This window comes from Nelumbo lutea, chromosome 1 (assembly GCF_056320005.1).
Source record: "Nelumbo lutea isolate HS-2025 chromosome 1, American lotus-T2T, whole genome shotgun sequence".
NCBI lineage: Eukaryota > Viridiplantae > Streptophyta > Magnoliopsida > Proteales > Nelumbonaceae > Nelumbo > Nelumbo lutea.
In genome coordinates, this window is record NC_142684.1 from 94,823,475 (window position 1) to 94,883,185 (window position 59,711).

Sequence of the window (59,711 nt, forward strand, 5' to 3'; positions counted from 1 at the left end):
TAAATATAAAAATGTAATATAAATAATATTTTATAAATAACATATACATATATCAAAATTCGATCTATTTGATCAGATTATATTATCTGACTTGACCTAGCCCAATCCATTTGCACCCCTATTGCTTGGCTAGATTATTTATTTTGTAATGTTTTATTTTTTTGTTGTATCTTTTTTTTGTTCATTTATCAAAAAAAAATGTAAGATTTAAATAGAATGAATTGAATGTGGTGAAAAGTAGTAATTCAATTTACAATTTAAACCTCATAATTAAATATGGACTAAATTAAAAAATGAGTATCTAAGTCAAAAGAAAATTCAACAATCTTATTCATATTTTTAATAGTAGTGTAAATATAGAATTATAGATGTGTTCAATTTTTACTATAGTTTTTTTTTTTGTATTTTTGTGTGTAAAACTAATTCTGATATTTTACACTTACTTTTTGTTTCATATTATAAATATATGATATTATAAATGTGTCTGATTTTTATTTTTTGTAAAGTGTATATATTTTTGTATTTTTATTATTTATTTCTGACGTTAAAGTTTAATACATTTAATCCAAAAGTTGAACTATTTATTATTAATTTTTATATTTCATTTTTAGCCAGTTCTAAACTATATATTTCATTGTCATTATCAATAAAAATAATTTGATTACATAAATGTGTCTAATTTTTCTACATTTTCTATAATTTTATTTATTTATTTCTATTTCAAAAATTTTATTATTCAACTATGATTTCATAGTTGATCAATTTGATTCGGATGGTTGCATTGCTTAACCACCACTTGGATAAAGAATTGTTTTATTTTTAAGTCAATTTTAAAATATATGGATTTATACTGTTAAAATTATTGACAAAGATCTTATTAGTAGCATTTATTAGTGAAATATAACTTAATATATATAATTTAATAAGAGAATTTGGGATTTAATACCTTAAGTATAAGGCTTAATTAGATGAGATTAAATGGGGTGAAAAATAATAATTGAAGTTACACTTGAACCTTTACAATTAGAGATGAATTAAATACACAAATATGGGCACTTTATTAGCCATTAAAACTAACATTAAAACTATAGTAAAATGACTTTTATACCCTTTCTCAAACAAAAAAATAGAGGGTAATTTTAGTCTTAAAAAATTTGGATTAATTAAGTTTGAGGCATTAGACAACTTTGACATGTATTCATATTTTCATTCATAAATAGGCAATATTTATAAATATGTACCTGTGAATTAATAACTGTTAATTTAGGGGAAATATATTTTTTTTCGTTTTCTTAAAGGAAAACATTTCGTTTTTTTTTTTTTTTGGTACTGAGACAAGTACAGTACTCCTACACCTAGTTAGGCCTTAATTGACTAATCCTAAATCTAAGAAATGAAAGCATTTTTTATGAAAAAAAGAAAATAAGTGAAGATATCCGCCCAACCCGTTCAACAATTTCGGTTGGGTGAGGGTGTATTCCCCAAAAAATAGTTAGTTTAGGGATGACCTCAACGTGACCTAACCCAGTCCAATTTGCAATTTCCTGGCTCATAAGATAGAAAAAAAAGAAAGTCCTATGAACACTTAACCTGACCTGACCTAACCCGGCCTAACCTGGCCCAACTTGGCTCAGAAGATAAAAAAAAAGTGTTGTATTTTCAAAAATCAACATTTAACCTGACCTAACCCGGCTCAACTTGCATCCCTTGCTGCAAATATGCATAGTAAACACCATTGGTCACTTTTGAGATTGCTTGAGTATAGCGTTTCTTCTAATAGAGGAGGATTTTAAGTTTAACCCCAACTTTAGCCTTCATTGTTCAGTTATCAACAATGAAACTCAATTAAGTAAGGTCTTTGGGGTAATTCAAGTATTAATTATAAAAAGGGAAAATTTTCAATTAGTGCACTATACTTTGGGCCTAGTGCACTATAATTCAGTATCCGAACTTTCAAAACATGACAATCCAGTACCTACCGTTAATTAACTGTTAACCAACTGTTAAGTGGCATTTGAAAAAAACACAAATGTCCTTTGAGTATTATTTAATTTTCTTTATCAACTATACAAACATTGACAAAAAATTAAGTCTCAAATCCTTGCCTCTTCTATTCAAGAAAGTTGAGGTCACCAGAATGCCCACTCAAACATGATCCCAACTTTATTGAATGGAAAAAGCAAGGATTTGAGACTGTTAATTTTTTGTCAGTATTTAAATGGCTGATAAAGAAAATTAAATAACACTTGAAGAAACGCATTTATGTTTTTTTCAAATGACACTTAACGACTGGTTAACAGCTAGTTAACGATAGGTATTAAATTGTTACGTTTTAAAAGTTTGAATGCTAAATTATGACATTTTAAAGTTTGAGAACCAAACTGGCACTAAGCCTTAAAATAAAGGGTACTAATCGAGAATTTTCCCAAGGTATTCAATGATGTTCCCTGAATGTCAGTCGAAAGATGCTCATATGGTGCAGAAACTTTTATGATGTTTGCACAAACGTAGTAAACTTTTTACGATGTTTCAAAAATATTTTGTGATGTTTATCAAATGTTACAACCCGTGTTATAAAAATATCAAATTATACATGTTTTACCGACGTTTCTCTCTCTCTCTCTCTCTCTTTTAAGGTAATTTGCATATTTATCAAATTATACATGTTTTATCTTTTATCGACTTTCAAATTATACATGTTTTTATCTTTTATCGACTTTCAGAAAGCAGTTTGCATATTTATTTTTCATGGACAAAAATGAAATTTCAAAGCAATCGTATTGAAGTTTTCTGTTGAAACATGAACGGAAGTTTTTTTGTACAGTTTACCCAAAAAAAAGTACAGGATAGGTTTAAATAATTGGCCTAAAACTGCTGGAATAGAGTGAATTCCAATGGATTCTACAGAGCCAATTTAGTGTTGCTTTCATGAGATCTCATCTCATCAAATGCCGTTCGTTGGATCTCAAATTTTGACTAGTTAAAATAAGAGCTATTACAATTGTTGACAATAGAGCATCAACTATATTGTTAATAGAGATCTGATCAAGCTGAGTTTGTTGTCTGAAATATAGGTGATAGATTATGTGGTTATCATCTTAAACTTCTCTAACCTTTTAACATTCTCTTAAAACTTACCCTAACTTTTCAATACCTCTCCCCTCTATCAGTCGCTTTTATTTGTAAGATATATCTTCCACCATGTCAACGCTAGTGACCATAACAGTAGTCCACATGCTCTATTAATTTTATGCAAAACTAACCATAACCAACCACTCTACCTTATTGATTAATAGTGTCATCAGTGAACTCCTAGATGTTCAATTGATTCTAAATCCGATTATTTTGGATTTGGATGTTAGAACTTGTATTCAATAAATAATTAGATTGGATGCATATTTAATCTTACCTAATCTGTTTAAAATTTAAATCCAATAAAATATTATTATATTATATAAGTAGCACAATTATATAAAGTTTATCATTAACACATTTAATATTTTATATATATATATATATATTTTGTATTTGGATCCCAATGTTTGGTAATCAGATCTAGGGGTGAGCGAATGGGTAGGTTCTACTTGGAACCAAATAGAATTGGCCTCGAATCAGCCAGGTATTTTAGAACTGTCCTCAATGGGGGTTCTAGGGTTTAGGGTTTACTCTACCCAAAAGAACTGGCCTTGGTTGGCCTAGGTGGAATTGAACTACCTTAAAATAAATATCAAAATACTTTGAGGATGCAAAGGTTTAAATCCAAGCAGTCATGATTACAAAGACAATGGTCTCATTGACTTGACCATTAAGCCACTTAAGTGAATTAATGATTTTTCTTCAATTTAATATTTGAATGTTTGTAATAAATAATGGAAAAGCTAATATTACAAAATTTAAATCATAATGATAAATTTTAGACTATATATTAATATATTATGATAATCTATAGATTAATTTATTCAATTAATCAATAAATGTATTATAAGTTTTGAACTATATATTATCATTATTGAAATTCAAGTTTAAATATTTTATGATTACAATAATAGGTTCCATGGATAGAACGTAGAAGCGACCTGAAAACCAAACTGAACCAACCCATGTTCACCCTTAATTGGATCAGATGCGGATGTAATGATGTCTAATTTATTTACAGCCCTATTAATGATTAATGCTTTTTTATGGAAAAAATGCACTTGGATTATTTTTTTCTCCCCTATTTCATTTTCATTAATTCATCTCACAACCCACCAATGGTTCAATTGAAACGCATGAATGTAATTATTGGTTCAAAAGGACAGAATTGAATTGAATATAATTTTGCAAACACCGTTACACCAATTTGATTTTTGGAATCTTTGAAGACATGGGTGACGTGGCTCTTCTATCCACCGTCCAAAGCAGGGCAAAAGTGAACTCGCATTTTTCCTTTTCTGCTGGGTTTCTAGCTTTGCTTGCGAGTTCCGAAAAATAAAAAAAAATAATAATAAGAAAAGGCTTTGGTTGATGTAGCCAAAGTTTAGGTATATTATTTATTGCCAATAATCAATGCTTTATTAGGGATCTTTTCCTTGTATTTAGATATTTTTCTCTTGTTTACAGAAAAGTAGAAAGGTTAAGAATTAGATTTATTAAAACAAGTACAATACAACTAAGCTAAGGATATCTAAATAGAAATATAGATAGCCTAACGGAATTTATTAAATGTCCACCAGGCATTTCTTTTCATTTGTGCCCATACTATTGCACTACAGTGCATTTGCCTCCATAAATACCTTGGTTGAGGGGGTGTGTCATCCACACTTCTCCATCTCTTCTTCCTCTTCCTTTCTATCAACTTCTATTTCTGATCTGTTTTCTAGTTTCCTAGCTTCATGGCTGTCCTTGAAAATCATGATCAAGCAATGGCTCTTCCTCATCATCATGATGTTGAGAAGCAGAGGCAGAGCAGCTGCCAGGAGAAGGAGAAGTCATTAGATTACTCCCAAAGAGCACAGTGGCTTCGAGCTGCAGTTCTTGGAGCCAACGATGGGTTGGTGTCCACAGCATCACTGATGATGGGAATAGGAGCTGTGAGACAAGACACCAAGGCCATGATACTTACTGGGTTTGCTGGGTTGGTTGCCGGAGCTTGCAGCATGGCCATAGGCGAGTTTGTTTCAGTTTACTCTCAGCTGGACATAGAGAGAGCTCAGATGAAAAGAGTGAAGGCAACAGGCGATGATGGAGAGAGCAAGGAGGACGGTGAGACCGAGCGTTTGCCGAGCCCGTTCCAGGCGGCAGCAGCATCGGCGCTTGCATTTTCAGTTGGAGCAGTGGTGCCGCTACTAGCAGCATCGTTTATCAAGCAGCATAAGGTGAGGCTGGGGGTGGTGGCTGCAGTTGCTAGCTTGGCATTGTTGGTGTTTGGGGGGGTAGGGGCTAGGTTGGGGAGGGCACCAATGGTGAGGTCTTGCTTGAGAGTATTAGTTGGTGGGTGGCTGGCTATGGCAATAACCTTTGGATTAACCAAGTTAATTGGATCTAGTGGCCTCTAAAAGAGGCTATCAGTTAATTGATTTCCTTTCATACATAAGAGGAAGGAGGAGGTAGTTGCTGATAATGAAAAACATGGAGGGAGCTAGTGTGGGTCATGCCTTTTCTTTCTTAATTTCCTTCTTGTTTCTAGATCTATATATATATGAGAGAGAGAGAGAAGCCTTACTTTGGTTGTTTATATATTTGAATTTAATGTGTAAGTGAAGCTTCAGAGCTTTGTAAATCTCCCCCTCAAAATCCAATATGATGAAATCAAAGCTCATTGAAATTTTAATGTTGGAGTTGGTATGGATTTATTTTATGTTGTTGATTCAGTATCAGCTACCACACTTTATATTGGCTGGTCCTCTTCAAACCTGACAGATCTTTTTGCTAATCTTAGTATAAATCTACATTCAATCCGGGCCCAAGTGTCCTTTATTCAAATGGGTTGGATTGGGTAAGGGAAAAGTTCTGGTATCCTACCTTTCCATTCCGGAATGTGAAAGAATATCAGTTGATTGGCTCTGCATCTCCTGTCCACAAGACACTACTGGGAATATCTATCCATGCATGATAATATATAAGTACAGGAGCTTCACGATGTGTGGCCGTGATGTTATATGGATAGGTGTGATAGGTGTGGGTAGGGTTCTTGTAGGTAAGAAATCCAAGTGCCAGTTGATTGGTTAGCAATTGGATGATGTTTATTAAATTTTTTTTAGGTATGATACTTGCATTCTTTATCAGAACTTTTCCCAATCATATTATCAGAAAAATGTTTTAAATATTTAGACATGGAGAAATGAGGAAATTAGTAAAAGAGTTTATGCAACTATTATATTCTTCACATGGGACCCATGAAAAGATGTTTTACATGTCTCATCATGGATCCCACTAAAGATTTACACAAATTCATTGTTTATTTGCTTTCCTAAAGAAATTTAATTTAGGGCATACTGTCAAACCCTACATTAGAAAGAAATGTATGCTAATTGACAGTAGCAAAAGACTGGTCAACTAGGTCCCGTTTGGGAGGGCTTTCATTCCGTTGCTTTTGGCTTTGTGAGGTGGGGCTTACCTGCAAAGCTACAGATGATTTGGGCTCTCCCAATTTTTCTTGAAAAGCCAGAAATCATCCCAAACAGGTACTAAGCCATTTACATGTTTTTCATTGAAATTTCATGACTGTCCATAAATCCGGGCGGGGGCTGTCAAAAATTAAAAAAAAAAAAAGGTGAATGAACTCTGATTGCCACTCCTACATGTCAGCCCTCAATTTTCAATTAATATGATTTACAAAGCTGATGCTCCAAGGTCAATCTTTAATTGAGTTCTGCCTAGACTAAATTAGCCTATACATTACTTCGATCTATTGTAAATTCTTGCACAGAGAACCGATTTGCTAATGTGCTAGCAAACCATAGAATAATGGTTTCCTCTTGATGATTGGCTTCTATGCAAATGTGTGGCAAGCATTTGGCTATAGGGTGTCTTTTCGGGCAAACGTAGCACCCCATAAAGTGGTTCTATTAAAGAACAGATAGAGCTGAATCTAATATCCAAAGCAACAACGAGAAAAGGGATAAGAGCACTTGTGCAAAGGGGAGACTATCTTATTTAAGATTAGATATAAAGTTTATGCAAATCATAAGCCTACAATAATTGATCAATTTTAAGCTCTTCTTTCTTTCTTTTTTCCTTTTTTTTTTATTTAAAGAGTAGGGTGATGGAGGGGAAGAGATGAATAGAAGGTATTTTAAGTTCTTTGTACATCATGTTGGAGGCATGGGAGGTAGGGGTCGTGGTAGGTGGTGGTGCAAATAGGTTGGGTTTCTTTTAACATTTGTTAAATTTTGAATAGACTTGAACCCTGACCATAGTTCAACTATGTAGTTGAGGCTTTTCAATGCAGGCGATCTCACTTTCTCCATCTTAAATGGTACACTTAGGCTATGTTTGGTTTGAAGGAAAAGGTAGGGAAAGGAAGGGAAAATCAAGGAAACCAATAGAATGTTTGTAAAGGTTTCCCTACCTTTTTCTTCATTTCCCTACATTTTTCTTCAAACCAAGTATAGCCTTAGGGAAGATCGGATTAACTGAATGCAATGGCTGTTTAGTAGGCTATAACACCAATGATAACAGTCCACACCCGCCATGAAATACATGGGATCAACATCATTCAATCTCCCACTTGTTTGTCCCATGTATTTTATGATGCATGGGGTGTTATCATTGGTTTCATAGCTTGCTAAACAACCATTGCATTCAACTAACTCAAGTTACACTTAGGGGGCCATTTCTGCAATTTGTCCTGTTGAGGGTCTCAGTTATCTGGTGCCATATCAGTTGGGTAGTTTAGATCCCCCACGAATCTGAATGTGTTCCTCATAGAGCACTCCTCACACCAATTTCCCAGCACTTACAGTTGCACATCAGGAACATCTCCCATACTTGTATGGTGTCACTCATGGGGAGATGTTCCAAATGCACAGCTGCAATATGCTGTGAGGAGAAAATCCAAATTCCTCCCTTAACTTCCTGAGGTTTGTTTTATTTTTAGATTAAATTTGTAAAAATTCTTCTTCTTGAGTTAAGAGTTAAGACCTCTTTAAATCTACAAACCCTCATGCCCAAGCTTGGCAAGCAACCTCATTGAGAGAAGTTCTGTAAGCCACATAACATCAAACCTAAAAGTTATGCTTCCAAGCACAACCAGACCGTGATTAGAATCTAAGAAGGCGCAGTCACAAATTCAGCTCCCAGGAAAATCCTCCAAGAATCTGATTAATATGCCCAAAGAGAGTGGATATACAGTAGGTTCTCTTTAAACTTTGAATCATTGTGGAAACGGATTTTATTATTCATTTTTGTATGTATGTATGTACTTATTATGTGTGTATGTGTATAATCTATTCTTTTATCATATAGTCTATTTTTTAAGTGATTGAGGAATGGCTGTATAGACTAATGTTGTGTGGAGACCAATTGATGCTGGCTCATTTGGTCAAATCTCTGTATACCTACCTGTTCATAGACCAGGCTTTGGGCTCGGCCGATGAACATTTTACACTGCTTTGGGCTTTGGGCTTTGGCTTCAAACTGAGCCCATTCAAGTTCTAGCAAAAGCTGAGACTGAGTCTGGTCCATGAACAGATCTAATTCTCTGACAGGTTATAGCTAGGGAGTGCAACTGGGGTTGGCCCAGGTTGGCATTTTACATTGCTTCCAGTTGGAACTTCAGGCTGGGCCAATTCAAATTTTACAAAAGACCAACCTGAACCTGATCAAATTCCATCCCTAGTTATAGCAGAGACTTGGGATCACATTCCACAGTCACAAGAGTAGCTGAGCATTGGCTGTCTGTTTTGATGGAAAATAAGAACAGAAAGTTGAGGGTAAAACTTGGTTCATGTTGAGCATTCTTAAAATTTGAATGGGGTTGTCTCAATGTGTTGTGTGTAAAATTTTCAAATCAGGTGCTCTTCTTCCACTCTTATTTCTCTTTTCCAATATTTTTTTTTTTCAGAAACCAAGCGCACCCTAAGTTAGAAAGTTCTACAAATAATGCTAAAATCAGGTGGTATAATCTGATTTATGTCATAACCATAACTTAGTTGGGACCCTTTCGATAATGGTAGTCCTGAATCCTGGAAAAAATAAGACAGGTGGCAAGTTATGGGTCCGCTGGACCCTGGATCCTGGACCCAAACTCAAAAAACTCGATTCGACTCAAAAGCTGGTCGAGTCAGTTGGGTTGAGTATATTTAGTGGTTCAGCAGTCGGTCTATATACATATTGAGTCCATTAATAAGTTCAATTCCTGTATGTACATGAAAGCATACATCAATACAAGTTTATGAATTAAGAGTTGAAAAATCACAAAAGCACTTAAGAAAATTATATATATCTCAAAATCCATTTGAGGAGGAATCATCCTGAATTGATTCGATTAGTTTTAGAACACAGGCCAGTTGGATTCATATAGCTATTGGTTAATGTTTGGGTGAAGAGTCTGAATTTGGCTCGACCCAATCAATTGCCAGCCCTGACCAGAAGGTATGTCTCCGCCCATATTTTTCCATGTAACAAACGAGTATCGAAGTTCTTTATTAGTACATGTTTGACTAGTTTCCAATAACATCTCCAAAGGGTGTTCTAAATCCAGTCATTTGCAACAAGAACATGGCTATGAATCAAGTAGAAATTCCTTTTATCCTTCTCAGAGAGAGAGAGAGAGAGAGAGGTTTAATGATATAAGCAAGAAATCTAGAACATGACTGATCTTTCTCGAGTATATAAGAACCAATCAGAAAGGAACATAAGCAACATGAAAACTCCGTTCATTTGTTCAAAGTACATGAAATCACAAGTCAACCTTACTTAGTTGTGCCATAAATGTTACCTAATTGCCCGCTCCATGGTTAAATGATGGTCAGGTCTTAAACCTTTAGCTTGTTGCCCCCATTATTGTGCAAACAGAGCATAACTTTCATTGCAAAAATTAAACATTGTGAAGAGCAAAACAGGTCATGGCTGGATGCACCCATAATTCAATTTTCCGTCTATATACAATTATATATGAACCATCAAGTATGAGAAGTGCTTTATACATAATTACATAGGAAGTAATTAAGAACATGGTGAAACCAGACGTGAGTTCTATTATAAGCATGGCTATACATTTTCTATATATGTGAAGAAAGGCTCCATAAGAGGGCTGCTGAACAAACCCCATCTGTGCCTGCAAGACCACTTCAAATAGAAAGATGCACATATGTACAGGTTTCCTATGGCAAGAAAAGCTCAAAATCACTTTGTGTCTCCACTTACAGATTGTGCTACATGGGCATCATTGGCTACTGTCTGGGACCTACTACTTTGCCTAAGCAACAATTCTTTAATCTCTCTGTAGCCCTGGAGCTCTTCCAATGCATCATCAGTTGTCTTAGACATAAGAAGTCTAGATGACGTGAAACTTGAACAAGATGCAGTATTCTGAACCTCTTTCACTTCCAAGTCAGAGGTCTCCTCAGCTTCTTTGGTGCTCTTGCTCCTGTTTTCAGGCTCAGATGCACGTGACAACTTGAAGGAGTTGGAGTCATGATGGAGAGGCGGGGCTGTCTTTAGCATGCGTACAAGAGAACCAACAGCAGCATCTTGGGATTTTCTTATTGGAAATAGTCCACCGGGCTCAAGTGGCTCACTGAGAAGTCTTTTTCCATCAAAAGATTCATGCCTGGAAAAAATATACAAAAGCACAGTTGATCATTTAGAAAAGAGGATTCCATATTGTACAGAAACTTCCATCACAGAGAGCATAATATGTTTCTTGATGAATAAGTACTAAGAAAGACTTTTTTTTTGTGGTGAAGTAGATAAGAGTATGGATTTGTATTAAATGAAACTAATTAGAGATAATTGCACAAGCCCTATGTACACTAGGGAACTGTACAATGGGGAATATACAAAAAATTCTATATCGTGTTCACCCCTTTGATCATATAAAATAATTTCCTGTATCAAAATAAGAATTGTATGGTTTTCTCCTAAACGGTTTATGAACACCCAACCAGGAGTATAACATTGCCTGGTACCTTCTTGTTCACAATTTCTTCCAATTCTTGCTTGTTATCAAAGAAGAAGAAGAAGAGGCTACCTTCCAATCTGTAGCCCTCTTTGCTATTTATGTCATTTTTCTAATAATATTTGCATTTTTCTTTCTATTTTTATTTGGACAGGATGTAGTGGAGAAACATTGTCCAAGTTCTATGTTTTCTATAGAATGAAACCAATTAGGAAAATTCATCAGAAAAAAGCTCCAATATCTGGTTAGGACACTTGGGATTCATTAGGAAAGTCAAAGAATGGTGGTTAGAGAGCAATCCAATAGTGGAATGGAGTGGAATGTGGTTTCACAAAAAGCACCAACATTTAAAAGTTAGAATCAAGGATTGGAATTTCTCAAAGTTTGGGAGACTGGAGGAAAGGAAGCCAATTGTGATTGCACAAATTGAGGTCCTGGATAACAAAGAAGGAAGGGGTTGTCTTACAGAAGAGGTTAAGGAGCAAAGATGGAAATTGCACAAATAGTTAGAAGACTATCTTTTTCAAGAGGAAATAAGTTGGAGACAAAAGTCAAGGTGTAAGTGGATGAAAGAGGGGGATAGGAATACCAAGTTTTTTCATGTTGTGGAAAGTGGAAGAAAGAGAAGGAATTATATCTCAAGTCTAGAGATTGAAGGAGCAACAATTTCCAATCAAAGAGAAATTGTAGGGGCCTTTGTGGATCATTTTAGGACTACTTTTAGAAGATCCCTAAACGATGGGTGTGGCTTGAGGGGTTGGAATGGCCAACATTGCAACTAGAGGACAGGGAATGGTTGGAAAGGAAATTCAACTTGGAAGAGAAAAAGGAGGCAGTGTTCTCTATGGATAGATCAAAGGCACCAGGCCCAAATGGTTTTATGATGGCCTTTTATCAGGATTGTTGGGAGATATTGAAAGAGGACCTAAGGCTGGTTTTTGATGAATTCCATTCTAGATGAGTGATTAACCCTAGGCTAAATTCCACATTCATTGCCTTGGTTTCCATGAAAAGAAATGCAAATCACCCGAGGGACTATAAGCCGATCAGCCTAGTTAATAGCCTTTAGAAGATCATCACTAAGGTGTTGTCCATTAGAATTAAGAAGGTGCTCCTAGCAATCATAGAAAATAACCAAGGAGCTTTTGTGAAAGGGAGGCAGATAACACATCAGATACTTATAGCAAATGAGAGTTTGGAGGGTTTCAAGAGATTCAAGAAAAAAGGGGTGGTTTGAAAATTGGATTTGGAAAAGGCTTATGACATGGTTAATTGGTCTTTCCTGCTAGAGGTGATGATCAACTTTAGGTTTGGAGACAATTGGTGCAAGTGGGTGATGGGCTGCATTAGGAACTGCCATTACTCCATATTGGGGAATGGAACAGTGGTAGACTTCTTTCCATCTTTGAGAAGGATTAGACAAGGAGATCCCCTTTCCCCTTTCTTATTTACATTTGTTACAGGAGTTTTGGGGAGATTAATTTCTAGAGTAGATTCCAAGGATTTAATAAGAGGTTGGAGAGTTGGAAGGGAGAATGTACCATTCACACACTTGCAATTTGTAGATGACACAATACCTTTTTGTGAAAGAGGGGATCTCAATAGGATTAGAAACCTGAACTCATTATACAACTCTTTGAGCAAATGCCAAACCTTAAAGTGAATTTTGAAAAGAGTTGTATAGTTGGAGTTAATATGGGGGAGGGGGAGGTGTCTGAGTGTGTAGACATTTTGGAGTGTGCAATATCTAATTGGCCCTTAAGCTACCTTGGTTTGCCATTGGGAGATGATCCTTAGAAAGGTGAGTTTTGGGTTCTAGTTGTGGAGAGGCTTGAAAAGAGACATGCAACTTGGAAGAAAAATGATTTGTCTCTTGGAGGGAGAATTACTCTAATTAAGTCTACATTAGCTAATCTTCCTATTTACTTTTTGTCAATCTTTAAGATTCTGGTTAGAGTGGCTAGCAAATTAGAAAAACTAATGAGAGACTTTCTTTGGGAGTCGGGGAAAGAAGGACCATAGGGTTAGGTGGGAGATGGTGTGTGGGAGCAAGAGGGAAAGAGGTTTGGGTATTGGGAACATAAGGAATAAGAACTTGGCACTACTAGGGAAATGGATGTGGAGATTCTCATTGGAGAAAGAAAAACTTTGGGTGAAGATAGTGGGTAGTATTCATGGGGTTGTAGACAATGGGTGGGATTCTGGGATTCTGGCAAGGACTACAAGAGCATCTCCCTAGAAAGCTATTCCAGCTATTTTTCCCTTGTTCTCTCCATGGATCAGGTATGACTTGCACTCAGGCAACCTCATTAATTTTTGGGAACATGTTTGGGTTGGGGATTCTTCTTTAAAAGACCAATTCCCGAGTCTTTTTGCTCTCTCCACACTTAAAAATGAACCAGTTTCTTCCTTCCTTGTACCTTCTAACTCAGCCTCTAGGTTCGGTTGGAACTTGGGTTTGAGAAGAGAAATCAGGGACATAGAGTTAGATCGTATTTTATCCTTGTTATTCATTCTTGAAGGGGTCTTCCTAGAGCCAACAAAGTCAGACAGTAGAATTTGGACACTCACTCCCTCGGGTTCTTTCATCTGTGCTTCTTTCTTTAAAGCCCTAATACAATCTTCTTCTGTTGGATTGTCCTTTCCTATTAAAGAGGTGTGGTATAATCCCATACCTCCAAAGGTTGGGAGATTCTGTTGGGAAGCCTTTCTTGAAAGAGTTAATACAGGAGATTTACTTCAAAGAAAAAGACCCAATAGTTGTTTGTCTCCCCACTGGTGTGCCCTTTGTAAAGCTGATGGTGAGTCTGGATATCATTTACTAATTTCCTGTCAGTTTACTAAAGTCATTTGGGAATGTTTTACTTCTTTGTTTGGGTGCAGATGGACCCCCCGTCTCCCTTTGAATGTGCAAAGTTTATTCACTTCCATGCCTAACTGGCCAACAAAAAGGGCTAAGATTATGTGGAGATGTATTAGGGCTGCAATTTGTTGGACTGTTTGGGAGGAGAGAAATTCACGGATTTTTTCAGAAAAGGAAGAAGCTTGGAAGTAGTTTTGGAGGTCATCCAAATTAGGGTGACACATTGGTTGAAAACTTTGGCCCTGTTTGCAGAATTCTCAGTTAATGAGTTGCTAAGACTGGAAGGAGATCGCAGAATTAGCTTCAGTTTAGAAGGACTCAAGCTCTTGCTGGATTCCTCCACCTCACAGTTCTACTAAACTGAATTTCAATAGTAGCAGTATGGGTAATCCAGGGCCATCCGGAATAGGGGGAGCAATAAGAAATGAAAAAGGGAACCTGTTAGCTATGTTTTCTACTCCAACAGGGGTGGGAGATTCCTTGAGGGCTGAGATACTAGCAGCTCTTGAAGGGGTACAAAGGGCCAAGGACATGCATATTAATAAGTTGATCATAGAAGGAGATTCTGAAGTTGTGGTGAATTGGCTAAAAGAGGATAACTCTAGTTTCTGGAATTACAGCAATGAAAAGAGGAAATTTAAGTGGCTGAATAAGGACAATAGAAATTCAATGCACATGGGTAAAGAGAAGTTCAAACTCATTGACAGATGGTCTAGCTAGGCAAGGGGTGAACAGAAACTCTATTTTTTGGGCTGTGTTATAATTGCTTTACTTTTGGTGTTCACTGGTTGTATTTGGGAGTTAAGGATAACTCTTGCTTTGTAATTTTCATAATTTTAATACAATTCACTGTTATTGATAAAAAATAAAAAATAAAAACAAAAAACTAGTTAAGAAAAGAAAGATTTTCTAGAACTAGCAACTGTAAATGGATTGGATACAGGAGTTAATGGGTTGCTCCAAGCCCATGATGATATATTTACTGGATTCAGATTCTATCAGAGACCTCTCAGATATGGAAACTAAAGATTTAAGTCAAGATTGAGGTGGAAGATCCATCTGATTCTTGCGATGGATCGTAAAGAGTTGGAAGAAAGTTCTAGTTCAGGACTTGAATCCGAATTTCATATTTGGTATATAACCTTAATCAAATTATAATTAAGATGGTTGAAAAACAGTTAACTTGATGTATGGAACTGTTTGAGATGATGCAAAACAGCAAAACAGCAAACAAGAGAGGAAGAGAAGAGAGAGAGCTGCTGCAATATGTTAGAGAGTGAGAGGTTCAAACATTACCTCACTCTAACACTCAAAACATTTTATTAAGGTATTAATCTTTGATAAATACAGAGAGGCCCTTGAATGGACAGAAAAATACAAAAAAAAAGAACATTACAGAGTATGGGCCCAGAATAAGGCCCATAACAAAGAGAAACATAACATAACATGAAATGACAGTCTATGGGCCATTCGGCCCATCTCCTCTACAAAGATAACTAAAATCAAAGTTGAATGGCAGATCCAGTTCTGAAACCTTCAAGTTTAACTCAAAAAAACCAGCTCACTGAACCGAGAGGCAGTTAAATATTTATACATTTAAAGGTATACCTACATACCTTTTTTGGGAAAAAAAAGAAATAAAGATCCCAGGTAATAGGGAGTAACAGTTTCCTTAATCATATAAGCAGCTCTAGAATTATGTAAGGCACTTCCATATAAACCTTCTCAAGAATTCATAAAATCTTCTGAAGTTTCTAAATAGTGCAGTCAAAAATTGAACTGTAGTTCCTCATAGATCCTGGAGTAATTTCTCCCATAATAAGGCTTTCATTTGTGAACAAATAAGGATCAAATATTATGTACTCCATATTTTGCTGCTTAAATGTGTCTTTGGAAAGGATGACTTTTGCAATTTTCTAATGGTATCTTTCAAGTTCCCCCATCTTAGTGTCTGGTATTACTGAGACTGCACAAGGGGTTCAAAGAAAAGATTCAATCATGGATATTAATCAAAACCCTTGGGATTCATAATTTGAATTGTAAATCATATTGGATAGAAGATGGATTAGAAGTGTATGGAGATCAAGAGGAGTTTGTTGGACTTCGGCACCGTCCTATGGAGCCTCTGGAGGTCTAGTAACCTTATGGAGGGAGGATGCTGTTATAAGGTAGTGTATGCCCTTCTCTCTTATGAAGTGCTTATCCACCTCAATATACTTAGTCCTCTCATGTAGGACCAGGTTTCTGGTGATGTTTATTGCAGCCTTATTGTCACAGAAAAGAGACATAGGATTATGAACAGCAACTCCAAGTTCACCTACGAGGTTCTTTAGCCAAAGGACTTCAGCCACCCCATGTGCCATAGCTCTATACTCAGCTTTTGCACTTGATCTTGCTACCACACTTTGCTTCTTGCTCTTCCAGGTCACCAGATTTACTCCCACAAATGTGCAATACCCACTAGTGGACTTTCTATCATCCACGACTCCTGCACAATCAACATCTGTAAAGACTTCCACCTTTAGGTGATTGTGTTTACTGAATAGTAGGCCTGTTCCTAGATGTTTCTTCAGGTATCTAAGGACTCTCTCTACTGCCTCCATGTTTGGCTTCTTAGGAGAGTGCATAAACTTGCTCAGAACTCCAACTTAATAGGTAATATCTGGACGAGTCATGGATATATAAATCAGCTTTCCCACTAACCTTTGGAACTGCTTTACATCTTTTAGAGGCTCACCAATATAGCCACCTAGCTTGTGGTCCGCATCCATAGGAGTGTTTGCCAGCCTTGCACCTAATTTACCTATATCCCATAATAGATCAAGGGTGTATTTCCTTTGAGAGACAAAGATACCCCTTTTTGAACGGGCAACTTCGATCCCAAGGAAATACTTTAGGAGTCCTAGATCTTTCACTTCAAATTTGGATGCAAGGAATTGTTTCAATTTCTGTATCTCTGAACTCCAACTCCCTGTAATAATGATATCGTCTACATACACTATCAATACGGCAACTTGCTCCTGACATCTCTTCACAAAAAGTGTATGATCAAACTGGCACTGTTGGAACCCCATCTCTTGAACTGCCATGTGAAATTTACTGAACCAAGCTCTGGGAGACTGTTTTAAGCCGTAGAGAGACTTCTGTAGCTTGCACACCTTGTTTTCACTTTCCATGGCAGAGAATCCAGGAGGTTGAACCATGTATACCTCTTCTTCCAAGTCACCATTCAGGAAGGCATTCTTTATGTCCAGTTGATGCAATTCCCAATCAAAGTTAGCAGCTAAGGATAGGAGAACCCTAATCGAGTTCATCTTAGCCACCGGAGCAAAAGTCTCATCATAGTCAACTCCATATACCTGTGTGTATCCTTTGGCTACTAGTCTTGCTTTGTACCTTTTAACTGTTCCATCTGCCTTGTGCTTAACTTTGAACACCCATTTGCACCCCACAGGTTCTTTCCCCTCTGGGGGATCCACCAATTCCCAAGTCCGATTTTTGTGGAGGGCATCAATGTCCTCCTTCATGGCATCTATCCATTCAGGGTATTTTAAGGCTTCTACAACATTCTTGGGAACAGGAATGCAGTCAACTGCCGATGGAATGCTCGGTACGAGGGAGAGATGTGGTCATAGGAAACAAAGTGGGTAATGGGGTGTTTGGTAGTGCAAGACCTGACTCCCTTTCGTTGAGCAATAGGGATGTCTAGGTCATCCACAATGGGAGTAGGGTTAGGGGTTGGACTTACCTCCTGGGATTCTGATGATGTCAGTTGCTCAGTGTTTGGCTGCTCCACATTTCTATAACACTGCTGATATCTCCGACGAGTACGTTGGAAGACACGGAAGGGAGTGAGGTCCAGAATAGAAGGAAGAGACACCTGAACCTGCTTCTCCTCTTCCACACTACAGCTCTCCCCCTAAGAAAAAAGAGGGAAGAACGGCTTGGACTCAAAAAGGACACATCCATAGACAAAATATTTACGACTAACTGGGTCAAAACACCGATACCCCTTTTGAGAGGATGGGTACCCCAAGAAGACACAAGGAATGGACCGAGGGTCTAACTTACCTCTGGATGGAGACAAATCATAGACAAAGGCCTAACAACCAAAGACTCTCATGGGAATGGAAAATAAAGGTGATTGAGGGTACAGTAACTGATGAGGGGCCATGTAATTCAATACTCTAGAGGGCATGCAGTTGATGACATACGCAGCTGTAAGTATAGCATCCACCCAAAACCATTTTGGGACATTCATGTGTAACATCATCCCGCGGGCTACCTCAAGGAGGTGTCTATTTTTTCTTTTTGCAACCCCATTTTGTTGTGGTGTTCTGGCGCATGAGCTTCTATGAATAGACCCATGGGAGGCGAAGAACTCATTTAGCTCCCCATGGAAGTATTCCTTTGCATTATTGGATTGGAAGATCTATGTAAACACCATCCTCTGGAAGTCTTTCACTATCTTTGGAACCTCGTCTCTACTACGCATAGGGATTACCCGTATATAGCGAGAGTAATAATCAATCAATGTAATAAAATACTTATATCCACCCTCAGAGATTACGTTTGTTGGCCCCCATACATTAGAATACACAACATGAAAATGAACATTTGATCTTTTATTGCTTGAATGAAAGGTTGTTCTACATTGTTTACTCAACTGACACGTTTGACACATGAACTCTGACACTGAACACGACTTAAATAAAAGTGGGAACAAACATTTTATTACTTCGAAAGAAACATGACCTAAACGACTGTGCCATAACAAAATTTGACTCTTATTTGACTGACTATGTGACTTTGAGGATGACACGGAGAGACCAGCTTTGTCATCGAGAATGTAGAGACCGTCCACCAGGCTTCCTCTACCAATCATCCTCCCAGAAGTTAGGTCCTGAAAAACACACGAGTCAGCAAAAAAGGTTACACTACAGTTTAAAGAACTTGTAATGCTACTAATTCAAAGCAAATTTATGGGAAGTTGAAGGACATGCAATACACAATTCAGGTTAAGGCCATGGGAAAGGGATATCAATCCTTGACCTGCAATGGAAGAAAATGAACCATCTGCAAGTCTCACTCTATCCCTTCCTGACAAAAGGCTATAAGAATGGAATAGGTTAGGCTTATCGGTCATGTGATTTGAGGCCCCTGAGTCAATAATCCAAGGGGAATCTGTGGGAGTGACATGGAATGCAGAAGCCACATTACCTGAAGTAGATGCAAACGAGGTAGAGGGATTACCAATGAGCAATCCAATTGCCGCAATGCCCTACCATAAGATTTCAGATGCTCTCTAAATGAATTCATTATATTCTCCTTGGGGTCAGGCTTATTAGGAGGGTCCCGGGTACTACCGGCAACTTGAGTGTCTTGGGTTGCCACGTGTTGCACTCGTTCTTTTCAAGTGACCTTTACCCTGTTCCTGATTCTTTGCTGCCCACTTGGGTTTCCCGTGGATGTCCCAACAGGTGTCACGTGTATGTCGTGACCTTCTACAGTGGGTACAAAAGAGTTTATCTTTATCATCTGCCTTCTTAGGATCACTTTTCTTCCATGTTGGGCTGTTATTCACCGCAGCCAAGGCAACTTGTTGCTCCCCCTCAGCTGTAACCATCACACTTCGCCTGCTTTCTTCAGATTGGACAAGGGAGTATACTTCGTGTACTGTAGGCAATTCTTTGCTTCCTAGGATCTACACCCTTAATGGTTCATATACAGGGTTCAGCCCTAACAAGAAAGCAAACACTCGTTGCTGAGAGATCAGCTTCTTGTAGGCCTTAGCATCATCGTCGTGCTTCCACTCTATGGCCTGATAATGGTCCAACTCCTTCCATATGGAGGTAAGAGCTGAATAATATGAGGACAAGCTACGGTTTCCCTGTTTACATGTTGAGGATTCAGCTTGTAATTGGTAAATCTTGGCATAATGCCTTTGCTCAGAATAGGTAATTCTGGCCTGTTCCCAGATCTCACTGGCAGTGTCTGCCCACATAAAATTCTTTTTCACATCAGGTTCCATGGCTGCGAGGAGCCAAGACATCACCGTACTATTTTCTTGGTCCCACCTATCATGTTCAGCCATCTCACCCTTGGGTTCTTTCACCCTTCCATTGATGTAACCGGCCTTACCCCTTGCCGTTACATAAGGTTTTACACTCTTAGCCCACTACAAGTAGTTCAGACCATTCACCTCCCATACCTGCTGTGTTGCGGGTTGGGGTGTTCCCCAGTGAGGTCAGTTCATGACTTTCCATTGAATATTACAACCAACCAGTCCAAATGCTACCTAACAGCATAGCCGCCACAACTAGAATGTGGCAACTCAGGGTTTACTCCTAGAATGTGAGGAACAAACTATTGAATATTGCTGAGAGCACAAGAACTACTGCTGACAATAAGAGATCAGTCACTACAATGTCCAAACAGAACAATAAATAGTCCGGTCATCGGTTCAGCACCACCAATACAGACATTACTGTCAGTTTGAATGTGTTTCCCCCACTCTAACCATCCAATTATTCAAACTAGTAATCATATAATCAAGGCATAAGCCCTATGCATCATTGGATAAAGAATATTGAGATAAACTGAAACAAAACCACACCTGTTCAGCACTAGATCAGAACCTGCTAGGGTTTCATTGCACCATCAACACCCTCCTTCGATTAGGGTTTCAGCAGACCAGCACCATCCCACGTTCAGACACAGCTAGGGTTTTTCAGTAACTGTCGCTTGGGGCCACTAGGGTTTCAGCAGAAGCACAACCGCAAGACTTACTAGGGTTTCTGCAAGCACAGCCGCCGCTAGGGTTTCTGTAAGTGCAGCCGCCAGAGAGAACTGAGACCAGCCGCCGCTAGGGTCTTTTTTTTTCTTGATAGAAAAGTAGCCACGTCCAATCCTCTTTAGAAAGGTTGATGCTAGGATCGTAGGTCTTCTCCAGCCTAGAAATTCCGCTCTAATACCATGTTGTTGCTTGTGGTGATTGAGAGAGAGAGAGAGAGGTACGAATGATAGAAAGAAAAGAAAACTCAGTACCGGCAGCCGCCAATCTTCTATTTATATTAATCTTTATAAAAAAGACAAAATTACAAATATGCCCTTGGCGGTGTATCCTAAGATAAGAACAATAAGAAAAAAAGAAAGAAATGACTAGTAGCTGAAATTGTCCCACTAACATCAGTTACAAGGAACACTTAAGCCTTACAATAGCTCCAATCAAAATGATGTACCTTATGACATTTAATGTAAATGAATAAAGTACATATTTGATTCATGTTATTGTGGTGTTTTTCTGTATAATACCCTTAAACTGGACACATATAAAACTCGTGTTAGTTTAGAATCTTCACAGCCGTTGGATAGATCTAGGGAGATTTATCCTGCCAAGGCTGACAATGATGTGCCGCCAAGTTGGTTGGGGTGGCTTGTTTCAACTACCAGGGTGAGACTTGAGGTACATGCAGTGTGGGTTTTCTTGAAACCTTGAACCGGACCAGAATTCCAGCATTGCCCTGGACCTTGGAGATTGATGGGCAAAACTGAAATGTTACACCTGACCCCTAGGCTCGATTATAATACTGCACTAGGTGTCGGATTGGGCTATCTTTGATATGCCAATCAGTGGGATCCTTAGAGGGGGTCAAAACCTGGGTATGTTGGGACAGTCCGAGAATTCATGTGAGTGGGTGATCATAGTGACAAGATCAGCCCCTTTGTCGAACAAAGTGAATGATCAGGGATGTGCTCTCTCTGATGGAAACCTAAACTACCGGTAGTTGATTTCAATCGTTGAAATTTGTTTTATATGATTTCAAAATGTTTGCAAAAGGCTTTAATTCCCAGGATCCATGTAAGTAGAGAGTGCAGCACTGTACCTTGCAGTCGAGGGAGAGGTCCTCTCTTGTCAGGCAGTGTTTGATCATTATGGGCTGAGAAGTTAAGTGTAAGACCATTGAGGGTAATACCTGATAGACTAATCTTGCATCTGCCCATAGTCCTTGGGTTTTTATAAGGTGGCTTGACCCAATGACCATTTAGTGTAAATGTTGGGCCCATTAAGAGCCCATGGTGATGGACTCAGGGGTTCACTATCTCCTACAGTGAATTCGGCCAGGCCTTGTAACAGAGGCTGTGCTGAACCCATGTGGTTGATGTGTAAATCAATGTTTGGGTCCCACGCCATACAAGGATACCCAACTGGGTAGCAGTTTGGAGGATAAGTGAGCATATGGACTTAATGGGCCTAAAGCCCAATTCGAACTGGTTTATTTTGATTAATTAAAGAGGGGTGGTTCTAGGATTTAGATCAGCAGATAGGATAAGAAGTTATCCTTATCCACTCAGAGAGTCCAGATCCAAATAAAGATTTGGATTAGGAAACTCCTAATAAGATTAGGAGGGCTGATATTTATCTATAGATAAGATAAGGGATTATCCTTATCTCTTAAAGAGAGTCCAGATCCAAATACAAGATTTGAATTAGGAAAATCCTAATGGGATTAGGAGAACCTCTCTTTAAGGCTATAAATAGAGGAGAGCGAACCCCAGTTCATCCTCAGTCTTACAGATACAAGAGAGAAGACAGCTCCAGTTAGACTGATGCCATCTTCTGCTCTTGCCTCCTCTTGTTGTTGCCGCCATAACCAGTTCAATCTCCACCTGTAGGAGTGATCAAGAAGCGTTCTTGATATCAGTTTTCTGTGAAAAACTTATCTGAAGTCGTGCTCACTCACTCTCCATCGAATTCTTGCTGAAGAGTTCGATTCTTGCTGAAGAACCACCTGCTGATTCTGCTCCACCCTACGTTGTGTCATCTTCAGTGGGAGCAGTCTTTGGCATTTTCCTTGAGCGTAAACACCTTTGTTGGGAGTTACTGCTAATCCGTATTAGGTATATCCCTCTCCTACCTTTTGGTTTCAGATCTGGTCTAGTTTAGGTTCAAGATTGATCCTTGAAAATGTTGTTTTCTAAAACAGGGAATATGATTCCAACATGGGAAAGAGAAATTTTTGAAATTTCGCCCTACCTACCTATAAGGTTCAGCAATCTATATGATGGATCTCTCATCCCTCTAGTTGTAGAATCAATGGAGGAGCTAATAGGAAGATTTTTTTGTGTCCTTAAAGGTTAGGAATGTGGGGGATGGCTTCACTTGGATTTTAACCAATGTTTATGGGCCAAACTCGTATAGAGAGAGGAATGAGATGTGGGAAGAGTCATATGTCATACGAGGTCTGTGGGAGGGTCCTTGGTGTTTTGGGGAGGGACTTTAATGTAATTAGGTTTTGTACCGAATCTAATAACCCCCAAAGGACAATTACAACCAGCAGGAGGAAGTTCAATGATTTCATTAATAACTGTGGTCTAAAGGATTTACCCCTCTTACAAGCCAATTTTACATGGTCAAATTTCCAAGAAAACCCCCTTTGCTCGAAATTAGACAGATTCCTCTTTACTGAAGAGTGGGAGAACCATTGGACGAACTTGATGGCTAGAGCCTTACCTAGAGTCAGCTCTGATCACTGCCCTATCCAGCTAAGTCATGAAACCTTAACTTCTGGTCCTCGGCCTTTTAGATTTGAGAATGTGGTTAACTCATCCAAATTTTGTGCACTTGATTGGGGAATGGTGGAGAGAAGAATTAAGAGGAGTGAATTGGAAGGAAGTAAAATTCCACAAAAAAATTGAAAAGGTTGAGATCCAAAATTAAGGAGTGGAATAGGGAACACTTTGGAAGGATAGAGGAGCAAAAAATTGACTTGATGTCCAGGATTGAGGAACTTGATTCCAAGGAAGCTCAAAGGATGATGAGTGAGCAAGAACGGGTTTTGAGAGGAAATTTAAAGAAGGACCTGGAAGAGGTCCTTTTGAGAGAGGAAATTTCGTGGAGGCAAAAGTCATGACATAAATGGATTAACGGGATGGAAATACTAAATTTTTCCATGCATTGGCTGATGGGAGGAGAAGAAAAAATTTTGTGGCTAAGTTAGAGGTGAATGGGGAGGAACTCACAAATCAAGATGAGATAGCCAGATGTTTTGTGGATCATTTCAAATCAATCTATAGGAAACCGTTGAATAATAGGCCAACCTTGGAAGACTTGGAGTGGACTAGATTGTCTGAAGAATAAGCAAACTGGTTAGAAAGGGACTTTAGTGAAGAAGAGATTAGACAGGCGGTGTTTTTAATGGATAGATCCAAAGAACTTGGTCCAAATGGCTTTACAATGGCTTTCTATCAGGGTTGTTGGGATGTGGTCAAAGAAGACCTTGTTGAGGTGTTTCAAGAATTTGTAGATAAAAAAACGGTGAGCCCTAGAGTCAATGCTACCTTCCTAGCCCTAATCCCATAGAAGGCAAATGCAAAGAACTCTAACAACTATAGGCCAATCAGTCTAGTGACAAGCATCTATAAAATCCTGGCTAAAGTGTTGCCATTGAGAATCCGAGTAGTACTACCCTCCATCATCAATCAAGAACAAGGTGCTTTCGTGCAAGGAAGGCAAATAACAAATCAGATCCTAATAGCAAATGAGTGTGTGGAGGACATGAGAAAGTCAGGAACCTAAGGTTTCATTTGTAAACTAGATTTGGAGAAGGCTTATGATCTTGTGGGTTGGAGTTTTTTACTAGAGGTACTAGGGTGTTGTGGGTTTGGAGCTAGATGGTGCAATTGGGTAAAGGGCTGTATTAGTTCCTGCCATTACTCCGTTTTGGTTAATGGGGTGGTGAAAGACTTTATCCCAGCTTGTAGAGGCCTTAGACAAGGTGACCCTCTCTCCCCTTTTCTTTTTACCCTAGTTGCAGATGTCTTCAGTAGATTAATCTCTAAAGTAGATAGGGAAGAGGAAGTTAGAGGTTGGAGGATTGGAAGGAACAATGTCCGGGTAACCCAACTGCAATTTGCCGATGATATCATAATTTTTTGTGAAGGGGGTGACAGGCGGGAAGTGAGAAATCTCAAAGCATTGTTACAACACTTTGAGAATGTCTCCAATTTGAAGATAAACCTGGATAAGAGTTGTGTGGTAGGGGTTAATTTGAATGAGAGGACTTTGCAGTCCGTGGAAGATTGTTTAGGCTGTCCCATTTCTTCTTGGCCCTTGCTACTAGGTCTCCTTCTAGGGGCTAACCCAAAGGAGAATAGTTTTTGGACCCCAATTCTGGAAAAGTTTGAGAGAATATTAGCTTCTTGGAAAAAGAATTACATTTCCATAGGGGGGTCGAGTGACTTTATTGAGAGCTACCCTAGCAAATTTACCGGTTTATTTTCTCTCTATCTTTAGGATTCCTATTAGGGAGGCTAAGAAGTTAGAGAGGATAATGAGATATTTTCTGTGGGAGCCCGGGGAGGAAAAGAAAGATCATCTAATCAATTGGGAAATAGTTTGTAGGAGTAAAGAAGAGGGTGAACTGGGAGTAGGAAGGTTAACTCAAAGGAATAAAGCTCTCTTAGGAAAGTGGTTGTGGAGGTGGCCTAGAGAAAGGGAGAGTTTGTGGCATGAAGTGATAGATAGTATACATGGTAGACGGAAAAATGGCTGGGATGCAGGTGTATCACGTCAAGCTACGTTGGCATCTCCTTGGAAAGCAATTCAAAGTGTCTTCCCTCAGTTTCTCAACTTGGTCACGTATGATGTCAACTCTGGTGACTGTTTTATTTTGGGAAGATACTTGGGTGACTACCATTAACCTTAAGGACAAATTCCCGGATCTCTATTCTCTTTCCCTTTATAAGGAAAAAACTGTTTCTCATTTTCTTCCTTCTATTACTTCACCCTCATACTTAAGCTGGGACTTTGGTTTTAGGAGAGGTTTGAGGGATGTTGAACTTAGTAGTGCTTCTTAATTGTTGTCTCTTCTTGGCAGTGTCTTTCTGGATCCTCTTTGCTCGGATGTGAGACTTTGGTCCCCTCATCCAAAAGGTTTTTTCACTTGTGCTTCCTTTTTTAAGTCCCTTTTCCCTTCCATGGGACAGTTGGGTTTCCCCACTAAGGAATTTGGTTCAGACCTGTTCCTCCTAAAATAATAATATTCTGCTGGGAGGTGTTTTAAGAAAGATCAATACTTTGGATTGCTTGCAGAAGAAAAGGCCTTTCATGTGCTTGTCCCCTAACTGGTGTGTACTTTGTAGGGCTAGTGGTGAGGATTGCTCCCACTTATTTGTATCTTGTTCCTTTTCTAGTGCTATTTGGAGTTGGATCTTTTCTTTGTTTGGATACAGGTGGAATCTGTCCTCAGAATTAAGAAAGATTGCTTGCAGAAGAAAAGGCCTTTCATGTGCTTGTCCCCTAACTAGTGTGTACTTTGCAGGGCTAGTGGTGAGGATTGCTCCCACTTATTTGTATCTTGTTCCTTTTCTAGTTCCATTTGGAGTTGGATCTTTTCTTTGCTTGGATACAGGTGGAATCTGTCCTCAGAATTAAGTCAGTTGTTCGATCATTCTTGTTTTGTGTGGCCTACAAAAAAAGGAAAAACGATGTGGAGATGTATTAGAGCAGCAGCCTTGTGGACAATTTGGGAAGAAAGGAATGCTAGGGTGTTGAAAAAAAAGGAAAGAAGCTTACAAACTGTTGAGGATTGTATATTGACTAGAGCCATTCATTGGCTAAGAACTTTGGACTTCTTTCATACGTTTTCCTTTGATGACATTTGGAGTAACTGGAAGGCGGTAGCCACTAGTCATACGAGGAGAGACAAGGCAGCTGCAGTGTGGAAGCCTCTGCTTGAAGGTTGGGCAAAGCTGAATTTTGATGGTAGTAGCCAAGGAAACCCAGGCCCTTCGGCGATAGGAGGGGTGCTGAGAGATAGAGAGAGAAACATCCTAGCTTTGTTTTCAGGCCCTGTGGTAATAGGAGACTCAAATAGAGCAGAGATCTTAGCGGCTGTACAAGGCATCCAGATTACTGAACAGTTGGAGTTCAACACTTGATAGTTGAAGGAGACTCTAAAATTGTTGTGGGATGGCTGACAAAGCCAGCTTCAGCTATGTGGCGATATAGAGATTTATTGAGGAAAGTCAATTGGCTCACAAGAAATATGACAGTTACCTCTCTTTGGGTAGAAAGATCAGCAAATTCCTTAGCGGATGGACTAGCTAAGCAAGGGGTTTCAAGGGTTCATTTGTTTTGGGCTGCTATGTAATTATATTTCTGTTTATTTCTGCTTATCCAGTTCTTAAGTGATGTAATACATTGTTAGAAGAGGTAACAGCTCATGCCTCTTCATGGGTTTCCTGTATTGCCTTATATTCTGATTTAATAAATTATTTTCGTTCATCAAAAAAAAAAAAAAAAAAACTTGAACCATTTCCCCCTCAAGGTCAACCAATCAACCCAAGCGGTTGAACTGTTGACCCATCTGACCCGTTCAGCAGGTTAGCAGGCTCTTGTATTTATTTCTAGAATTTTTTTAATAGTAAAATATCTGGATGGAGATTTGACACAAACCAGCATTGTGACCAGGTCACTGGTCCAACCGACCAGATCAACGATCTATTGAAAATACTGGTTCTCCCATGTATTTCATTTATTTCAAATACTAACTAATTTGACACATGTGATCCCATCTTTCTACTCTTGAGTTCTCCCATTACCATCATGATTCTACACTTTTGAGCTCATATTACCCTATACATCAAGCCTCTGCAGCCCCACTTATTTAGCTACATCATCAAGAAGTAGAGTTGTTCAAGCAGTCAGGTATTCATGCCACATGCCATAAAGGAAATATTTGTTAAACATTTCTTTTAACTTTAATTCTGTTCTTTCCACAATATTTACAAACATATTTCCAAAAAAAATGTTTCCAAAATTTCCAACTTTCTGAAATATCATAGAACAAATACGATCTAATCCCTTACTTATGTCATTACATTCTATCCATTAGGTATTCATTGAGAATCCTTGTTAGGAAAGAAGGAATATCCATTAATAGACTCTAAACACTTGGAGATAACTAGGTTTCCAATCAGGAAGTGGTTGTTCAGTACTTGCGACTTGATATGGAACTGCTTGATTGGAAATAGTAGAAAAAGGAAAACCAAAAAGAAATAAAATAAACAGAGAAAGAAAAGAACATTAGACCAAGTCTTTCCATGCATCATTGCTCCTAACTGAAATGCTTCACTGTAATAATAGCTCTTATATCCACTGATTTTAGATACAAGAGATGAAAATTAAATAGGCCAAGACAAGCCAGATACCCCAACAGTGACATAACTCCCAAATACAATAATAAACCCTTCAATGCCCCCACCCCTAGGCAAGCCCCCAAAAAGGTTCCTCCCCATTAGCTTCTTCTCTGGTAAGTGAAATATCATAGATAGTTAGAAGACCTTGACATCCATCTAACCAAGATGTTTAGGCTAGATGGAAAAGACCAGATTTCCCCAAATAGAATGAAGATTCATCCAAGGGACTTACTCGTCCCCCCTCATTCACCCAATCACAACCTGGGAATCCCCTTCAATTTTTATAATATCCCAATGTATTGGCCAGTAGCTAGTCTCTGACATAGTAGCAGGAATAGTAATTCAGCCAAGAATGAGTTTCTGTTGCTAATGGGACTAACCAAAATAAGTGGAAGATTTTACCATCATGATTCTGGAAAGCTACAATACCTGAAGCTGCAGGCTTTCCAAAACTTCAGCCATTAATGTTCATATATGTGTTGTCCATCTGGGAAGGGTTCAAGAAAGAAGAATTTGCTCTCTAGTTGGAGAAAAAGGCCATAAACTCCTAGACCTTTAATAAATGTCATCCAATTTAAAATCCCAAACTGCCTCTCTTGTTTGGATGCATGAACTATTAGTCTCACTATTATGAATTCTACTCAGGGATGTCATTCAAAGACATTAGTCTTTGTCACAACAAAATATAAAGATTCCAAACATCAAAATGCTTTTGTAAGAAGTTAAAAAATTATCTTTGCAACTACTCTGGTTCAAGTCTCAAATTAGTCATTGAAAGTAGCTTCTGGAAAACATCTTGCATATATTACAGGAATCTCTTAAGTAGGGATGCAAATAGGGTGCTCGATTTGAAGAATTTCAATTGCATCAGGATTCAGGACCAGATCTCAGGCTTTGTCCTTAACAAAGTTTAACAAATGCTCAATCCAGGCCTGCCAAAGATGCACCCTCTCTCTAAGGAGAAAAGTAATGAAGAAGAGAAAAAGTGAAGAAGAACGATGAACCAGAGAGGGCCTTGTTGCTGTTGCATAAATTATGGTTGGCTTTGATTATCTCTTGGAAAATTTCCATTTTCCCACTGACAAAGGAGAATATAAATGAGGAAGGAACCATAACATAACCACATGAGGAAAGATCATGTTTAACTTTTAAAAAGTATGTGTGCTCAGCGTTGAGGCTAGCCTTGAGGCAATGCTCAAGGACATAGTTTTCACTTTTAAAGACACCAAGGAGAAACTAGGTGACAGGGGGTGCCTTGTCGCTTAGGCATCACCTAGGCAATGAGTTTTTTGTGATAAAAATAAATAAATAAATAAATCGTAGGGTAGTTCCCTAGGTCTCATAGTAAAAGCAGTAGTACTTTTTAATTAATAATTACCCTAGTCCTCATGAAATAAGCATAAACCTCATATCAAAACATGGAAAATCAACATATTTATGAGAAGAGAAAGAAAGAAAGGAAAATATAAGAAATAGAAAAAGAATCATCAAGTTCCTCAGTTCCTCTTGTATCTTGATTGGATAAAATCTTCAAATTTCCCTATATTGGACCCTTTTGAAGTCTTAAAGGGTTCAAGATTACATCACCGACTTGTGTGTCAATTGAACCCAAACAAATAAGAACATAATAAAAGGTGACTAGTATAAGAATAATAAAATATTATAAACCCACAGAATGAATAATTTAGTGTTGTAATATATATTGTAATATTATCATATCATAAAATAAAAGAATGTAAAAATACTATGTAGCAACTTATACAAAAATATGTAGGTTCTTGGGTGAGTTGACCCTCCAAGGGTGCCTTGTTGCTCAGGCATCACCTTGGCAACTATGCTCAAGGAAAACACCAGAAGGCTCAACCTTGAGGTCCATGCTTGAAAGTACATGGCAAACTCCCCACAAACTAGCAAGCATTGTGTGTGCATTTGTATATGTACATAGAAATGTAAATATGATGATGATGATGTGCACCAATCACAAATAGTATATGTATGTGCTTATATTTATGCTCTTAATTTGAAGCCATTTTTTGAATTATTATTTAACATTTAATGCTTCCAAACAATCATTAAATAGTCTGTAAGGATGCAATGGCTTTCTCTAAAGCCCCTAATATTCTTAATGTTATCATTTATTCATTGTAAAATCTTTGTTTTTAAGGATTAAGAATTTAAGACCCTAACATGGACTTGTTTGGGCTTGGCACAAAAAGTGGCTCATAAAGAATGCAAAATGCTTAACATCACAATAGCCTTTCTTTATAAGTCATTAAAATAGCCATTTGAAGTAATGCAATTGGGAAAAAGAGTGACTGAACGTTTCACATGCTTGAAAATTTTAAGTTTATATTCTGAATTAATATTATGTTTAATATGTTAACTTTTTGGCATTTTTTGTATATTTGTGCCTTGCTTCAAAAAGGTGCACGCCTTGCACCTTGCACCTAAGGCACAAGATGCCCCTTGTGCTTTTAAACACTGGACTGGTTCAAGTGAACATCAGAAAAACGCATATTGAATATCTGTTCCCATAAATAAACTTTAGGAACAAAAGTTGTCCTGAAAGGAATAAATTGTGAAAATGAGAAGATTTCCAAGGTGCAGCCCGTAAGGCACAAGTGTTGTCCACAAAATCAGTCAACCCTATGAGACTCTTTAGCTATGTTATAAAGCCAAATATAAGTCTTGTTTCATTGTCATTTTGGGTATTAGTTTTCTATCTTGTCAATAAGAAGGTTTCTGGTTTATAATGTCAGATCAGAGAAAGTTACTTGGTTTTAGAACAGGTAATTCAATTGGAATATTGGATGCCAATATCTACCAGTTCCTTTGCAGAGAGCTTAGTTAGGGGAGTCAGAAAAGAGTATTCATTGGGGGATGAGCCTCCTGAAAAATATGTAGTGTTTACTCAGGCTTATTAGTTGTAAGCACGGTCAGCCTTCTGTTGTTTTTCCCTCCATCTCTGTTTGGAGAGAGGGGTGTGTTCCTTATTTTAGATTGGCAATTGAGGGCTGTACTTTATTTTATACCTATGATTAATAATGTACTCCAGTCTATATAAAGTAATGCAGTGCAGTTTTTAATGATGAATTAAATGGTCAAGCAGAGTTTTCTTTTGAAGATTTTTTTAAGAGTTTTTTTAAGAAAAGTAATGAATTGTTTTAATAATTAAAAGCCAAAAAAAATACAACAGGTTGCTGTACACAAGGAATATAAAAATATGTTCACTATACATTAAAGAATCAGGCCCTGGCTATTTAAATAAAAAAAAAAAACCCGTATTTGTGCTCTTTCCTCTAAACATCCAATGACTCGCCAGCCAATAGATCATCTTCCAAATAATTCTGCTTATTACTACTTTTTCAGTAGCAACTTCATTTTCAATCACAACAAGTATGAGAAAATTTAATAAGTTTATAGATGAGAGTGAACTGAAGGAGATCCCACTGTTGCAACACAAGTTCACTTGGTCTAACCTCTAGGAAAACCCTTTGAGTTGAAAATTGGATAGGTTCCTCTTCAACCTAGATTGAGGAAACTATTGGGGTAATTTGGTCCCTAGAGCTCTGCCTAGAGTCACTTCTGACCATTGGCCAATTAAGATAGGTGTAGAATCCTTTAGCAATGGCCCTAGACCCTTCAGATTTGAAAATATGTGGTTAAACACATCTAGAGTTTAAGGCTAAAGTGAAAGAATGGTGGGGTGAGGAGCTAAGTGGGGTAAGGTGGAAGGGAGTGAAATTCCATAAGAAGCTGTGAAGGTCAAGATTCAAACTGAAAGAGTGGAATAGGGATCAGTTTGGTAGACCAGAGGAACAAAAGTTGAATACTATCACTCAAGTTGAGGCCTTGGATGAAAAGGAGTCCCTAGGGATTTTGATTGAACAAGATAGAGAGAAGAGAAGATAGTTGAAAGACTTAGAAGATGTTCTGCTTAGGGAAGAGATTTGTTGGCGACAAAAATCAAGGCATCAATGGATTAAGGAAAGAGATGGAAATACCAGATTTTTCCATGATTTGGCAAGTGGACATCAAAGGAGAAATTTTATAGCCAAATTAGAAGTAGAAGGGGAGGTAATTGCAAACCAAGAGGAAATAGCTAGAACCTTTGTCAATCACTTCAAAAATCCGTATGGAAGACCTTTGGATGAGAGGCTACCCTTAGAAGGATTGGATTGGCCAAGTTTAGGCAATGAAAAAGCTTGCTAGCTGGAAAGAAGCTTTGAAGAAGATGAGATTCGAAGGGTGGTGTTTTTGATGGATAGGTCTAAGGCTCCAAGCCCAAATGGTTTTACAATGGCCTTTTATCAAGATTGCTGGGAGATTTTGAAAGAAGATCTTTGTGAGGTGTTTAGGGAGTTTGCAGACAATCATCTAGTAAGCCTAGGAGTCAATGCTACTTTCTTGGCCTTAGTCCCTAAGAAGATTGATGCTATCCTCCCAAAGGATTTTAGACCAAAAAGCCTGGTTACTAGTATCTACAAAAACTTAGCTAAGGTGTTGTCATTGAGGACTAAAGAGGTTCTTCCTTCCCTAATCAGCAAATACCAAGGGGCTTTCGTACAAGAGAGGCAAATTACAGACCAAATCTTAGTAGCTAATGAATGCTTGGGAGAAATGAGAAGATCCAAAAAGAAGGGATTTGTTTGCAAGCTTGATCTGGAAAAGGCCTATGATTTGGTGGATTGGCAATTCCTTTTACAAGTTTTGAGGAAGTGTGGTTTTGGAGAAAGGTGGTGTCAGTGGATTTTTGGCTGTGTGATATCTAGTCACTTCTCTATCTTGATTAATGGAGTGGTAAAGGATTTTTTCCCAGCATGTAGGAGGCTAAGGCAAGGAGGCCCTCTCTCGCCCTTCCTTTTCACCTTGTTAGCTGATGTGCTAAGTAGAATGATCTCAAAGGCTGATAGGGAGAATTTAATAAATGGCTGGAAAGTAGGCGGGTCTGGAGTGTCAGTTACCCATCTTCAATTTATAGGTGATATTTTAGTCTTTGGTGAAGGAGAGGACCTGGAGAAGTTAAGGAATCTAAAGATGTTGGTGCAAAGGTTTGAAAGTATGTCCAATATGAGAGTCAACCTTGAAAAGAGCAGTGTGGCAGGGATAATTTGGATAATAGAGAGGTGGAGGCGATTGCAAGGCGCTTAGAGTGTTTTGTAGCCACTTGGCCCATGACCTACCTAGGACTTCCTTTAGGGGCAAACCCTAGGGAGAGCGGTTCTTGGTGCCCGGTTTTGGAGAAGTTTAAGAAGAGATTAGCTTCTTGGAAAAAGAATTATATCTCTTTGGGGGGTATGATTACCCTAATTAGAGCCGCCCTGTCTAACCTACCAACTTATTTCTTGTCAGTCTTTAGGATTCCTTCTAGAGAAGCTAAGAAGCTAGAAAAGTTGATGAGGGAATGCCTTTGGGAACTGGGGGAAAGTAAGAAGGATCATTTGGTGAAGTGGGAGGCGGTACCCCCACCTGAAAGCTTCCTGAAATTAAATTTTGATGGGAGTAGCCTGGGCAACCCAGGCCCTTCTAGGATGGGAGGGGTTATAAGGAATGGAAGTGGTTCTGTGGCTCTTCTTTTTTCAGGTCCTTTAGGTGAGGGGACTCCACGAGGGCAGAACTATTAGCTGCACTACAAGGGGTACAGTTTGTTGTACAGATAGGAGTGGAGCAGCTTCTAATAGAAGGTGATTCTAAGGTGGTCGTGGGGTGGTTACAGAATCCGGACACTATAGTTTGGTGCTTCAGAAATGAACTTAAAAGATTTAAATGCTTGACGAGATACTTGTATGTTAGAATACAATGGGTAGGGAGATCTGCTAATGCTATGGCTAACTGTTTATCCAAGCAAGGGGCAATGAGGGAACATTTGTATTGGGCTCAGCTGTAATCTTTTTTCTCTAGTGTTTGAAAGGTTGGAAAGGTCACAGCTCGTGCCTCTCCAAATGTCTTCTGTAAAAGTTGCTTCTAATTTCTTTCTCTAATAAATTCTTCATTTATAAAAAAAAAAAAAGAAAAAAAAAATCTTCATTTTCAAAAATCCTTCTTTCTTTCCTCAAACACCAAAATACTGCTGCGGTTAACATCTCCATGCTACTTTCCCTTGCTTACTCAACCTTTCCAAGTACCACCCTCTTAATAACTCTGCAATTGAGGCAGGGAAACAACTCCTAACTGTAAAAGGTTTTGTTATTTTTGTCCAAATACTGTAGGAAAACTTGCAATGTAGCAGCAAGTGGTTGGCAGTCTCTAGGGTTTTATTGCATAGAGCACAATTTATGTTGGGATCTGCATACCTCTTTGGACCAGATTTTCTCTAGTCAAGATTCTGTCCAGAGTGGCTGACCAGTCACCAGACAAGAGAAGGCTGCTTAAGATGGCACAGCTGTGCACCATACTCTATTACTGGAAAACTCACACTCCATCTGTCTGGTTAGCCTACTTTAGAAGGATCTCACAGAGAATTGGCCAGAATTTTCCCAGGCCCAAATTTTCTTATCTTCTCTGTTTATTACCACCTGTGTGTTCTAGAGTTTCTGTAGCAGATCCACCATTGGGGCCACCTCCCAATCATTCAGGTTTCTCCTAAAAATAGGGTCCCATCATCCCATGCTAGCATGCCATTTTGAACTTGGTAACACTCAGCCACACACTTATCAGCAGCTAGTTCAAACAGGGCAGGAAATAGATCCTTTAGAGGTCTGTCTTCACACCAACAATCTCTCCAGAACCTGATTTTCTGACCATTTCCCACTTCAAACTTCACGCCCTTACTATGGCTGTTTTAAGCTTTGTCCACTTCCTTCAAGACCCCATAGTGATAAGGTCTTCTGACCTCACCTGGATCCCACTCCGAATTTCTACACCCATACTTTGCTGCAAAAGTCCTCCTCCAATGACTGTCTTGTTGCTCATTGAACCTCCAAAACCATTTATCAACATAGTAACATCTACTTCCCTCACCTAATCCCAAGCCTCAATTCCCCTTAGGATTACATGCCTTCCTCCAATTTACTAAATGATATTTCCCTTCATCTTTCCACCCCCTCCATAAAAAATCTCTTTTTTTCATTTTCATCGGTCATTGATGCTGGGATAGGGAATAGAGACAGGAAGTACACATGAAGAGAGGAAAGAGCATCCTTCACTAGTGTTACTTTGCCTCCTTTTGAGAGGTATTTGGATTTCCATGATGCCAACCACTTTTCCTTTTGTTCCAAAATTGGTTCCAAATGGCCTTACTTGTACATTTGGCACCAAAAGGCATTCCCAAATATGTGCCTAGCAGCTTTCCTACCTTACAACCAAAGTCTGCAGCATTGAATTAGATTCTCCACAGCCAAAAATGGCCCAGTTTACCAAAAAAAAAAGGAAAAAAGAATCCCCCTCACAACCATCACTTCAGTCTTAAATAAATTTAGATGAAGATCTGTCACTATTCTCAAACCTTTTCATTATAGGCATCAAGTTTTCTAGTTTCTCTTTTCCAGCATTACAAAGAATGCAAAGAAATAGGATATCTGTGGGCATTGTATCCTTTCTTCTCTAAATTTCTTTTCTCTATTTTTTCTTTTTAATTGATACTTTCTTCTGATCTTTTTAAATCTCTCATCTTTTGATTCTATCCACTCTAATAAAGAAAGCTATTGTCTACTTCTTGTTGCCGAAATATCAATTCAGCATCATTAGTATAAGAATATCCAACTTATTTCTTCATCTAGCCCTTCTTCTCTACCTTAAGAGCGCCATCTATAGAGCCTCTATCAACCATCTCAATCTTCACCAAAGTTCTCCTTTCTTGAACTGATTTCCTTATAGCCCTACAGGCCATAAACCAGCTCTTAAATAACCATCCTGTATCCAATTAAGTCCCCCTTTATATTGTTCCCTTTCTTCTTCATATTTACATTATTAGCTAGGTTTTAGATTTCAGTACACGGTCCATCGATTTGGTATCAAACCTCCACACCAACTATCAGTGTTGTGCCACAGATTCATTGTCCTCCATCAAAAAAAAGAAAAATTATATCAAAGGGTTACTCCAGTCCAACTGGGTAAGACAGGTTAAACATCTTCAACAAGGTACAAGTACAACAATTGCAAGGTGATTCTCTTCCAGTCCTTGGACCCTGCAAATCAAGTGTCATTGCATTCTAGCACACATGGACACCACATTACTGAGTCATAGCCTTTTTTTTAATGTTGTCCACCTTTCTTTTGATAAATGAATAATGAAAAGAGCAAGAGGTTAGATCATTACAGGATGCCCATGGAGAGGTGCGAGCTGTTACCTCTCCTAAAAGCAACAAAAAAAAAATTGCTAATGTTGTCCACCTTGTCCTTTGTGTTTTGGGAATTGCTAATGCTATCAGGATGGAGAATTGTTTAGCCAGGCAAGGAATTATCAGTAACCATCATTAGTTTTTTATCTTTAACACAATCAGAAATATCTTTTACTAATTAACGAAGACATTCCAACTATTAGAATGACTAATATTGGGGATCAGTACTATACAAAAGAAGGCAGCACAATGATTGAATATGCTTGTAAGGTGCAGCTTAGGGAGGAGCTAGTTGTAGAGGGGTGGGGAATTATTGGCACATTCTGGTTTTCTAAGGGACCATTTGGTTCACAGTCAGAACCGGAATCAGAATCAAAATCCTTCAGAATCGAAATTGGAATGGTCTATTCCCATAAGTCTGTTTGGTTCAGATAGGAATCAGAATGAGAATTGGAATCAGCTGGAATGGGATTTCATTCCCAAGGGAGGGGGAGGAAATGGCCATTCCCTCAAATGGGGGAATGCCAATCCACTAGGAATGGGAATGAGATTCTGATTCCTCCCAACCAAACAGTTGGAATTGGAATGGCCCATTCTGATTCCGATTCCAGACCCCTATTCCGACAAATCAAATGGGCCCTAAATCGTGCTCAAGGGTGATTATATTGGGTGTTTATCATTGAAGCATGTTTGCTTTTGTATGAAAAGGACAACACAATTGTAGAAAATTCCCTACGCCACAATTACTGTGCCATCAATTTGACAACATAATCCCAGAGACCAATACAAGATCATACCTACCTACCCCTTCTCTTGCAAGTGCATCTGCTAGTGCAATCACTATTGGTGGAATTTCTATAATTTTACCTTTGCATTTAACTTTTGTTTCATTAATGAATTCGTATTGGTGTGGTTGTTAATAAAGGTCTATGGAACATAAAAGAAATAAGTGATGTTGTAAGGGAAACCAATCAGTAATTATTCAATGCTTTACCTGGTATGAAGATCCATTAGATCATCATCATCGACAGCAAATGGGCAGGCAAAATCAGAACCATCAAACTCATCCTGGAAAGACAACCTGCTAGAGCTCCTTGAAAATGAAATCCTTGGTGAACTATTAGATGATATTTTTGCTCCAGAAAGATTTCCAACCTCATCCCTCCCAGCATAGAGTATCTAGAAAAAGAACAAATCAATGTACAAACTGGTGCCTTGCAGATGCGATGGAAGAATGATATGACAAGTGCAACAAGACAAATTACCAATATAGTACCTTCTGAGCTGTTATGCAGGTCTGAACATCTGCTGGCCTCACTGGAGCTCTAACATTATCAATCTGCAAACCAGGTCGTGTGCCTTTTAGGGAAGGCGATGGAGGCAGCATATGACTGGTGAGTAATCCTGGGCTTCCACCAAGCTTAGCTGCAGATATGCTGACTGGAGCACTTTCAGAACGTAAAAGAGCCTTCGACAGATGACCACCAGGTACATGGGTTGGCGGAGATGGGGAAGGAGAGGGAGAGAATGTAGGTGATGGCCAATACTCATCAAAACTTGTATTTTTGTTATGAGCCAAAGAAGCATTGCTTGAGAGTGGAGTTTCAGGGGGGTGATGGGGTGAGCATGTAGGCGGGAGGCGATTGGAAGTCATATTAGAAGGGAAACCACGGGAATCTGAGTATGTTGGTGAGGGTGAAGGAGATGCTGAAGGTGCAGAGGCTCCATAAAGGTCATAACTCCAGCTGTGTCGCCTACAAAATGGGGCAGAAGAAGGTGAAACATGAGTTGTCACAGGAAGAGAAGGAAATCTTTTAAGAGGATCTGTCGTTGGGCTCCCCACATAATCTGGTATGAGCTGTGTGGATATTGGGGTTGAAGATTCCAAGTTCACATCTGACAGTTTTGGATGATACAACACAGAAAGGGAAAGCCTGCCCCCATTAGTATCGATGGGCATGAACCCAAATTGCTGCATCTCTGCCTCCTCTCTACGAGTGAAAGGCTCAACAAAGGAACAGACTCTATGATCAAGGTTAAATGTGTGAATTTGCCCCGACGAATTGAGGTCTCTGAAGAGCTTGTATGCAGGTAATAGCCTCACAGTCACATACAAAGACCTTAACAATATAATGGATTTCTTATACAATGAGTGGGAACTAGTACTGCCCGTCCTCTTACCCCCTGAACTTGAGTCCCTACTCTTCCGGCTCTCATACTGCACAATCCACCTCTCTATAATCTTTTCTCTTTTCACTTCCGAAGGATATTCTTCCTGCCCAGGATTCCAACAATTCCTAAACCTCTCTTTCAAAGAGTAGTTCCTCGCAAGGCCTCTCCTCGGAGAACACCGAACAGGATCCAAGTCCGTCGGTCTCTGGATGAGAATCACATCAACCACCATCGGTTCCTGATTGCTCTGACGCCAGAGGTCAATGTTCTCTAAAGCAGATGGACAGACCCGAAGTGCTAAGTTGAACCATTTATCTCTAGGCTTGACACTCGAAGACGAAGACGAGGACGATGATGGAGACGAAAGAGTCTGCTCTCCACTGTAATTCCGCGAGGAAACACATGGAGACCTGGACTCTAGTATTATGTGCAAACTCTTTGTAAAAAACTCAGTAATTATCTGCTCAATTTTTGCTGATTCGGAGTGAATATTGCTCTGAGAAGAAGCCATAACTCTCTCCCTCTCTAAACAAACAATTTCATCGATGTTAACTCAATGTTCAATACTATTTCCAGAGGGAGAGAAATCGAAAATTTCAAAATCCAATTTAAAATTGATTCTTCCAGCAATAAAGCATTCAAAACCTCTTCAGAGAATAACCCTAGAGATTAAAAAACAAAAAAAAAAAATCACAAATTTCGAACAACAGAATCAAAGATAGAAGGATTCGAACTGCAGAGAGAATCGGAACATGCGAAGCTCAAGGGATCGATACTAAATTTTCAGTGATCAACAGATGAGAAGATCAGAAATTAATCAAAAATCGGAAAGAGATTGAAATTCGAAAAAGCAACACTCACTGTTCTGCTGTTGTTGCTATAGTTGGAATTAGGAAGGAAACCCGTTTTTAACAGGAGGATTTTCAGTTGTTTTTTTCTCGTTGAAACTTTAAGGACCCTGGTTTCTGGGTGGATCTGGGTCTGAGGCTCTGTGAGCAGATGAAACAGGACTGAAGCACTGAGGATACAGATTTATGTCCCGAACTCTGCGTAACTTCCCCGTCAACCGCAGGGAGAGAGAGAGAGAAGACAAATCATTGAACGAGGTAGAGCCGTAGAGTGGACATCTGCCACAGAAGTGGAGACACCAGATTGCTTCCCGTTGAAGCTGAACATAAGGGCCGTTAATGGGCTTTTAGTACGAGGCCCAACCCAGGCCCAAAAACTAGGATGGTGTTCATCATTAGGAAATAGCAACAAAATCTCTTTCCAATATTTTCTGAATGGAATCTAAAGTATTTATTAAAAAATTTGTTACAATTAGAATTTAACAACTAAGAAAAACTTCTCTTATTATTTTTTAATATTATTATATGTTTATAGTTTGATAAACATGTGTGTAGCAGATCCCTACTGTAGCGACTTGTGTTTATAGTTTGATAAACATTTCCCAATGTGCTACTGTAGCGACTTGTGTGTAGCAGATCCCTACTGATGCCTCATTTAATTGTCATTCATGTAGAAATGTTCCCCATGTGTGGCTGCAATGTCTTGTGAGTACCTGTAGGGATGTTCCCAACGTGTGGCTGTAATATATTGTGGCTACTTGTGAGTAGCATCTTTCCGGGGTAGAAGATCCAAGCTCAAGCTCTTGTGTCCTGTATATCTCATCGCCAAAAGTTAGGAAAACCATTTGCCTTTTATTCCCAAGATTACCAACATCACCCAAATTACCTAGTGATTTGGTACCATTAGCTTTTCAGCCAATGGCATTTATACTAGAAATAAGAGAGAGTGAGAGAGAGAGAGAGAGACTGATGGGTGCCATATAGAACAAGTGAGCATAACATTTTGACATTTGTTTGAATACCCCCTTTGGAATTCGCACGGGCGCCTCAGAACATGACTCACAGCACATCCCAACCATGTATTGGGAACATCACCCATTGACAAGTATGGGAGATGTTTCCAATGCATGCTGAGATATAGGGGTGTCAATTGGATTGGATTTGGTCCAATCTGGTCAAGTCCAAAGTGAGTCCATTACAAATAGATCTGGTCTAATCCAGTCCAATGAGTGCTTTGGACTACTTTGGACTGGTCCAGATACTGCCCAATCTGTTCAAATTCCTGTTAATTTAGATTGGTTTCAACTCAAACCTGGTCCATTGACACCTATGTTCTTATCTTCTATCAATGGACCAAATATTGGCTCAATCCAGTATAAATTCATTATGGATGGACTAGGTCCAATCCAATATGTCATATTGATTCATCCAGTCCATCCAAATTCAATGTCTTATTGCTCCGTCCAAATGAGTTTTGATTTAGACGGAGTCTAATCCAAAACCAGTCCATTGACACCCTTACTGAGATATGCATGTGGAGCGCCTAAGGAGTGTGCTCTGTGACCCAATGAGGGCTGGCTCATTAGTGTGTTAGCTGATTTGTTCCAGCAGTGACATGAAATTAAATCCCACAACCAGTACTTTGGGAAAAAAGGGGTGAAGGAGAAGTTAATACAAAAAAATGTGTGTTATATGGAGTGACACCCCCCCCCCCAACCCCTATGCACTAAAACATGATTTTGAGCATAAAAGTTGAATCAACTAAGAAAAAGAAAAAGAAAAGAAAAGAAACAACACCAATGTTTGGCATAGCCTGAGGGTATGTTTAGTATAGCTTCCTTATGTTGCCATTTGAGGTTTGAGCGTTACCACATTTGTGCTACATCAGAATTTAGACCTCAACTGTTAAAAAAAAAAAAAAAAACCATGTTTGGCATGACCTGTTTATGGTGGAAGCTGCAACACAGCACTACACCTCATGTTATGTGAATGTGCCAATTTTTTTAGCTTCCTTTAAGCAGCCATGCATTTGAGAGCTATGTAACAGCATGGTTTCAGCGGAAATAATGTGAATGTGCCAATTCTACTTTTAAAATGCACCACTTTGGTTTCAGCGGAAACAATGCAAAAACTGCATAGTCAAGCGTAGTTTTTACCAAGGTTTTTAAAACTGATCTGGACAATGAACTGGTAAGGGGTTCGGTTGGTCTGACCGTTCGAATTGGACAGAAGACCCATTTTGACAAAAATAAATAAATAAAAATTGGCCAAACTGTTGAACGATTTGACCGCATGGATCAACAGTTTACTGACTAAATCAACAATTTTGGGGGAAATAACGGTTCTAGGGTAAAAGGGTTCTCGGGGTGTTTGGTACCATAAAGTTGCATTGCATTTTGGATCAATACAAATTTATGAGAAATATGTATTATCACATCATTTATGAGTGCCATTTCAACTAAAAAATACATGTATGAGAATCATCAAATTTGACATTTTAGGTAGAATAATAATTTGTATCGTACAATTCAACATTTTCAAATAAAAAAAATCTCTCTCAAAAAATTGTATTGATTAACCCAAAACGCAACAGTAATACAACACCACTTAAAGACATCCTCTCCTAGAATTGCCACTCGAACTGGCCCACATTAGCCTTATCAAAGACAACATGGCACAAACAAAATTGAAAACGACATGTTGGCAAGCCATGTATGCCCATAAATTGACAACATCAGGCAAATAGGTAACCCTCTACTACATTGGACTAGACAGTCAACCTCCACCCTAGAGTAGAGAAAGCCATAGAATATACTATTAGTGGGTAGTGGGCACAAGAGAGAGTTGATCATAAATAGGACCTAAAGGGTTATCTAATGGAACAATGACGACCTTGGTTTGGACAGTTCAGGACAAAAAGCACTGAGCCCACTATTTTAATGGATGATACAACAGAACATAAATTAGGTTAGTTACAATGAACTACAGTTCAATAGTATGGCATGTGCATCATATTCATATAATGTACTATAAAAAGTAATATTTGATAATACATGTATCTCTTAGAAAAGGCAAATTCATATCTTTTATACAAACTTTTGTGATTTCCCCTCAGGATAGGACCCTTTAGATGATTGCTCAAATCATGTATATGGGTTTTACTTATTGAGATGATCAACTTATTTCAAAGCACTTATTGGATGGATGATCTACTTGAGTATCAAGCCAACAATCCCATCCATATCTGATTAAAAGTGTCATAAAGATGTAAGTCAGAGCTCAGAAAATCTATTTCTAATTTTGGGTAATTGGTAGAAATAAGGTTTAAAATATTGATAGGATAACTCTTTTCTTTTCTTTTCTTTTCTTTTTCTTTTTCTTTTTACAGCCTGAGTTTTTCATAATAAACATTTTAGGAGGGCTTCTAATGTTTAAAAATAAAGACTCCCTCTAAATCCATGTATTTGATGTTTTAATGAATTCAAAAATCAATGGGGCTATATAGGCACTAATACATTGCAATAATTTGAACCTTGATTAATTGGCCATGAATTGTGCCTTTAATCCATCTCTAATGGTAAGGTTGAAAATGTAACTTCAATTATTATTTCACACCTCATTTAATTCCCTCTCATTAAGTCTTATACTTAAATTATTAACTCCCATTTTCTCTCATTAAATTAGATCCATGTTAATATTTTTAACAATATAAACCCATATATTTTAAAATTGACTTAAAAACAAAATAATGTTTATTCCAACTGGTGGTTAAGCAATTCAACCATCCAAATCAAATTCATCAACTTACAAAGTCATAGTTAGTTAATAAATTTTTAAAAGAGAAATAAATATAAAAACTTACAAAAATATAGGAACAATTAGACACACTTATGATATTTTACTAATCAAATTAAAAAATAAGTATAATAAACAAGAATTATTTTTATTAGTAATGAAAATGAAATACATAATTTAGATCTAACCAAAAATGAAATTATTTTACTATTTGGCAAAGATCAATAGTACAAATTTTGGGTCAAACATGTTAACATTTAATGTCATAAATAAATAATAAAAGTTAATAAAATATAAAAATACATAAATTTTGAAAAAAAAAGACATTTAGGCACATTATAATATTATATATTTTTATACACAAAAATACAAAAAAAATTATAGAAAAAATTAAATACATCTATAATTCTATATTTACATCGCTATTAAAAATATGAATAAGATTGTGAAACTTTCTTTTGACTAAAATACTCATTTTTGAATTTAGTCTTTATTTAATTATGTGGTTTAAATTATAAATTGAACTACTACTTTTCACCCTCATTCAATTCCCTCTATTTAAATCTTGCAACTTTTGATAAATGAACAAAGAAAAGATACACCAAAAATATTAAATATTACAAAAAGAAGAATCAAGCCAAGAAAGTATGCCTATCAATGATACTTAAAACTTCACAACTCGATCTGATTATCACATATTTGGATGAGGTGTATATGCAATCAGATTTGGATTTTCAATCCACATCCTATTAATAAAATAAAACAAAAAATATAAAAACAAAAAATAAAAAATACGTAAAGTTTATAAAAAATTAGATACATTATTACTATAATTATCATCATCTAGAATTACTACGTGCAAAGCATGTGCACGCTTACTAGTATATATTAAAAGAAAGAAGTGAAGAAATTTTCTCTTTTAATTTTTTTTATTTTTTAATTCCACATTTTTTGGTCTCTATGAATGGAATTCCTTTATTTGATAGTTCTTGGCCACATCAATGGCTTTCCAAGAGCCATGTTTAATCACAATTCTAAGAGGTTTATCACTACTGAAACCTCTCCTAGAATGTGTCCAATTGAAACAATTTTAGTTTTAAAGTTACTCTATTTTTTCTTCTTCATGTCAAGCTTTCCTAATGGAGATTGTTTGAAATCTCTCCTTTTTTCTTCTTTACGTCAGAGATTCTCCAACTATTTTTATTCATTCTTTGTTGTGAAGCTCTTAAAATTATTGTTTTTTGTCTATACATCATAGAGTGGTGAAGTTAATATGTTTTAGGCAGAAAAAACAGGGGCGGGAAGATGTTATTTTGGACAACAAATAGGGACGTAAGTACATCAAGTATGAATAGTCGATTTTGCTCTGGAATCCAGGTAAATAATATATTTTTTCTCCATGTGTTTTGAATTGAATGTATGGTACAAACACTATAAGTGTGGTTAGGAAGTAAAAACTTTTAAAAAGAAACCCAAAAAATGAGAAATTTTTTGCAGTAAAAAACTTGTTTTATACTAACTAGTGAAAAAAATTAATGAAAACGGGTTGGCATTGACCCATTTTCGATACTTGTGTAACAAGTCGATATCGACCCATTTCCAATCCAATTGTTTTATTTACGGTGTTATACACGGTTGTTAATGTACCATGCATGTTATACATGATTAATAATAATAATTTTAGTTATTATTATTATTATTTGTTTAATAATTATTACATAATAATACTTTGTTTAATAATAATTTTAATTTATGTAAAAATAATAATAATGTTAATTACAATTATAGTGGTTAATACCATTTTCAATAATATTATTATTTATTAATATTTGATAATTATTAATATCAATTTTAATAATGTTATTCATAATATTTTAATAACAATTGATTATTAAATAATATTATTAATAATAAATTTAAATGAATATCATTTTTAAAAATTAAATAATGATTACAATTACAAATACATGTGATATGTTAAATCATTATTATTTTGAATTAATAGTAATATTTAAATTATATATATAGATCGAAGTCTAGAAATTTTTTCTTTTTTTGAATTTTCAATTTTCAATTTTCTAAAAGCAATGTTAATGTAAAATTAACGAATCAAATTTCTCTGTTGTTGGCCACGTCTAATGACTAGAGCCATGCTGCATCATGATTGTAGGAAACCAGCTATATCACGTCCCTTGCCTCTCCTAATCATGTTCAAGTAGGAAGCTATGTTGCTTTGGAACTCTTTTTTTTTTTCTCTCACTATTCTAAAGATAAGAGACCACCAGGATGAAGGTTACTCTCATTCATTGGATGAAAATGGAACCCAATTTTATTCTATTAGTTTTTCTCTTCTAAACCCGGTTTTAATCTATTAGTTTTTCTCTTTGTTCTAAACCCAATTTTAATTATTGTTTTAGACAAAAGGCAGGGATGGAAGACGTTGTTTTGAACAAGAAATGAAGTCAGAAGGACATCACTTTTTAACGTGTTTCTGTCATTGATTGGGTGGAAAATCACTATAAAGCAAGGGGCGAAAGTTTCTTCTTCCCTCACTTACTCTCTCTCTTGGATCATTCTGAAAGGCACGTATTCTAACCATCGACTTATTTTCAACTATTTATAACATATTTTTCAACGATTAGAATGACTAGCGCTATAAACAGCTTAAGGCGACCAAATGGGTCGCTTCTACTATAACGAATTGTCGGTGGCATTTGCTTTCCTTTGTATGTATTGTTCTTGCTTTCCTTCCAGCAATACACTGGGTTTTGTGAACCCATTTCGTCAAGGGGGCAAAGACGACAATCAAAGTGATTCAAATGTGACTCGTTTTAATTTCAATCAGTCGGATTAGGTTAAATATGATGTGGGTTCTCAGGTTAAGTTTTAAAACTTACTTGGATTTACACTAATAACTGAGATGATGACATTGTTCTTCTTGAGACTAAGAGAGACATAAAGAGACATTTGTAATTTGTTTTCTCAATGTACCGTGCATTGAATGGTAAGCGTATCCTTCCCATCATGTCCATATTTTATTTATTTATTTATTTATTTTTGTTTTGCAATTATAACATTGCACGTTATTGAATTTGAATAGGGCAAATCAACAATTATATTCGAATCAAAAGACAAATAAAAGAGAAGATAAAACTTTCCAAATCAGGTTATTGACGTGAGCTACTGTTTTTTGTGAAGCTTGAAAGAGAAATTTTAGATATTATAGTTTTTCATTTTATCTTTTCTTTTTTACTAGTAAATGTGGACGTGCATTGCACGTTAAAATTTTAAACTACAATGAAAATTATTGTCATCACAATTATTATTATTATTATTATTATTATTATTATTATTATTATTATTATTGTTGTTGTTGTTGTTGTTGTTGTTCTTGTTGTTGTTGTTATTTAATTTTGTAGTCCATTTTCAAAATAAAAATAAATTTTATTTTAATAATTTTTTATTTAATATGATGAATAAATATAACATTAGAAACGTCCCCAAATTTTTTTGACAAAATTGTATACTTTTTATTTTTTGTGTTCTATCTTTTTTAAATATTTATTATTCAATTATGACATCATCATGAGTTTATTTGAAAAGTTTGATCATTGATAGGAAAATATCCTTACTTTCAGATCAATTTTAAATTATATATTTCATCTACATTATATAAATAATGTTTGTTTATCATACAATTTTTATTTGATATAATTAATATATAATAATAGATATATATCCAAGATTTTTTATAATTTTGATAATTTTTATTCTGTTTACTTTTCTATTTTTTTTAAAATTTGTTATATTAACTCATTGGTTAATCCATTAGACCCAAACCACTAACCCACCACACAAACCATTTATTATTGCATTTCCATCATTGATAAAATTATGTATAATATTTATTTTTGTTTAATATAATGAATGCATAATATTATATATGGACCCAATATTTTATTTTTTTATAAATATATAACATTAAATATGCACCCAAAATTTCTTCTATTTTTTTCTTTACTTTTTTTATTTTTTATAATTTTATTTTAAAAATTTTATTATTTAACTATGAAATCATTTAATTTAATTTCAAAGTTTATTTTAGATTTGTAATTCCATTTTCATCATTAAAAAAATGTTTCTTACATTTCATACTTAATTTTATTTAGTATAATGAATATATAATATTAGAGATATGCTAAATTTTTTTCTATATTATTTATTTTATTTTTATTATTTAATTATAGCATTATTGTTTAATCTATTTAACCCAAATGATTTAATTGCTTACCCGTCACTAGGAGGGAAGAAAATGGTTTTGTTTTCAAAATATTTTTTAAAATATTTATTTTTATACTATTAAAATCAATATTGTGGATTTAATTAATATAATTTAACAATGAAAAAAATATCTTAAATATAGGATTTAATGAGAGAATATACCTTAGATATGAGATTTAATGAGAGAGAATAAGAAAATAATTTTATTTTCAAATGGTTTTAAATTTTATATTCCATTTCCATCATTAATAAAAATATTTCTTATTTATCATACTTATTCTTGTCTAATATGATGAATGTATGATATTAAAGATGTTCCCAATTTTTTCTTTAATTTCCATTTTTTGCAGTTTATCAAGTTTTAATTTTTTATAATTTGATTGTGGCAAAAACGCAACATGAATTGGCCCATTTGACCCAAAATTGTTTAATTTCTTACCACCACCTAGATAAAAATACAACTTTTCCAAGTTATTTTCAAAAGCATAAGTTTTTATGTTATTAGAATTATTTATGTTTGGATTTAATCAGTGGAATTTAGTAATTAAAAGAAACAAAAATGCCTTAAATATATGGTTAAATGAAGGTGAATGAGGGTTAATACCTTAAATGGGATTTAATGAGAGGGAATTAAATGCAACAAACAATCGTATTCAAATTGCATTTTCTGCCCTCATAATAGATAGAAATCCTATTTCAAAAAATGGGTATTTTAGTCCAAAAATGTATACAAATCCTATTAACGAACCACAATGAGTCAATGACGTGCGTTGCACCATTGATGAGTCAATTAACTATTAACCATAATAGTTAGCAATCAAATGATGAGGATGATAATAGTTAGCAATCAAATGACCATATTGGTTGAACCATTAACCTATTTAACCAGGAAATGGACTATGATTAAGACATTAATTCGTTTTTGTTTTCTTTGTATTTTAACCATTTCTATTTTTACTAACAACAATTTCAAACATATTTTTGTTTAATATGAAGAATATATAATATTAATGCATGTTCAAATTTTTTATAAAATTTAAATATATATATATATATATATTATTTAATTTATGAGAATAAAAATTACTTATTTACCAAGAGGAAATGCAATTCCAATATATTATCCGAATATTTGTTTTTAATATTGTGGTTAAATCAATTATATATATATATATATATATATATATATATATATATATATATATCATTTATGTATAATATATGCTATTTATTATTTATTTATAAATATGTTATTTATATTGCATTTTTGTAAACTTCATATATGATGAAAATAGTTGAAAAAACACTTATTTTTTTGTTTTTTTTTATTTCAACAATTATATTTTTTCCTTTTAATAATTTATTATTATTTTTTAAATTAAATTGGATAGTATCAAATTCGGATATCCAACATCTTGATCAAATTTAGATTCAAATCAATATTTATGAAATCTGATTAGATCTTCATATCGAATCGAATTCAAATATACCCTGATTCAAATTCGATCTGATTTGTTTATATCCCTACCAAACCACTTGCCTACGATGACCTTGCTAATTAAATCATTGAACCATTTGACATAGTTAGTGGGGTCATGCGTTAGACATTAATGCTCTTTATTTTTTATCATAATTTTTATCCCATTTCTATCATTAATGAAAATAGTTCTCATTACTCACACTTTTTTTTTATATGATGAATATATAATAATATAAAATGCACCCAAAATTATCTATAAATTTCTACATTTTCTAGAATTTTATTTATTTTATTTTTATAATAACATCATGTGTTAATCCATTTGATATGAATAGTTGAACCACTAGCCCCAACACTTGGATGGAAAAACTATTTTTCTTTTTCGGTTAATTTTAAATCATGTATTACATTTTCATCATCAATAAAAGTAATTCTTATTTTCACATTTATTTTTGCACGTGTCAGTATCAAATGATGATGATGATAATAATTAGTAACCAAAAGACCTTACTGGTTGAACCTTTAACCTATTTAACCAGGAAAATGGACTATGATTAAGACATTATTTTTTTTTCTTTGTATTTTAGCCATTTCTATATTTACTAACAATAATTCTCATTTTTTCAAACAAATTTTTGTTTAGTATGAAGAATATATAATATTAATGTATGTTCAAATTTTCTTACAAAATTTATAAAAAAATATATTATATTTTTTTATTATTTAACTTATGAGATTAAAAGTTGCTTATTTACCAAGAGGAAATGCAATTCCAATATATTGTTTGAATATTGGTTTTTAATATTTTGGTCAAATCAATTATTTATAGTATATATATATATAATATACACACACACACACACACATATATATATATATATATATTATTTATATGTAATTTATTATTTATTTATAAATATGGTATTTATATTGAACTTTTGCAAACTTTTTATATGATGAAAATAGTTGAAAAAATACTTATATTTTTTTGTTTTTTATTTCAACTATTATATTTTTCTTTTTCTTTTAATAATTTATTACTTTTTAAAAAAAAATTAAATCGGATCATATCAGATTCGAATATCTGACATCTTTATTGGATTCGGATTCAAATCAATATTTATGAGATCCGATCAAATATTTGGATCAGATCAGATTTGAATATACCCTAATTCAAATTTGATCTAATCTGTTTGCATCCCAACCAAACCACTCGCCTACGATGACCTAGCTAATTAAATTATTGAACCATTTGACATGGTTAGTCAGGTCATGTTTTAGACATTAATTCTCTTTATTTTTTATCCTAACTTTTATCCCATTTCTATCATTAAAGAAAATAATTCTCATTAACCACACTTTTTTATATGATGAATATATAATATTATAGAATGTGCCCAAAATTATCGACAAATTTCTACATTTTCTAGAATTTTATGTATTTGATTATTTAATAATAACATCCATTTGACATGAAAAGATTAACCACTAACCTACCACTTGGAATGAAAAACCATTTTGCTATATATATATATATATATATATATATATATATATGTGTGTGTGTGTGTGTGTGTGTGTGTGTGTGTGTGTGGTGTGTGTGTGTGTGTATTTAATATTTGTTACCTAGTTATAGGAAGATTGTTTAACTTCCAATTGGTTTAAAGTTGTATATTTGATGTCCATATGAATAAAACTATGTCTATTTTATCATAGTTATTTTTTAATATGACAAACATATAATAATAATAGAAACGTGTCCAATCTTTTTACAAAATTTCTTTTTTTCTTCTATAATTTTTGTATTTTTATATTTTTAAATTTGTATTATTTATTTATGACATCATGAAATTATCCATTTGACCCAAATGGTTGAAATACTTACCCATGACCTAGATGGAAAATATGATTTCATTTCTAGGTTTATGTTAAAAATATAAAATTTCATTCTATTAATAATTATTGTGTATGAATTTATTAGTGAAATTTAATGATGATAAACAAAAGTACTTTTTATATTTCTAAATTTGTATTATTTATTTATGACATCATGAAATTAGCCATTTGACCCAAATGGTTGAACTACTTACCCATGACCTAGATGAAAAATATGATTTCATTTCTATGTTTATTTTAAAAATATAAAATTTCATTCTATTAATAATTAGTGTGTATGGATTTATTAATAGAATTTAATTATAAATAAAAGTATAAATGTTGGATTCAATGAGAGAGAATGTGACTTGTTTTATGACTTAAATGTAAGACTTAATGAGAGGTAATTGAATCAACTTAATGATATTCTTTTAATTACATTTTCTACCCTTTCAATGGAAATGAACTAAACTCAAGATGATGGGTATTTCAGTAAAGAAAATTTCCAAAAGCCAATACCTCCTCATTTGCACTTTTGTAATTAATAATATAGATATTCTATACTACACATTAGGAATTAGGAGTGGAGCTAGACCGGGTACAAGTGAGGAACCATAATAAATATTAAATCAAACAAAACTAATTAGACTAATTAAACATGTTAAGTTGTATTAACATGGTATTATAATTTAAATTTCCATCTAATTATAACTCACAATTTATTTAGAATGTTTCCTTTATAAAATTTTGAAATTAATTATTAAATATTGTTAAAATTTAAGTAATTTTGTAAAATTAAATTAATAAGATATTTTCTACTTAATAAAATAAATTATAAATTTAATTAATATGGTTATTAATAAAATGAAATTTTAAATTTAATTTATAACTCACTAATAAAATATTATTTATTAATTAAAAATTATCATTAACAAAATTCAAACTTAAAAATTCCATTCACTATAAATTGGTTTAGTATAGTTATAGTTCTTTTAATTATTTTAAAATACTAATGAACGTCAAAACTTATATATGCATTAATTTAAATTTCATTTTAAATTTATTATTTAATCTTTAATCAATTAAACTAAAAATTTTTAATATAATTGTTTTGAATAAAATTTAATCACTAAAATTTGAAATGTCATAGGCAACTTTTACATTGATTTGACTTAACAAAGCCCATGCATCATAGAAGTCCCGCTAGTTATTATTATATGATAATAATGGAGAAAAGGCCACTAATAAGCCCTCCCACGCTCAACACTTTTTAGTTTGGAGCAACATTAGACATATAATATAATATCCATCTATACTATTAGAATGCTATCTTTCTAGATTTGGGTTCCTCATTTCATGGCTTTGGAGGAATAGATGTTCATGGAGTAGATAGCTTCACTCAATCAAATCACCCTTGATAAACCTCTTCACACACTTTGTTTTCATTCTTTGCAACTAGGACTGATCACTCTCTCATCTCTCTCTCTCTCTCTCTCTCTCTCTCTCTCTCTCTCTCTCTTTGATATTTTTGTTTTTTATTTAGATCTTGTTAGGGCCGCCCTAATTAAGATCCCAATGTAATAGCAAAGATTTGTGGAGAAGAAAATCTGAGGTGAAGAAAATTTTGGCTATTGTGAGGTGTAGTTGAGATTGTGGTATAAAAGATTTAGGCTGAAAATAATTATATGAAATCTGATGTAGGGGCATATGGTAGGGTTCCGGATGGCACCATGTGGCATTGGCCAGATGATATCCTGGATGTCCACCTCTAACTGCCTCCAACCACTCCATGGTACGGTCAAGTATAAAGGGGGTGCCCAGCTTCAAAGTAAGGCCATCTTATCCACTCTTGCTCTCTAGCTTTCCTTCTCTTGAGTGACCTCATTTGAGACCTCATCTTAAGCCTGGTCTGACCCCTCTCAAGCACTTGACTAACTTGACCATCAGAGTCTCCGCCCTTGGGATAACACCCAGGGCCTCTGATGTGTACTCTCTTATTCTTGCTCTTAGGTTGGACACATCGGCCTCGACTAGAAGAAAAGTTACCTTGTTGCCCTCGACCCCATCCTAGGTAGCAACATTTTAACGAATGTTCTTAACACTTCCCCTAATTAAACATTTTAACTCAAAACAACTAAGCTTTCGAAAATGGTTGACAAAAAAGATAACAATCAAAACACTCAACCTGGTCACCATGGACCAATTCAAACTGGTCCTCGATAGATTGGACAACATAACTCAAAGATTGGACAAGGTGGGGCACCTGATAGGAGGCTTCCCACAAGGTGGCTGCCTTATCGAAAGCTAAGGGTAGTATAGTGGGCACTCCACTCACGCGCCACTGGTTCAGCACCCCCTCGACCCATGCAAGGTCGACTCCTCAATGCCTTATGGCAGTAGCTAATGGGTAAGCAAGCCTCTGTCAAAGATATCCTGCCTCCTCAGTCGAAGGGGAGATGATCCAGTTGGGTTCTATGACAATTTCTGGGACCGCAACCACTACCATCATGTAGAGAGCCATCGGGATGAAGGCCAGCACTGGTCACTACAGTCCTTCTCTGAGGGTTGGGGGCCGACACTACACCTCTCCCCAACTAGTACCGGACCTTCGTGATCTCCTCATTGACTACCGAGCCCAAAAATCCCAAGAAGTATCAAAATCTAAGAATTCGGGGAACTGAGCCGACCCGTTCCGTGTAAGAGAAAACTAGGATGAGGCCCAAGCCCCCATCGACTAACGTCTTGGTGACCTATAGGTGCAAATCGGTGCCATTCAAGATGAAATCTGATAGGTGAAGGAGGGCCAAGGTGATGCCTCCACTAGTCAGAACCCCTTGTCCACCAAGATGAACCCCTTTACTGACTCCATCACCTCGGAGCTACTCCCACCTCATTTCAAGTCTCCCACTTTGGAGACATACGATGGAACCACCGACCTGGATGACCACTTAGAGAGCTTCCGAGCATTCATGCTTCTCTACGGGTACTTCAACGCCTTGATGTACCAAGATTACCAAGCAACTTTCAAGGAAGCAGCACACGGATGGTTCTCTATGCTCCCCCCTCGGTCCATCAACTCGTGGGAGCAATTTGCCAGGTTCTTTCTTTCCCACTTCATCAGTAGCCGACAATGCCAGAAGATTGTTGTCTCACTCATGTTGATAAAGCAAAAGCACAGAGGAAGCCTCTGAGCTTACATCCACTGTTTCAAGAAGGAAAAGCTTGAAGTCTGAGGCCCCAACCCTTCAGTCTCCATGCATGCCGCAATCAACGGCCTCTAGCCCAGACCCCTCAAATGGTCCATATCTAAGACATTGCCTAAGAATAAGGTGGAATTCCTAAAAAATGTGCAAAAGTACATTGCCATCAAAGATGCCAAGGCTAGTGAGCACCTCCATGAACCTGAGGCCAACCCCAATCGAGGGGCATCTGAGAAGAAGAGGAAGGAAAGAGATGGTCGCGGCCACAACCACAACAATAAGTAGGGAAGGAGGAATACATGAAGTGGCCAACCAATAAGAAGAGGAACCCCAAAAGGGGTAATCCGAAGAAATATTAAAAGTACCACCGCACGACACGGAGGACTGCTACGAGCTCAAGAATGAGATCAAGTCCCTCATTCGCTGCGGTCACTTGAAAGAGTACGTGGGGGGCAACGATGGCGCCTCATCCTCACAATAGCAACAACAAAACACCTTGGCAGGAGTCATTGACATCATCATCGGGAGCATGGCCTCGGGTGGAGCATTGGCCTCAGTCCAGAAGGCGTATGCTGGGGAACATAGCATCCAGGGCCCAACACCCAAGATGCCGAAGCCAAACGATGTCATCTCCTTCTTGGATGATGACTTGAAAGGGGTCTGGGTGCCCCACGATGACGCGTTGGTGGTGTCCATGACCATCGCCAACTATATGGTGAAGAGGATACTTGTGGATAACGGCTCTTCAATAGACGTCCTCTTCTACAACACCTTCGAGAAGATGAAGCTGACACCAGATCGGCTGCAGTCGGTCGATGTGCCACTATTCGGCTTCTTTGGAGCTGTCGTCAAGCTAGAAGGAAGAATCACCCTACCAGTCACAATAGGGATAGAGCCTTGACAAGTGACTAGGATGACCAAACTCTTGGTCATAAATATAGGCTCCTCGTACTACGCCATCATTGGGAGGCCGACCCTTCATGCACTCAAGGCGTCCATTTCATCTTATCACCTTGCCATGAAGTTCCCTACCGAGCATGGCATCAGAGTTGTTAGGGGAAACTAGGAGACAGGTAGATAGTGCTATGTGGAAGCACTAAAAGGAAAAAATAAAGAAGCATTGTTGTTGGAAGGGCCCGACCTCAGGGATGAACTAGCAAGCTAAGGACCTTGCCTCGGTTCCCCTGAACAAGGCCGAGCTCGAGAAGATGGTGTGTGTCAAGTTCCACCTTCCTCTAGACACACTTTTCGAACTAGTAAGCTTCCTCAAACCCAATGTTGCCTGCTTTTCTTGGTCTGCCACTGACATGCTAGGAATTGTCCCCTCGATCATTACTCACAGGCTAAGCATGAACCCGAGTTATAGGCCAGTTTAGTAGAAAAAGAGGAACTTTGCACCGGAGCATTGGTAAGCCATCGGAGAGGAGGTAGAAAACCTATTTGATGTTGGTTTCATCCGAGAGGTACATTACCTTAAATGGTTGTCTAACATGGTCACGGTTAAGAAGGCTAATGGGAAATGGCAAATCTGTTTTGATTTCACAGACCTCAACAGAGCCTACTCCAAAGACAACTTTCCTTTTTTGAGGATTGACCACCTCATCGGCGCCACCATAGGGTATAATCTATTAAGCTTCATGGGTGCCTTCTCTAGATATAATCGGATCAAAATGCACCCCGAGGACGAGGAGAATACCTCATTCATTATCGAGCATGACACCTACACTACAAGGTCATACCCTTCGGATTAAAGAATGCTAAAGCTACCTACTAGCAGTTGGTGAACAAAGTCTTCAAGGACTAGATGGGAAGGAATGTTGAGGCTTATGTGGACGACATGGTGGTGAAGAGCCTGAAAGCTGACCAAAACACCTCAGACCTTGGTGAGACCTTTGTAGTGCTGAGAAAGTACACCATGAAGCTGAACCCTAGCAAGTGTGCCTTCAACATCACATCGGGAAAGTTCTTGGGCTTTGTAATCACTCAACGGGGCATAGAGGCCAAGCCAAAGGAAATTCAGGCTATACTTGACATGGACAGCGGTCCATCAAGGAGATGCAAAGGTTGACCAGTCGAGTGGCTACCCTCAACCGATTCATGTTGAAGTCAGCCAACCACTGCATACCCTTCTTCTGAGCCATCAATAAGCTGAAGGACTTCTAGTGGACCAAAGAATTCCAAAAAACCTTTGATGAATTGAAGTCCTACCTCACCTTGCCCCCTCTACTCTCACGGCCCCTCATAGGAGAAACCCTACTCTTATACCTCTCGGTCAGGGATGAGACCATCATCTCTGGTCTGGTACGAGAAGATGGAGTGTAGAGGCCGATCTACTATGTTAGTAACATCCTCTGCAATGCCGAGACCAGATAACCCGAGGTGGAGAAGCTAGACTTTGCATTGGTGGTCTTGGCCAAGAAACTCAGGCCCTACTTCCAAGCTCACAGCATCACGGTATTGACCAGCCAACCCCTCAAGTTTGTACTCTCCAAGCCAAAGAACTTGGGTCGGCTGACCAAGTGGGCCATTGAGTTATCTGTATTCGACCTGCACTACCAGTTGAGGCATGTTATCAAAGTACAAGCCCCAACAAATTTCTTGGTCAAGTAAACATTTAGCAAAGACCTCGGCTAGGCTCCCTTAGAGGATAAGGGATCTCAGCCGACCTAGAGACTATTTATGGATGGGTTCTCTAATGCCAAGGGAAGCAAAGCAGGCCTCATACTTCTCACACCGGATGATAACAAGGTGGAATACACACTACAATTCAGTTTCCCTACCTCTAACAACGAAGCCAAGTATGAGGCCCTCCTGTTAGGATTACAACTTACCAAAGACCTCAGAGCCAAGCATATTGAGGTCTTCAGTGACTCTCAGTTGGTGGTGAACCAAGTAAACGGGGAGTATGAAACCAAAGAACCCAATATGGCTAAGTACTTGACAAAATTCTGAAAACTAGCCAACCAGTTCCAACACCTCACCTTGTAGCTGTTAGTCAGTTGTATGCCCTTAACTTCAATCAGAATGATGTACATTGTGAATTTATTGTAAATGAATAAAGTACATATTTGATTCATGTTCCTGTGGTGTGTTTCTGTGTGATACCTTTAAACTGGAGACTTATGAGACTCGTGTTAATTTAGAATGTTCACAGCCGTTGGATAAGTCTGGGGAGATTTATCCTGCCAAGGCTGACACTAGTGTGCTGCCAAATGTTGGGGTGGCCTGTCTCAGCTGCCAGGGTGAGACCCTAGGCACATGTAGTGTAGGATTAATTAAATCTTTGAACTGGACCAGATTTCCAGTATTGCCCTAGACCTTGGAGATTGATGGGCAAAACTGGAAAGTTACACCTGACTCCTAGACTTGATTACGATACTACACTAGGTGTCGGATTGGGTTGTCTTTGATATGCCAATCAGTGAGATCCTTAGTGGGGGTCAAAACTTGGGTATGTTGGGACAATCTGAGAATTCATCTGAGTGGGTGATCATAATGATAGGATCAACCCCTTTGTCGGACAAAGGTAATGATCGGGGATGCACTCTCTCTGATGGAAACCAAGACTGCCGACAGCCGATTTCAATCGTTGAGATTTGTTTTGCAAAATATATTTTATATGAGATATAAAAGTATAAATATTACGGTTTCTAATTGTTTGCAAAAGGTTTTAATTCTCGTGATCCATGTGAGTAGAGAGTGCAACACTGTTCCTTGCTGCCGAGGGAGAGGTCCTCTCTTGTCGGGCAGTGTTCGATCATTATGGGCTGAGAGGTTAAGTGTAAGACCATTGAGGGTAATGCCTAATGGGCTAATCTTGCATCTGCCCACAACCCCTGGGTGTTACAAAGTGGCTTGGCCCAGGGACCACTTAGAGTAAGTGTTGGGCCCATAGAGCCCATTTGATGGGTTTCAAGGGGTGCACTATCCATAACAGTGTATTCGGCCAGGCTTTGTAACAAAGGCTCGGCTGAACCCATGTGGCTGATGTGTAGATCAATGTTTGGGTCCCATGCCATACAAGGAAGCCCAACTGAGTAGCAGTTTGGAAGGCTAAGTGAGTAGATAACCTTATTGGGTTTAAAGCCCATTTCGAATTGGGTTGATTTGATCAGTTCAATAAGGGGCGAATTCTGAGATTGGATTAGTAGATAGGATTGGGTCTTAACCCTATCCACTCAGAGAGTCCAGATCTAAATGTGATTCAAATCTGGAAACCTCCTAATGAGATTAGGAGAAGGCTGATCTAATCTGCAAATAAGATAAGGGTCTACCCTTATCACTTAAAGGGAATTCTGATCCAAATATAATTTGGATCAGCAACTCCTAATGGGATTAGGAGTTGATCCCTTTAAGGTTATAAAAGGAGGAGGGGGCAAAAGCCTTTTGACACACTTCACATCCTATCTTCAGTGCTGAAATCACAAAAGAAAGAATTCAGCTTTACTGTGCAATATCTCTCTTGTTGCCTCCTTCCTGCTGCCGCCATATATGCCAATTCGATCTCCTATTCTTAGTGGGAGTGATCAAGATTGGATCTTGATATCAGTCCTTTTGTGAAAGGGTTGATTGAAAGTAGTGCTCACGTGCCACCCAGCTGATTCTTGTGAAGGATCTGGTTCTTTTGAAGAACACTATTGATTCTGCTCCATCCTGCACTATGCCATATTCAGTAGGATCAGTTTTTGGTTCCTTCCTTGGGTGTGAACTCCTCCATTGGGAGATACTATTTCTCCGTATCAGGTATATCCCTCTTCTATTGTTTTTTGTTCATATCTGGTTCGGTTCTGTGTTCAAGATTAATCCTTTAAAAATACGATTTTTTCTAAAATTAGGGAATACGATTCCCAACCGGATGAAGAGAAATTTTTGAAATTCGCTCGTTCTATTCCGCAAGATTTGGGTGTCCATACGATGAATATCTCATTTCTTTAGTAGTAGGCTCCTCAAGCCGAGAACATGAGAGCCGACACTTTATCCAAATTAGCAAGTAGCTCGGGGTCAGCCCTTGATCGCACTATACATGTTTAGAAGCTTGTCCAATCTAGCATTGAAGAGCAACAGGTGTGTCCAGTCCAAGACGAGTCCTATTGGATGGACCCCATCCTCGCCTATCTGCATCATGAGTAACTCCCCTCCAACAAGAATGAAGTGAGGAGAGTCTGATGGTAGGCAGCTAACTACGCACTAATCAAAGGAAAGCTATACAAAAGATCTTTCACCTTTTCCTACCTCCGATGCCTCCGTCGAGAGGAGGGTGAGTATGTGCTCTGAGAAATCCACGAAGGCGTCTGCAACAACTACCTCGGAGACAGAGCCTTAGCATAGAAGGCACGAAGGCAATGATACTTTTGGTTGACCATACAGAAAAACACCGCCGAGTTAGTGCAGAAATGTGACTGATGCCAAAGACACTCCAATATCTCCCATCAACCAGCCACAACCCTCTCGGCCCTTAGTAGTCCATGGCCCTTTGCCAAGTAGGGAATGGATCTCCATGGACCCATCCCTTAAGACACTAGGAACAAGAAGTACCTTGTTGTCGCGGTAGAATACTTCACCAAGTGGGTCTAGGCTGAGCCCTTGGTGACCATCACGACCAAAATGATCCA

At 37.1% G+C, this 59,711-nt stretch overlaps 1 protein-coding gene and 1 pseudogene across 3 annotated transcripts; one reads left to right on the forward strand and one right to left on the reverse strand.

The window, feature by feature from the left end:
* The first annotated feature begins 4,801 nt into the window (after positions 1–4,801).
* LOC148876234 (vacuolar iron transporter homolog 4 pseudogene) lies at positions 4,802–5,812 on the forward strand (annotated as a pseudogene). Its single transcript, XR_016105282.1, has one exon. The product of XR_016105282.1 is annotated as a vacuolar iron transporter homolog 4 pseudogene (transcript).
* A 4,223-nt stretch (positions 5,813–10,035) lies between these two features.
* On the reverse strand, positions 10,036–39,763 carry LOC148876235 (Autophagy-related protein 13). Of its 2 annotated transcripts, none has more exons than XM_088948270.1 (4): positions 39,482–39,763; positions 37,725–39,145; positions 37,443–37,627; positions 10,036–10,756 (listed from the first exon to the last, which is right to left on the reverse strand). In XM_088948270.1, exons 2-4 carry the CDS (start codon positions 39,129–39,131, stop codon positions 10,330–10,332), a joined length of 2,019 nt encoding a protein of 672 aa, XP_088804396.1. In that variant the 5' UTR covers positions 39,132–39,145; positions 39,482–39,763; the 3' UTR covers positions 10,036–10,329. The 2 variants fall into 2 exon arrangements, with proteins under 2 accessions (XP_088804396.1, XP_088804385.1); XM_088948259.1 differs by having other exon boundaries at positions 37,725–39,282.
* Between the last annotated feature and the right edge of the window lie 19,948 nt (positions 39,764–59,711).

What these genes read in the sequence shown, in the direction of transcription:
- LOC148876235 (XM_088948270.1), bottom strand. Translation starts at nt 39,131, where the DNA reads ATGGCTTCTTCTCAGAGCAATATTCACTCCGAATCAGCAAAAATTGAG. An exon ending in CCTGCATAACAGCTCAGAAG is followed by an intron (nt 37,628 to 37,724) that starts GTACTATATTGG and finishes TTCTTTTTCTAG; the next exon opens with ATACTCTATGCTGGGAGGGA. An exon ending in CTAATGGATCTTCATACCAG is followed by an intron (nt 10,757 to 37,442) that starts GTAAAGCATTGA and finishes TATTTTTTCCAG; the next exon opens with GCATGAATCTTTTGATGGAA.